Below are 71537 nucleotides of genomic sequence, written 5' to 3'. Positions count from 1 at the left end.
ACTGACCTCCTGTCTAGGATGTTCCCTTGGAGAAGCAGTCTTGTGCAGACAGAGTGGCACCAGCAAGGACTTCCCCACAGCCCTGCTGGTAACAGGACGTTAGCCACAGCTCAGCTGCCCAGCAACAGCAGCCATGTGGTCCAGCCACACTGTGGAAAACTATGCAGTGATGAAAAAGCCTGAGGCAGAGTGCCGGTGCTGACAGGCTCTGTGCAGAGCCCATTGTTCTAGGGACAAAGGAAGCTTCTGGCCAATGTGTGCAGCATGAATCTTGGGGTACTGTCTGCGTAAGGAGCTGGGAATGAGCAGGAAGTGGGGCCAGGAGTGGATGCATGGCAAGAGTCACCACCTTACACCCTTCCAGAGATTTCCTCACCTAATCAGTAACAATTATGTTAGATTTTTAAAAGAGCTGTGTTGGGCATGTAATAAGAGGACAGATCAAGTTTGATGAGGGTGTTTTGGGCCCTTGTAACCAGAAGTACAGCTGCTAGGCAGTGTGTGTAGTGAGCATCCTGGAGAACTGGGAGCTGGGGGTGGGAAGAAAATGGTCCAGGAGAAGGCAGATGCATGCACAGAGTTTTGCAGTTTGCCTGGAACCCCAGAGTGACTGTCAGGTAGTAGCAGCAGGAAGAGGGGAAGCTAGGAAGGAGGGGAGTTGGGGGGCTGGAGCCTTCCAGTGGGTGCTGCTGGTGGACCAGTGCCCTTCTCCCAAGAGAAGGCACTTTACCATCCCATTTTCCAGATGGGGAGACTGATCCTAGAGCACTTAACCTCCCTTGCAACCAGCAAGCAGCAGCAGCACAAGCCACACAGGCTGGCTGCCACCACAGCTGGTGCTCCCAGCCGTTGCTTAGCTCTGTCCATGAGCCGTGACCAACTGCCCTCCACTTACCGGCCAACAGCCTAAAGCCTGGCTCCGGGTCCACATTCGTCCCTTCCAGTGAAGGATGAGGGCAGCCAGCAGCCGGAGGCCACTTAGCCAAGGCGCCTGGGAGTGATTAGGACCAAGCCCAGAGCTCCTGACAGAGGCGCCTTCTGCATTTTAATTGCATTTTACTGGAGCTCAGGCCACAGAACCACAGGCAGGTCACTGTCCGGCGGAAGAGTGGGGCCAGCCTTCAGGAACATGAAGAGAACGTACCTCCCTGGGAGAGAAGAGGAGCAGGACCCAGGTAGAAAAGACTTTAGGACAAATAGAATGACTCCTGAAGGAGTGATCTGTCCCTGTCATCACCCTAGGTTGAGCATCTAAGTGCCATTAACCACCCTCCTACACACTGACCACTGAGCCACCTACTCCCCTCCCCCCCCCTTGAAGCCAGAAGGGACCCAGTTCAGGGTCTACACGATTATCCCGATGATACCATAGCAACAGCTATAGACAGGCCAAGAATGGGAAGTCCCCACAGTGACCAATCATCTATCTCCTGGTGACCTTGGGATCTGGCCATCCTCATTCCACAGATGAGACAGGGGTTAAAGACAAGCTCAGAGACAGACTGCAGCCAAGTGCAACTCCAGCCTAGCCGCTCCTGAACAGCGAAGAGGCAGGCCCAAAGAGGGCCCAGAGCAGCCCCAGGTCACAAGGTGAGACTGCGGTCTGGGTTCTGAGGGCCTGAGTCTCTCTCCTGGGGGCTCAACCTCTACTTGCAGAGGGCCCAGAGACACGGGGAAAACAAGAGAAAAGTCAGGGACCAGCCGGTCACCTGGAGGGGAAGGAGACATCCCTGTCTCTCCTCCCATGATCCTCCCTCCCACACCCCCACAGCTGGCCTTCAGGTAAGGCCTTCCACTACCGACCACCAGAGCTGGCCTTTGTCACAGCCCAGGCCTGACAGTCACTGCCTGCTGCCTCCTCTACTTGACCATATTGCCCTTCCTTCTATCCCATGATGACAAGCTGTCTAACCTCAGGAGCTTTGTACTGGCTATGCCCTCTGCCATAATGTCTAAGCTCCAGGACTACATGTGGTCCCCAGTGTGGGGTCCCCAGGCCCCTCCTGTCTTATGTCTTCAGGTCTTCATGGCATTCATTCCCACCAAATTCCTAAGGTTCATCTACTTGCCTATATGTTCTGCCCTGCCTTCCCCTGATGGGTCATGTGCCTGAGGAGGTCCAGGGTTTCCTCATGTCCTCTTCATACTGTGACCTGGGCTGCAAAGGTGCCAGGTGCTGTCCCACGGCAAGGGCAGGAAGCTCGGGGAAGGCTCTGCGCTCTCATCTGTGGATCTGTGGATCTGGCTGACCTCAGTGCTGCCTTCCTTCTGCCTCAGCCAGGATTGGATGTGGCCCCAGCCTGCCAGCCCTGGCCCCTCTGGGCCCTTGGACGCTGCAGTAGCTCAGTGATTATTACCCTTGTTATGGTTAGTGTCCTGTCTTGTCCCCAGACCCTCTGCCTGCTTGGGCTCTGTCTGGCAGTCAGGGGTGGGGGTAGTAGCTCTAGAAATGTCTGGTCTGAGCTTCACAGAACAATCAACAGGGCAGATATGTATGTATGTATATGTATATATTTTTTTAAATTTAAATTAGAAACAATCTTATTTTACATATCATCCCAGTTTCCTCTCCCTTCCATCCTCCCATGTCCCCCTCCCCCCATCCCATCCCCCATCCACTCCCCAGGGAGTGTGAGGCCTTCCATGAGGAATCATCAAAGTCTAAGTAATTTGGGGAAGGGCATAGACCCTCCTCCATGAATCTAGGCTAAGAGAGTATCCCTCCATGGAGAATGTGCTCCCAAAGTCCATTCATGCACTAAGGATAAATACTGGTTCTACAGACTATAGACTGCCCTATAGACTGCCCAGGCCTCCTAGCTGACAACCAACCTGGTTTGGTCTTATGCTAGTTCCCCAACTGTCAGCCTAGAGTCTGAGCTCCCACTTGCTAAGGTCAGCTGTTTCTGTGGGTTTCCCTATCATGGTCTTGACCCCTTTGCTCATCACTCTACAACTGAATTCCAGGAGTTCGGCTCAGTGTTTAGCTTTGGGTGTCTGCTTCTGCTTCCATCAGCAACTGGATGAAGGCTCTGTGATGGCATATAAGGTAGTCATCATTCTCATTATAGGAGAAAGGCATTTAAGGTAGCCTCTCTCTCCACTGTTGCTTAGATTCTTAGTTGGAATCACCCTTGTGCATCTCCAGCAAAGCTCTTCGGGGCACCTCTTGCCTGCCTGCCCCACTAATGCCAATGAGGAGGTGCTGGGACAGGCTACCATTGCTCTGCAGACCTTTGAGGGTTCCAGGCAGAGGGGACAGGGTGACATGAGGAAACTAAAGGTGCCCCGTGCCAAACCTGCCAGTGACCAGCATGTCAACCCCTGGAGAAAGAGCTAGCAGCCCTGACTGGCCCCAGCCCAACCCCGAAGCCCTGGCACCTCAAGTTCCCCCATCTTTCTCTGAGCTCCAAAAACAGGGTATATCTTGGTTAGGGTTTCTGTTGCTGTGATAAAACACGATGACCAAAGCAACTTAGGGAGGAAAGGGTTTGTTTGGCTTACACTTTCACATCACTCTCCATCATAGAAGTCAGGGCAGGAACTCAAACAGGGCAGGAACCTGGAGCCAGGAGCTGAAGCAGAGGCCGTGGAGGAGGGCTGTTTACTGTCTTGCTCCCCACAGCTTGCTCAGCCTGTTTTTGGTTTTTTGTTTGTTTGTTTGTTTGTTTTAATAGAACCAAGGACCACCAGCCCAGGGATGGTACCACCCACCATGGGCTGGGGCCTCCCCATCAATCACTAATTGAGAAAATGCCCTATAGACTTGCCTACAGTTCGATCTCGGGGTTCCCTTCAGTTGGGGTCCCCTCTTCTCAGCTGATTCTAGCTTGTGTCAAGTTGACATAAAATTAGCCAGCACAGGGAGGGAGGCCTGTGGACAGGACCTCAGTCAGAGACCCCTCTTCAGCAAGGCAAGCTAGGGATGAGTCTCAGAGAGACCTGGATGGGGTGTTACTTCTCTAGATGTTTCAGTCCTAGAAGAGTAGAGTTGCTGGGCAGAGTTCAGAGAACAGTGCAGCTGCCCTGGGGCCTCCATGGAAGACACTCAGTGCTTCCCCTTGCCACAATACCCTGTGTCACAGGTATAAACAGTGTGTGGCACAATGACTACTCACCTGCATGGGATGGGGATGGGGGTAGAGGAAGGTTTGAACCCAAGCTCATTTGGCCCAAGTCCTCCATAGGGAAAAGGGATTAGAGGGGTGGGATAGGGGAGTGTAGGGAAGGGCATGGAGAGGGGAGGGAGTTCGGAGAGGAGGTAGGTGCTCAGTCTTCAGTATCCCAGGACTAAAAACAAACAAAAACAAAAAACAACAAAAACAAGTGTGACTCCATCACCAAGCTAGGCAATACAGGGCTTGGAGGCCAGAAGGACACTGAGCATCCTGGCATCTGACTCACCTCATATGGCTCAGACTTTATTCCCAGGGAGATCCTACTCACAGGAAAAGCCTGGTAGAGCCAAAAGCCAGGGCCTCCATGTTCCCAGGGTCCATCATAGGAACTGGTGGCCAGGAATAAGGTGCTAACAATCCCTGCTGACCCAGGACTGGAAGTGTGGTCCCTACATCACCCCTCTTGAGGAAGACCCTCCCTGGTTCTATACTGGGGAGTATACACGCACACTCATCTCCTCAGCAAGGGTGGCCACTCAGAATCAGAATACATCTCTGCTGGTCACATGACCCATTGTGAACAGAAGTCTGTCCCACAGAGAAAGGAAACTTCTTTGTTGTGGTGGTGGTTTGGTGTGGTTTGAGGCAGTCTTCCATGTTCTAGGCTAGCCTTGAACTTGCTACATAGCTGAGGATGACCCTAAATTTCTAATTCTCCTGCCTTCACCTTTGGAACCTAGGACCCCAGGCATGCACCACCATGCAGCACTGGGAATTAACTTAACACGTGATAGGCAAGCACTCTACCTGATGAGCCACATCCAAACCCCTGAAGGACTCGTTTGAATGGCACAAGGGGGGTCAGCATGAGAAAGAATGGCTTTGGAGCCAATTAGTTTCTTTCTAGGGGTCTCAGTGGACTTGAATCCATCACAATGCAATCTGTTGCTTCCAAGAGGAATCCTGTGTGCAAAGATGGGTTTAGTTTTCTCTTGGCTGAGAGTGTGGCCTTACGATCCAGTGGGGCCCCTCCCACCAACCCTGCTCTCTGTCAGGGATGCAGAACGGTGTACAACATGGGCTGCATACTCTCGTTGGAAGCAAGACAAAGCATGGAGGCACATCTCCAGACACATCGGCCTCTTGGATTTGAGCCGACAACATCTCCCTTGCAGATGATGTTCACCCACATCTCTCAAGCTGAACTTATCATACAGATTGACAGGAAAAGGGACATTTGACTGCACACCCCCCCCCCAGAGGAGGAGTGTGCTCTGAGTTAACCAAGCCTGAGTCCCACTCCAGGGTTCAAATCTATGGGCATCCAGAAAGGCCTCTCAGAGAGCACACAGGGAGAGAAGGAAAAACGCAGGGACAGGGATGGGCACAGTCAATGGCAAACCCTAGCCTGGTGTCAGCAACCTGAGGGTGGGGCATGATGGACCAAGGGGCAGGCCTCTGCAGCAGCCAATGGTGGGGATGGAGAAATGAGAGAAAATGGGAGGGTGGAGCAGCTCAGGAGTCCACAGGATGTCATCTTCCATTTTAGAAAGCTGCTGATGCCACAGAGGTGAGCTTTGGAGAGGCGTTTGTCTCTCTGAATTTCTAGGCCCATGGGGCTTGGATCTGCCCTCCTAAAGCCATGGTGCTGTGGAGTCAGCCACACTCTGTAGCAGGCAGAGACTAGTACAGGAGGTGGAATGACTCTCCTGGTTTCTCTAATCTGGGAGTCAGATGATGAACCCAGGGTGTGTGAGCCCAGAACCTGAAGAATGCCATTATCAGCAGCAGGCATGGTGCCTAGAGATATGCATTGAATTGGTAGTGCAGAGTGTGGTGTGGACAAACTGGGCAAGGAGTCTTAGGCTGCAGTGTAGACCACTTGAGTCAGTGATGAGGACTGAGTGGGTGCTGCCCCTTGGGCTCATTATGGCTCCATCAGGCCATCCCTATTATTACCCAGCTTAACTGCCTTGCATTGTCCTCAGTCACAGAGTACCTAGCCCAAGTCTTTGGTAAATGTTCTAGTGGCCAAGTGACAATGATAACAATGCCCATAATGTGAATCTAGCCAACCCTTGCTCCAAGCACTGATGTTGTTGGATGAAGGCCTAGTCTCATCCTTCTGTATAAGATTGGTGACTAAACCCATTTTATAGGCAAGGAAACTGAGGCTCATGGACACCAAACTTAATCAATTGAGAAACTGTTTTCCTGACCTTTCAATCTCTCCCTGTCACTCTTGTTGTTAGAGTCTATCATTGATTATGCGAGTATAGTAAACGCCAGTCTCAAGTGCCAATGCCCAGATTGCTCTGAGGGCCAGGAGCTGGAAAATGTCTGTTTTTCTTTTTTAGTTATTGCTGCCTTTTAAGCTACAGCTATCCTATTCAGCAACTTCCACTCTGCCGATACCATCAGCAGCTAGGACACAAGAGCTGAAGCCTGAGGGAATTCTGTTCTTTGAAGCTACTAAGAAAACTTATTTAAATCTCTGTCCTACTAAGATACAAAGGTTGAGGTAGAATCCTGCTTTCCAGAGAGGCTGAATACCAAGCAACTCACCTAGCTCACCTCTGCTGCTTTTTCTCACCCTCCTTATAAACACTTCTCCACCTGGTTCCTCCCTACAACTTCCCATAGGCTAGTTGCTGACTCAGCCTCCCGACCACAGGTGAATTTTATTTAATCAAACACATCTTTCCATCATTAAACAAATGTTCCAGAGCTTAAACAATAATATTGTACAACAAATGTCAGTGCCTCTCAGCCCCTTGGCACTACTGCACTGCCCCAAGAGCTAAGCAGCAGCCTCTTGGGAGAGAAAATGGGCTGTGAAGAGCCAGAGAGGGCAGAGTACACAATACAGCGCCCTGGGCAGGTGCAGGAGGGTTCAGGATTTGGAAGCAGGACACATTGTAGGGCTCACAGTGACCTAAGACTGAAGGTCTCATTGGGCCAGCCAGAGCCCAGAACAGATTTCCAGAGGTCTCAATAGTTTGGTTTTGGTTTTTTTGAGACAGAGTTTCTCTGTATAGCCCTGGCTGTCATGCAACTTGCTCTGTAGACCAGAACTCATAATGATCCGCCTGCCTCTGCCTCCTGAGCACTGGCGTGTGCCACCACCCAACTTGCCTCTGTTTTTAATGGGTTGTTCTGTCATTGGATTTGGATGCTTCTTCCTATGTATATAACTTCCATCAGAGACACAGTTTGCAAATATTTCCTCTCAGTCTGTGGTTTTCTTTCTTATTATCTTACACTAATAGTTTTAAAAAGATAAAATGACTAAATTTTGATGAAGTTAACTCTTGAGTCTCTCATCTTGAGTCACATGTCTCATCTTGAGTCACATGTCCTGTAACATGACTTTTGTGTCTCTGAGATCACACCTGACAGAAACTACTTATGGTAAGAAGGACATTCCCACCACCCCCAAAGCCCAACCCTCATGACTAGCCTCCGCCTGCTAAGACTCCACAGCCAAAACAGTGCCACCAGCTGAGTTCAAAGAATGGGGGAAGGGCACATTACAGATTCAAGCTGTGATACTGTGATACATAATTTGAATTTTTGGTGGTGGTGGTAGCTTGTTTAAGACATCCTCTCTCTCACTCACTCTCCCCTCTCTGTGTTTGTCTCTTCTCTCTGTCTCTCGATCTCTGTCTTTCTCTGTCCCTCTGTGTGTCTCTGTCCCTCTCTCTGCCTCTCTGCAGCCCTGGCTGTCCTGGAACTCACCGTATAATCCATACTGGCCTTGAATTCACAGTGATCCACCTGCCTCTGCGTCCTGAAAGGTGGGATTAATCTATGAGGTTTTTAATTGTCTGATCCACTTTGAGTCTTGCCCCAGGATATTGAAGCCCCTGGATTTACTACAGTTTCCTATCCTGCTGGCAAGAGGAGGCTCCAGGCAATTAGCAACCAATCCCCATAGGCATGGGGGGAAGGGGTCAGGTGAGGGGGGGGACCCCTTCATGTCAGACACAGTTGTAGAAGAGTTTCCCCATGGCCATCCACGACACAGATGTCTCTCAGTGCCCGCCACTCTCATCTGTACAAAGCAGACATTGCCTGGAGAGAAGGCTGGGCACATGTGGCTTCATAGCCCACAATCAAACAGAAACAGGATGGAATTTATGTGGCATACTGAGCATGTGTCCAGGGCCCAGAAAGCCTTACCAGACCCCACCTAGGGGAGCTCCTCCCTTGATAGCCATATTTGCCAGTGGATTTTAGTACATCCCTTTCCTGGGCTACTTGGAATGCCACTGAGGTGTTTCCTGAAGCTTGTCATCACTGTGCTTCTGGTCTCCCTCTGGGACTCAGACTGCCCCAGCCTCTGGTGACGGCCATCGTCCTGGTTGCCCATAGCTTTCAGCCCATTGCTTCATCATTGCTGACATCTTCACCAGGATCCCTGCCTCCTGGAAGGGTACCAGGAGAAGGATTAAGGAATTGCTCTGCAGGAGGGGTGAAGGCTGTTCAGCCCCAGGAGTCTTCACCCTCAGCATACATGTCCATGTCTGCAGCTTCCGGAATACTTAGACAAGTAAGTTGAAAATAGAACAATCAAGATGTAGAAAGGTCACTTGTCATGTCTGATACCTGGCAGTGACAGGAGCAGTGGGGACTGAGTCCTCCCTGCATGACAACCACATACACCACTCATCCCTGTGACAGTTAGGGGCATACTTGAGTTGACCCACTTACAGAGACTGAGGCTCACAGCCTACGGACTGACTAACCAGAGCTTTTTTGGCTCCTGTTTTCTCACACCCCCCCCCCAGAGTGGATGTCTTGGAAAACCCAGTGCCCCCTTCTATGATTCTCAGGGGCTCTATAGTTCAGGATGATACAGTCTGTCAATCTAAGGTGGAGTGATAAGAAGACTTACTCAGCCATATGTGTTGTCCTCTAGCAGGACAGCTCAGTCTCACTCACAGGTGGCCACAGGATCCCAAAAAAGTAAAATGACAAATGCCAGGACACAAGGCCAAACCAAGCCTCTGCATGCCGGTTTGAAAGTGTCAAGGGGCTAAAGCCAGACTCAAGGACTTCAGAAGAGAGCCTACCTCTTTATAGGGTGAGCTGAGGGCATGGGGGCATGGAAGAGGAATGCACTCCTGGGTTTGTGGAGAGGTCTACCACAGAAATAAGCTGCTGTTCAACAATAGGAGGCACTTAGAAAACTCCCCCTGGAGGCTTGGAGGCCTAGACCACTACAAACACAATTAGAGAAGATTGTGCTGAGAAAAGTAGGTTTTTGTGTGTCATCAAGTCGGAAGAGAGAGTTAGAAAAGTTCACAGGTCCTTTCGAAACCACCAGATTGTCACAAAACTAAAACTGGACAATTCCAGTGGCAGGCGAAGCAATGGCCCAGACTGGTGGGAGGTAGCCTGTATGGCCACACCCCAGCAGGGACATCCTTCACTCGGTCCCCTCGACACTGAACCCTTGTTCTGGGCCAAAAGACTCTGGAGGGGGAGAGCTACAAATTCACTAGGAAAAGCAGAAGTTCCTGAATGGAGCCAGCATCCATCTACAGGGCTGAAGGAACACAGGGCATAATTACAGGATACAGCACCTCCCAGCAGGAGGGAAAATGACCCTAGGCTTAAGGCCAAACCAGGACATGCAATCTAGATAGACCTGGAAACAATGAACTGGAAACAGTGGGCAGAAAAGCACATCCCACTGAAGACTGCCTGTCTGCCTTCAGAAAATACAAACCTGTCTATATCGGTTACACGTATCGATAGGGACTGAGCAGCTCTGTGAAGATGCTAAAGGCATGAGTGCATTGCCTAGACCGCTTCAGTCTTTTCAAAGTTGAAGACAAATATAAAAACTCTTGATCTAAGTGAGGGGTGTGTGCATTGCAGGGTGGTTTGCTATAATGTTTTTTTCAAATGATGAACCTGAAACAAGTAAAATAAAATATAAAAATGCTTTAGAGACTAGCTCTCTACATGTGGGTGTGCATGAGTGTATGTGGGTGTGCACGTGTGCATGCATGTGTCTTTAGGAAAACATCACTAAAAACCTATGTGCATGTAGAAATGACTGAGGAGCATGACTTGAGCTGACCGTGGACTCTGCCCCAGCTGGGGAGCACTTTCCACCAGGGACGTACTGTGCTTGTTAAATGAAAATAAACAGAATCCAGAAGGGGCTGTTGGTTCTCTAGGTCACAGGCTCCTCCAGGCCTCTGCAGGGTCCCAGCTTCCAAAATAGACCTACACCCCCACCGCCACCCTGACCTGGCAGGCCTGGTCCCCTTATCCTGGAGGAGAGCCAGAGGCAAGCTAGAGCTGAACTCCTGGCCTGAGAAAGGACAGGCATGGCAGTGGCCCAGGCTATCCAGGGCCGAAAAGACACACATTTTCTGCTGAGTTCCTCAGGGTATCTGGCTTGGCAGGACCAAGGTAATGCTATTGCTCAGGAGTTCAGGAGGCAGACAGAGACCAAGAGGACTGTCCACAGAGCTCGTGCCGCTGGCCACAGAGATAATTTTGTCTAAGGCTCATCTGCCTGGGTTGGTGCTGGCACACTGGGTGACCTGGAACAGAGCCAATTCAGTCTCCGGGCCAGTTTCTCCTGCAGCATACATGGAAAGAGTTCTGACTTCTATTGCACCTTCAGAGTCACAGGGACCATTTGGTGCAAAAAGACACTGGCTCCTTCCAACACCAGCACAAGTGACAGTAGACCATCTGGACTTAAGTTGTGCTACCTACCCCACCCTATGGTGGCCAACATACCACCCAGAGATGGTACCTCCCCCCTTGTTCCTCACTAAGGGGTGTAAGGAGGAGGAAAGAGGAAGTAGTAAGGAGGAGTCAAGATGGAGAGGCTGGGGAGACCAGATGCAGGCATTCCCCTGGTAAGAAGAAAGCACGTGGAAATATTAGCTTAACAGAAATGTGTTAATAATTAAGACAGAGCCAGCAGATAAGAAACTAGTACCTGGACAACAGCAGTATATCAAATACAGAGTTTCAGTGAGTTATTTGGGGACAAGACCAGCGGCGGGCGGAAAAACGATACTCCTTACAAAGGGGTGCTGAAGGCTTGGGACTGGGGGACCTGGTTGCTTTCTCTCCCATCCTCCCTGGGATGCTCTGCCTTGAAAAACCAAAGAACTGCCTTGTATATGGATCCCAGGCCACTCAAAGACCAGACTGTCTTGGCTAACAGCCACGGCTAAGGCTGCACATAGTGATGGAGGGTGTGTGTGTGTGTGTGTGTGTGTATGAGTGTGTGTGTGTGTGTGTGTAGTGTGAGTGTGTGTAGTATAGTGTAATGTGCTCTGCATCGTGTGTGTGTGTGTGTAGTGTGAGTGTGTGTAGTATAGTGTAATGTGCTCTGCATCGTGTGTGTGTGTGTGTGTGTGTGTAGTGTGGGTGTGTGTAGTATAGTGTAGTGTGCTCTACATCGTGTGTGTGTGTGTATGAGTGTGTGTGTGTGTGTGTGTGTAGTGTGAGTGTGTGTAGTATAGTGTAGTGTGCTCTGCATCTCTGGGTTTGAGTACTGGTTACTAGAGGTACGAAACATTGCATATCGCTGTTTTGGGTGAAAGATTATTAAGCACAACATGGTGCCTGCTGCATACAACTTGGCCCCTGGCTTTTCAGGGACATTTTCAGGCCATCCTTCAGGGTTGTCACCTTCCCCAGAGCTTCCTGCCAGGACCTTACCATGCCCACCAGTGGTGTGGGAGGTACCCAGGTAATGCCCTCTGGGAGGTGGGTAGCACTGTGAGGCCAGGTTGGTGACAGCCCTCACTTCTACCCAGAGTATGAAAAAACAAGAATCTGGGGACATCATCTTGCCTTGCGTGACCATCAGTGGGGATCTAGATTGGTGATATTTGTCTTCTTTTTGCTCCAGAAATTTAAGGAGACCAACTTAGCAAGTGACTCTCACCAGGAATGGCTCATTGCTAACCTGAGTTCTGAAGGCAGAAAAATCAGCTGCTCTGGACCACCCCACCCCACCCCACCCCACCCCTGGCCCTGTGTTTGGCTTCGAGTGACAGCCTCCTCTCTCTAGCGCTATGTGTCAGTTCTCTGTGAGATAAGTGCAAGGCAAGGCCCAGAACCCGAAAGGCTCACTGAGCAAGTGCAATGGCTCACGTGGACGGCTGAGTTCCAGTGGAGGTCCAGGTGGGACCAGGACCTTGTACCCCTTGGGCTTTCCTGGAAGACTACCAGGGTCTCAAGAGACCAGTCCCAGTACCCCTGGCGTTAACATGCAGGGCAGTGTGACTAATGCATTCAGTCCTCCAGCTTTGGCAAGGGGTTCAGGAATAGCTATGTGCCCTGAGCTGGGACATTTCCAAAGCTACCAGGAAAGAGGCTTTCTGTTTCTGAGGGCTGTTGAATTGATGGGAAACAGTAATGGCAGTGGTGGGAATTGTCAAAGGATGATGCCAACATTAGAAAATCATCCCAGAGAAGAAGAAAATCTCCACTACTGCCTAAGTTCCTCGATTGAGCCCTATCTGATGCTAGATCTTGATTTCTCGGCTGTATTGCTCACCAAATTCTATCACTGACAAACTATCTGAGCAAAAGTCAAAGTGCTAAACAGCAGAGGTGTGTTCTCCACACTCTGCCTCCATACCTGCAAAATGAAAATATGCCCAGGAGTTGGTTAGCTTTCTATTCTTGGAGGCAAGATACTTAGAATGACCCAAATGGAAACTTCCTGCCACCCCTGCCTGAAGGAGAAAGATGACACCCAGGTTCCTTTTTGGAACTATACTGAGCCAGCTCCTTCCTACCCAGTGGCTAGGATTATTCCTTCAATAAACTGTTGTGCATGTTTCTATGAACCTGACCCTTGGACAGACACCAAGGACTAAGACAGAAAGAATGGCCATAGCCAGCGGGTGCTAAGTCTGGGCCTGAGCACAAGACTTTATGAGGCAGGGGAGTGCTTTGGTAAGGGACACTTTGGCCGGGGCATTGGAGCAGTAATTAAAGGGATGGACAAGTCAGGCCTCCCAAGGAAAGTGATACTGGGATGACTTCCAGGTACAGGAATGTGAGCTTTGAGGTCTCAAGTGGCAGACAGTCCCACAGGGGTCTGTATGGACTTCCAGTCAGAGGTTGGGCCCATGTGTGTGTGGAAGAGAGTACTTGATTGCCACCTTGGGAACAGACTAGTGTGCCTTCCTAGTAAGAGACAGGTAGCCCTCTGTGACAGTGACAGCAGAGTGTTCTGGGCCACACAGGCTGAGAGGTAGCAGAAATCATTGACTCTCAATTATGGAGTTCTTTTGGGAACCCCAAAGCAAGGTGCTAGCTGGAAAGGCATCTGAGGGCAATGTTCACACTTCAGCAACTCCAGATGTCACTCAAAAACAATATGCATCCCTCCTCAGCAACCCCCGCACCAAGGCTTGCCAAGCCCTTCTGGACCTCTTTTCCAAGGGTGTTAATCCTATTCATGGGGCCCTGCCCAGTCCTAGCCCCCTCCCCAGATCCTTTGCATCTGATACATAGATTTTAATAAGTGCCAACCTACAAACCCTGGAGGCAGACAACTCTCAGACCACAGGGAGGAATGACAGCTGCTCTTTATTTAGTATGCACTGTGCCCTGACTATAGGAATCCCTTTTCTAACTTGAAGTATTCAAGCTATGGTGGCTATTGGCCCCATAAGACAGAAGAAACAGTCAGTCAGGTGACACAACTTGGCCATGGCCACAAACAGAGTCTGCATACAGGCCAGTGGGCTCAGGCCACTCAGAACTGGGAGGTGTGTGCAAAGGCCAGTGGCAAGCAAAGCTGGCTGGGTGTGGTGCAGTGCAGAGGGAGACACAGAGGGAGATCATGGCTCCTGGGCAAGCTCAGCTACACAGTCCTGGCTCCCACACAGAACCCAAGCCAAGTTGTTTGTGCTTTAGTTGGGAATTTTAAGACATGATACAGAGTTACACCCAGCTTGGTGAGAAGGCTTGAAATAATTTCTGAAGCCAAATGGCAAGAAGTAATGTGGCCTTCACCTGGACCTCTGGAGCTATGTGTCTCTGTTTCCTTCGGTGGCCTCATGAGAAACCTGCATGCCAGAAGCCACTGTGCTGGTGACATCTCTGAAGAGACCTAGGAAAGGCCAGCTACTGGCAGATGAGAGAGGAAGCCTTCAAATAAAGTCAGACCACCCATCTCGATGCTTGGTGAAGGCCTGGAGCAGAAGGCTTCAGGGAGCTTTCACTCCTGACCTGTGAGATGACGGCTGGTTACTGTGAATGGAAAGGCGAAGTAGGTGGGCAACAGTGCTCCAGACACAGAATGTGGCATGTGCACATGTGCAAAGGCCCACAGAGAAGGGTAGTGTCGTAGGTAGTGGGGCTGACAGAGCTGACAGGTGGCCATCCCAACATGGCCTCTGGGGACCCAGCTCCTCTGTTGGTCTTGCCAGTGTTCTTCTGGGAAGTATGACTGTGTCCTCTTTCTGCCAAGAGCTGTTAGCATCGCTCTGTGTCTATTTGGCAAATCCTATGTAGGGAGTGAAGCCAAGTTTCATTCATTCATTCAATCATTTGTTCTCTCAATCATCAAAGGTGTCTCCTGGGCAGGAGGCTTTCCACTGTGTCTGGAGTCCACACCACAACCCACAGGAAGTGTGAGCACTATTTCCTGTGTGGGCTGCAGACAGTCTGGGATGACTGGGGGTCTTGCCCGTTGCCAGGGGTAAGAAGCAGAGATCAGTGGGACCGGTGTGGGGGGGAGGAGTAGAGGGGAAGGTAATGGTTGCCGAGCCAGTCCTCCTCTCCATCCCTGCCCCCATCCCGTGCAGAGCCTTTCAGGCTATGTGTCTTGAGCAAATAACTCAATTGCTCTGGGCCAGGCATTGTTTTCTCTGTGGTAAATAGAGAGGAATCCTGAAGGTCTCATTGGGGTCAAGAAGTTGACAGTCATGACGGTAGCTGCCCTTTAGTCTACGCTCCTGTGTGTCAGGTACAGGGCATACCCCAGGCTGTGCTCCTAGTCTGAATTCATGGGATTCCTCCTCCATGGTCCCATCTGCAGTCAAAGTGACCCAGGCAGACGTGGCCTGCTGAGCTCTGATACGCAGGCAGGCTGCTGTCCTCATCTGCAGCTGTTTTTCCTACCAGATCTCCACACCTGGTCCAGGGCTCGGGTCCCAATGAGCTCTTGTTCCATTCATTCATTCATTCATTCATTCATTCATTCATTCATTCATTCGCTTATCAGGAGTTTAAAACACAGAAGAAACACTACCATGAAGGCAGGCTGCCTGCATCCTAACAGGAAAAACCCAAATGCAGCCCGCTAGATACAGCTACCAGTCGCCAGCGACCATGGCCCCAGGAAGAAAGGCCTGCACTCTCGGGCTTTCATCACAGTATCCAGAGGAGAGAGAAACACAAGCAAATGGTGACACCATGCCTCCCAGCTTGTCCCTGCATGGCATGGCCTGACTCAATACCTTTCATGCTCTGTGAAGTGGGTACTGGCATTTTTCTCCCTCAAGAAGCCAATGCACAGAGGTTAAATGACTTGGTGACAGTCACACAGCTGGTAAATGGTAGAGCTGGATTTTGAAGCATAAACTGAAAATTCCTCAAGTCCCTGAGCCAAGACTTCCAGCATTCCTCAAACAAGAGCTGGGCTTTGTTTTGTTTTGCAGCGGGAGTGTGAGATTTAGGGCCAGCCACCTCTGATTCTAGGGGTACTGGCCAGGGTACTCCCCAGCCCAAGACTTACCACCCAGAACGGGAAGTCCTGGGACAACCTACCCAGGAGACTTCTGATTCCTGGCGCCACCACGAAGCCAGAGGCACCACAGGGCAGAACGCCCCCGCCCCAGGTCCCAAGGGAGAAGGGAGGCCAGGAGCCAATTGTGCTGGGCACCCACAGGACTCTACTCTAGCCATGGAAGGCTTTTTGTCTCCAGGCTGCTTCCCTAGCCTTGCCTTGCTCCCTCCCTCCCTAGGCTGCTCTTGGGGTCACTGCCTGTGTTCCAATCCTAACTTGGAATCAGAGGGGGAAGGTGGAGGGGCTGAGAAACTTGAGAACCAGGCTTTGGGGGACAGGAGTAGGGGTGGAGAGAAGAGAAAGCGGGGAGAGGAGAGGGAGAAGGTTCAGATGCTTCATACTTGGGAGGGAGCCTTGCATGAGCTGTGATCCAGCCTGTGCTTGTGCTGTATGTGCCTGTGTGTGTGTGTGTGTGTGTGTGTGTGTGTGTGTGTGTGTGCGCGTGCGCGCACGTGTGCACGCGAGGGGGGGGGCAGCCTTGAGCCTGGCCAGAGAGGACAGGCCCTACTGCACAATCAAAGCCTCGGACGCAGAAGGAAGAGGCAGAAAGGGACAGAGAGAGGACAGAGGTGCCTGGGGGTGGGGGGAGCAGGAGGCGAGGCCTCACAGGGGAAGCCAGCAGCTGTGGCTGCCCTGAGTATAAATAGCCCAGAGGAGCTGGTCCTCAGGCTTACAGCAGTAGGACTCTCCAGCCACAGTCTGTCTTCACAGGTCCCAGCTACACAGAACATCTGGGCAAGGGCTGGCTGTGGGTGGGTAGCCACCCTGGTACCTCTGACAAGATCACCTCACCACCACTTGTTCTGAGATGCTCTGCCAACCAGCCACGCTGCTAGGTGCCCTCCTCCTGCTGGCCACCATAGCTGCAGCCCAGCAGCGAGGGCCAGCAGCCAGTGGGCGCCGCCAGATTCACCGGGTCCAGCACGGCCAGTGCAGCTACACCTTTGTGCTGCCTGAGTCTGATATCTGCCAGCTGGCGCCTGAGGCACCTGATGCTTTTGGGGGCTCCAACAGCCTCCAGAGGGACTTGCCTGCCTCCAGGCTGCCCCTGGCAGACCTTCGAGCCCAGCGGGCCCAGCGTGTGAGGCAGCTGGAGAAGATACTAGAGAATAACACTCAGTGGCTATTGAAGGTACAGCTGGGGTTATGTGATGGGCTGGTGGGTGGCTAGGGGCCTGGCCTATCATCAGGTGGGGCATCAGCCAAGAGATGTCCATCCCAAGACAGAGGGGCTGGGGTTCTATGTTGCACAGAGCTTCTGGGATGTGGGGTCCAGAGAGAGCCTGGGATGACAATGCCTATCAGGCCTCATGTGTAAAACTGAGCACATGGGCCAGGAAGCCAGGCTTCTCACTGATGTTCATTCATTCATCTAAGAGGAATTTGCTGAACGCTGACCATGAGTCAGGACCTTTCTAAGTGTCGGGCATTCTCACAGGAACAGTACAATACATTCTTATCTAATGGGCTGGGGAAAGAGCAAGAAAAAGTTGTCTGCTGTGGGACAGTAACACATTATAGAGGCAGAGGCAGGAAGAAGGCACAGCTGGCTTTTCCAGGTCAGATCCTTGGAAAATTCCCGAGGAAGTGAAGAGAGCAATGGGTACCCAGAGGGCATCCCAACAGAGGTTTACGTAGAAGACAATGGGGAGGCCAGGTGTGAGGTCTCTATGGATACTGCAAGCTCCATACATGAGTGTCCGGAGGCCTTACAGGATGGCTATCTGACTCTGATTTATCGTGAGGCTACCTGATGAACTGGAAGTCAGGTGGCCAAACAAAAAGGTAAATACACCGCTGCAGTTTGGGCCCAGCGCCAGGACCAGAGGGGACCAGCAAATGCTGAACACAGTTTATGCTTAGGTCAGCACTGGGTATAGAGTGCAAGCTTGAAGAAGGCAAGCTGGGCTGTGAACATGTGGGCACCTGTCCTATGGGACCAGGATGTGACCAACCAGAGTCACCCACCAAGAAAAGAGAAGGAGCCCTACAGTCACGTGGGGGAGGGACTGAAGCAATCCATGGAGGTTTAAAACAAGGTAGACAGCAGACATGCCTAGCAGACATAGCCCATGTGGAACAGTGGCCATCCGGAATGCCTTTCTCACCCTGTGGTTTCCAAACTGTTGGGTTATTATTATCGTTATTTTCATTATTATCATTATTATTATTATTATTATTCCATTTATTAACTTTTTATCTATGTGTACATGTGTGTTGGCATACACATGCCACATTTGTGGAGGTCAAGGGACAGCTCGGGGTGTCACTTCTCTCCTTCACCATTTGGGTCCCAGAGTTCAAACTTCTGTTATCAGGCACATCTGAAAGTACCTTTATCTGCAGAGCCATCTTGTCAGACCCTGAACGTCTTAAATCATACACTCAGTTTAGGAAAGGTTTGCTCTCCCATAGAACACGCACATTTGGTATTTACACTCACGAGCCCATATTAATATAACACACCCCTGGATGATCTCCCTGTATTGAGCAGGCTATATCACATGTATCGAAGCCCTGTCCCCATATGCCGTTACACCCCCACTCCCGCCGTACACGCAGCCTCCTGTCCCTGCTGCATCCCAGCTGCTGGCCCTTGCCTTCTGCCCCTCGGCGCTTCCAGTCCACCCCCATCCTGTGCCCATGCCCCCATGGAAGGTCTGCTCCGCTTCCCACACAGACTGCTCCAAGCTTCACGGAGCTTGGATCTGTGGTCAGCTGTCCCCAAGTTCTATGAAATGTCTGAGCCAAGCCTTCCTCTCTAACCTTCCCCTTTCTTCTCAATCCACCTCTCACCAGATGTGTTCCCCGCTATAATAAACAGCTTCTACTAAACTGTGGGGATTGACCCATGCCTCCCAGTCCCTGGACCTTCCTCGGGCTCAGGGAGAATAGGGCCCCTCAACCTACTCATCTCCCCCACCCATGTCCCAGGGACTTTTCTTCTCCCTGCTGGTCTACTCCTCGGCATTTAACCATCCCCAAGCATTCCCTCAATCTCAAGAAGATGGAGGTGTTGGGAGCAGCAGCAACTATAGCCCCTACTCTGCCTTCTCCTCTTCTTCCTCAGGCTGCCTCCCAGGTCCCAAATCCTATGACCACCACTCAGCTCATCTTCCTAGACCTCGGGACAATGTTGGCATCATCTCCTTGGGTCTGCCCAGGAGTGCTCTTCCTGCACCCACTCCATTCCTCTCAGCCACATCTGTACCAGCTGTTGGCTCATTGTGCTCACTCACTCAGGACACTGCCTTTACATCCTGCTAGCTCCCTACCCAAGTCCCGCCCTCTTGTCTCTTGAGTCCCCTAGTACTGGTGTCTGGAAAACAGCTGAGTCAGTAGAAGAATTTGATTTGATGATCTTTAATAACAGCCACATGGCCCAGGTACAGGATCCTACCTGGGTGTTACCCACCTGGACTGATAACCCAGGAAGTCCTGTGGGGCTGAGGAATGATGGGAGTCCTCCAGCCTAGCCTCACATTGGTGGGTCAGGAGGCACTGATTAGTCATGTGGTTGTGGGTGAGCAAGCCTGTTTCCTCATCTCACAGTAGGTCAGGTGGTGCTGGGGACTTTGTGAGACTCTCAGGCACCCCCTTTGCTGTGTCTCAGTGGCATGAACCACACCAGCATGGTGCCGCTCACCAGGCTCAGTGGCAATGGGCTGACGGGTGTGTAACCCCTCAGCACAGTCCATTCCTGAGTCACCCCAACTCTGAGCTCAGCCACGGCCCCTCTTATTCACATGGAGCAAGGAAAGGGCAGTGAGATATCCCTTGGGGCATACCCACCCATGCTGTATTCGCAACAGGTTCCCAACCTGGGCAAGTCTCTGGTGGGCCGTCTTGCCATCTTCTGGGAAAGGGGCCTCTTGGATTGAGCATATCCTCTCACACCCCTCAGCATTCATGCCTGGTGGTCCAGAGCCTGTAGAGCCGCTACACACAGACCCATGGGCCTACTCATACCTAGAAGTCACTTGGCTTTAGGGAAGAACTCTGACCCTGATGCTTCAGTCTATCCTTCCCTTCATGATTGAGAGAAGAGGTCTTGCCTCCCTAAGCCTCACTGTGTAATAACACTGTCCTCCTCCAGGAAGCTTTAGCCAGACAGTGCCCAGGCCATGGTCTGCACACTGGGTCCTCGGTGAGGCCAGGTTGTTTGCTCTAGGTGAGACCTGAAGGTTGAGGTCTTTCACTGCCTGCAATTGAGATGTGTACCCCTGGCCCCTCTGCACACACACACACACACACACACACACACACACACACACACACACTGTCCCCCTTGAGCCTACTTCTCATCCAGGCAGGGATCTTGTGCCTTCTGCGACTGCAGCTGGAACTCTCTTTAGGCTCCTGTCCCTAACTGGCATGCCTCAGAGGCACTGAAACTCAAATTCTCCTCTTTGGCTTTTGTTGTTGTTGTTGTTTGTTTGTTTGTTTGTTTGAAAACATTCCCTGATTACATCTTCACAAAGCTCTCCAGGCCAAGGTCCTTCTCTTAAAGCTGCAGGGGAGCCCTCCCTATTGTGAGCTCCAGCAGCCAGCACCTGCCTGCCTGCCTTTAGCTCCCTGCCTGGTCCTGTAGTTTACCTGTGTCTTCTCCTGACTGCGGAAGCTGGGTGCTGGAGGGCGCCTGTACCTCCCTGCTAGGGTCCTACCACCCACACTCATGTTAGCCCCAGCCTCATTTTCCTCCTCTTACTCTTCCTCCTGCACCTCTCCTTTGCTTTTCTTTACCCTACTCACCCCTCCCCTCGCTCCCCCTCCTCTCTCCTCCTAGAAGTTCTGCTCAGTCACTCATGGCCCACAGTGCTTTCTGTGGGTTGTACATCAGTGCCCAGCCTCCACCTGGATGAACCCCTGTGGCCAGGAGGGATGGGGGGGCAGGTGTGACGTGTATGAAAGGAATTCCTGCTGGGTAGTGTTGTTCAGTGGTTAGCTACAGACCTTCCAGGGTGACCAGGGACCTTTACTTGGGACAGCCGCTACGAGGCAAAACAACAAAGGCAGAACAACTCCTCACCTGAGACCTGGAGGGTGAATGTGCAGCCACAGCTGCTGCCCCATAGATGGACCTCCAGTTCCTTACTTGTCGCAGGCAGTGACTGGTCTTGTGTCCCCACCTCTCTCTATGAGTGAGGAACACCCAGTCTAGACCCCAATGCTGGGCCCTCGTCTATGTCCACTGCCTGAGAGCAGGGTATCTTCTGAGTCTCTAGGGACACACAGGAAGAGCAGACACCACCCAGCAAGGTCGGGCCCTGTGCATCCTTACCCACTCTGTGTAACTGCTACCTTAGGGTTCCGGGGCCTGCCCACTGCTCCGTGCTCTGACTCTGTCCCCCTGTCTCCATCTTTCTTTCTGTCTCTGTGTTTCATCTTGTGTCTGTTTCTCTTTTTCTCTTTGTTTCTGTCTCTGTCTGTCTGTCTGTCTGTCTGTCCGTCTCTCCATGCCTCCACCCTTCCCTCCCTCCTGTCTCTCTCTCTCTCTCTTGTGCTTCTCTCTCCTCCCTGTTTCTTCCTGTGTCCTTCAGGAGCTCTTCCAAAGTCCCTAAGCCACCTTTCCTGCCTCTACCTCTTTGGGTGTCCAATTTGGAAACCTTGGACCCAGGACCCCAAGGCCAACGCCCATCCTCAGCCAAGTTTCTTGGCTCAGGTCCCTTTGCCCCTTCTGTCCACAGCCACCGGGGTGTGGGGGCAGTCAGGCTTCACTGATGCACAGGCTCCTGGCAGTAGACAGATTAGCTGGGTGCCTCAGCCCAGTGGCCTGGCCTGCAGGCCAAGGGTCAGGAGGGCATTCAGCAGGAGCCTAGTGTGGGGTCCTGGCCCCACCCAAGACCCTCCCAGGCTGACAGGAGCTCCCAGCAGCCCTGGCCTCCCTTGTCTGCCTGTAAATTCTTGGCATTTTCAGCCTTCGGTTATGCAAACAAGAAATAAATCTCAGTTGCCACAAGAAATAAATCTTGGTTGCCGAATGAAATAGCTTGGGGTTGATTTCCTAACCTCTTCACTGGCTTTCTGGGCAGTCAACACGGGGGATGGGGTGGAACAAATGGCCTATGCTTCTCAGAGGAACGGGATGAGTTTTTCCAAGAAGGGCTAAAACACAGCTGCTCCAGGAGTCCTGGCCTGGGATGAGCAATTTGGCTGATATTCAACTGAAGGCAGCAACGGTGGCTGCCTAAGTCCCATCCTGCCCCAGAGGGACAGGTTTATTTGTTCATGTGGGCCAGGGCCAAGAGTGTCTAGCTCTCTCTCTCCTCCAGACCCTAGAGTTCTCGGGCTGGGATGCATATCCACCTGATCTCCTGAGAGCAGGAGCAAGCCCCAGACATGTTCATGAGCTGTCCTCAACCTCAACCATTTTCAATGACTTCAACTTCAGAGTGGCCCTGGAATGTGTCTGCGTTGACCTTAAGGACTACACAGAGCCTGGAGCAGCTGACGTTGTGTCGAGGAACACGTCTTAAGGATGCATTGGCTAGCTGTGGGATCCTGGGGAAAATCATCTATATGGTTGGCTTCTCTAGGAAGCAGAAGTCAACATACTCCCTGGCTCCTAGGGTAACCAAAGGATAAGGACAGGGGAAATTAAGGCTGACATTTCCTGGGCACTTGGTGTGTACCACACATTTGGTTTGTGTGCTCTATGTAGAACTTAGCATCTCATTCTCACAGTGGCCCTAGGAGGTGACATTGTTAGTGATGAGGAAAGAGGCACCAGCAGATGGGGTGACCTCCCAAGATCACATGGTAGGGAATGTAAGGTCAGGTGAGAGCTTGAAGTACCGAGTGAGGCCCATCTCATCATGGAGGCTTGAAATCCAAGGAGTGCAGAACCCCTGCGTGGGGTCCCAACTGTGACACTCCATCCTTGCCTGGGCTACAGGGTGACTTCTGAATCCCAGCTGCACGCTTGCCACTTACCTTTGTAATAGTGTGGCCTCTCTGGTTCTGTTTTCTATTGCAGGAGGCAGGGGGCGCAAAAGTGTGAAGATCAAAAAGATTGATCCACAGGTGGGGCATGTATCCCAGGAAACATCACTGTGGAACCTGGAGAAGGCAGGGAATTGACATTGGAGGCAGGTACACAGGTCAGCTCAGGTCTCTCCACTTACACAGAACCTTTTTGTAAAAAAAAAAAAAAAAAAACTCCCTGAGCCTTGGTTTTCCCATCTATGAAGTGAGGATTATAATAAATTCCTGCAGTAAAGACAAAGTAAACCCTGAAAATACCTGGCATGGTGTCGGGATAAGGTGATACCTGTAGACTCTTGAAGTTGAAAGCATAGCCACCTCCCTCAGGAAGTTAAGCCAGCAGAGCCTGTGGACCACTGCTTCTGACCCTAGCCCAGCATCTGATGGTCTGTAGCACACAGCAGGACCACCATGCAGGGGTGCATGAGGGGAGATCATTTCTGAGCAGCTGTGGGCACCTCCCTCAGGAGATTCCACAGAGGTATGGCTCCATCTCAGAGGAGAGAGGGGCCAGCAGTGTCCACCAGCCTGGCATAGTCTGCTCATTGCCAGCATTCTTGTCCATTTGCTCAGCTTGATAAAAGACCCATAGAGCCTTCCTGGTCCTCCTCATCAGTTCCTGCTGGGTTTCCTGCCCTTCCTTTGGGCACTTTAACTGTTTGCTGAGATGGTTCAAGTATCTAAAAAGACAGGGAGAGAAAGCATCCAGCTAAAAGGGCAAAGCCTCACCAAGGCCATCATGCTCCTGCCTCTGTCCCCTCTCACAGCCTAAAAAGCTATCCTGAATCTTGTGCTTGCATTCATACCCTCTTCCTGTCTTCTCCAAGCAGGAAATGCAAGCTGTTGGGCCCAAACTGTGCCCTTGAGCTGTACATCCTCTGTCACATATGGTCACATCAACCTCCTTTATGACCCTGTACCTGACCCCACTCTCATCTCCAAGGCCTGCCTCGGCTGCTAATGATTCGGGTCAGGCCAAGCCTGCAGAAACAGTTCTGCCGTCCTATTAAAAGCCTCATTTACTGGCTTCTGACAATGTTTAGCCTCCCCCACCTCAAGTTTACTCATTAGCCAAGTAGGGACGGTCATACTTTCCCTCTGGGATGCTGGGGACCAGGTTAGAGAAGGGCTGGGCAGGGAGGAAGGAGGGTGCTGGATGCACCTCTCTGCATCACAGCACAGGTGACATCACAAGATCATTAAAGGAAGACACACTATAGGAAAGGAGACAGCATGCTCAAATGCGGATACTTAAGGTCTCGCTCAAGTGCCTCAGCAGAAATCATGTTTTCTGATTTGATGGCTGTAGAGTTACATCTCAAAAGGTTGCTAAGAAACTTTTCTTTTTCCTTCTTTTTAAATAAGTGGGGTTACAGGGTAGTTCTAGGGGTTCTTCGGATGGGAAACAATCTCATAAGATAAAACCATGGGTCACAGAGGTTGAAAGGGGCTTAAGACATTCCTTTGACTATAAATGGCATTTCTTGTGAGATTCCTAACAAATTGCAGGTTTACAGTGGGGAAAGGAGCAAGGTCTTATGTGCTTAGGCCGTAAGCATGACTCATCGCTATTTTGACATTCTTATTTGAAAACATCATGCTATCAGGAGAATGCTGTCTGTGTGTTGGCAGCCTTCGCAGTCCATGTTCATTGTGCTGGAAGTGTTGGCTCTCAGGAAAGGTGGGAGGTGAAAGCTTTGACCGGATTCCAGAGTGAAGTGCTTCTCTTTCTCTGTACCACCCGGCGGCTCTAGCCCAGGGGCTTTGCAGAGCATGGCCTGATAGAGCATTCCTATAATTCAGTCATTCCCCTTGGGAAGGGAGTTCTGAGTGAGTTCAAAGCAGAGGGTGTAAACAGGCTCAGCTATGTGGATAGCCACTGGGACCTCTCTCACAGTGGCCACAGCAAGAGGAATTGCAGCTGGAGAGGGATGGAGGGCTTGCTGTCCACACTGTTCCTTCTGGAAGTTTGAACCATGTGTTTATATCTCTCTGCCTTCGGAAAAAGTTAAAATTGTAGCCTAATGTGGAGCACATCTGTAATCCTAGTACTTGGGAGGTAGGGACACGAGGAATTGGGTGCTCAAGACCAGCCTGAGCTACATGAGACCCTGACTTTAAAAACATATATATTTAAGAGTTAAAATTAGAGACTTAGAGACATGGAAACTGAAACACACACACACACACACACACACACACACACACACACACACACACACACATCCAGAGGTGGGGAAGGAGGGAGCCCCTGAAACTCTGTCCCTCTTGTCTGGATTCTCAAAGGTCTGGACCGTACCTGGCCATTAGCTCCAGAGTACAGGTCCTGCTATAGTTTCTGGTTGCATGTAGCATGCAGAGATTGAGGGAGTGCACCAGTAGCCAAGTGCTTACCTCCTATTACACAGCGCTGGGTTCTCCTCCATCCCAAGCACTAAAAAAAGGGGGAGGGGATTGAATGAGTAGGGTTGGAAGGATACTACTAAATGGGCTATAAAGTGCTTTGTTGTCCAGACTTGAGAAACCACATTTAAATGATGCACATGGAGGTGAGGAAGGAATGGAGGGAGGGAGGGAGAGATGGAGAAAGTCAGGGAGAGAGGAAAAGTACCTGAGAAGAAATATCTGAGTTGACCCGTTGCCTTGTGAGTTCTTTAAAACAGATCTCTGTCTGGCACAGCCAAATCCTGTTTCTCTATTCATCCTTGGATTACCTGGATCTAGTAGCAGAGCTACTTACTCCATTCTGTACACAACGTCCACAGGCACACAATGATCTAGTGAGAAACTCACATCCCTTCTGTCACTGGGAGCTGGGGGCACACCTACATTGTAATGCCCACAGATACTAGACATGTGAGTATATGTCATTTCTGCTGGTGACAGAGCACTATACACAGGGACCACTACTCTGGTCATTCCTGGCCTATTTCCATCCACATAGGAAAAGTTCACTTTAGCAAGAGATTATTAGAGGGAAAAAAGATCATTGTTTTAAACCAAGTCTACAGATTCCCTGAATTCTACCAAGAGATCTTTTGGGGGACCCAGGGACATCAGTGAAGGATAGGTAGTAGAGGGCCTGGGGAGATGACTCAGCAGATAAAAGTGCATATTACCCTCCAAAAGGACCTCAGTTCAAGCGCAAGAACCCACATCGTGTAGCTCACAACTGCCTGGAATTCCAGCTCACAGGGATCTGAGAGAGGGGGGGGGAAGGGAAAATAAGGGAGGGAGGGAGGAAAGGAGAAAGAGTAAGATCCTTGAGGAATAAATGAATGCCTAGTGATGTCAGGCATGGTGCTGCACCCTATGGTCCCAGTACTCAGGAGGCAGAAGCAGAAGGATCACACATTTGAGGCCAGCCTGAGCGGCATAGTGAGACTCTGTCTCAAAGAAACAGAAGAATATCTGGCATATATGCTAGTTGCTAAATACATTAATTATACCTGTATTCGTCCTCATTATACTTTTAACATGTATTTATTTTAGTGTGTGTGTGCAAGGATGCAATCATGAGCGCACACACATACGGGTGGAGGTCAGAGGGTAACTTTCAGGAGGTGGTTCTCTTCTACTGTGTGGGCTCCTGGGATCACGGTCAGGTCATCAGGCTTGGCTGTGAGCTCCTTTACTCACTGAGCCGTCTTTCTGGCCCTTCATTGTACTTTTAAAATACAAACACATTTGAGCTGTGTAATACAAGTAGAAGATGCTGTTTCCCCATTGCCACTCTGGCTAACAGCTTGCCATCCTTGTCCTCCATCTGTGCACACACAGAATGTATCACCAGCATCTTCCTTCCACAAGAGTAAGGTCATACATACTATGACAGGAATGGATCTCCACCCAGACAGGAATGAGTCCATACTGTTGATGGCGCTTTGATCATGGCTTTGCTCACGCACATGCATCTGGAACACCTCTATAAACCGGCAGTGACAAGGCTCAGTCATACTGCCAACCAGTGTGGCCATGAGGTAACCTGTAACACACATATTGGAGTTTGTCACCTGCTGGTTATATAACCACACTGGGCTGTTTTCCAGTCATCCTAACAATGCTTCCAGAAACCCTGAGGGTAGCAGCTGTGATTAACGATATTTCAATGAAGAGTCTTAAGTAGGTGAAGACACTTGTCCGAGGCCACTAAGCCATAGGCTGAGGGTGGCCACCACTGATCCAAGACATGACCCCGCTCCCTACTAACAGTAAACAGTTGCTTTTCTGAACCCTGAGTCTCATGCCCATTTCCCCCAGAAAGACGCATGGAGTATAATGCTGTTGCCAGTCAAATCCCACACACCATCCCATCTACTCCGGAGCCTTCATCCTTGCTGCCCCTGCCCCTGACACCCCCTCCCTCCTAGCTTTCCTCCAACTGTTGGGATCTCATCCTCCCAGCCCAGATGATCCTGGCTGCTTGCCTTGCGTGTTCATCCTGCCTGGTCTTGTTCATGGTGTGTATCTCTACTGCAGACTAACTCATTTGTCTAGTAGGAGCCCTGGAACCAGAACACTTGTCAATTTTGCTCATCCCTGACTCCCTGTACCAAGGACAGGGCTGGTACATAACAAGGGTTCTACAAATACTCCAAATGGGTGGGTGGGTGCCAGAAACTCGAGGTCTCACCTTGGTTTAAGAAAACAGTTCAAATTATAATACGTATTTATCTGGGGTTTTGTTTTGTTTTAGAACCTATTGTTGGTGGGTTTCTTTTTTATTGAGGCATAATCCGCATGTAGGAAAATCCATGTACTGCCAGCATCCCTAAAAGTTCCTGTGTCCCTTTGCAGTCACACACTCCCACTCAAGGCCTAGTGAATGTAGATTATGACTTGCTAAAGTGTCCCATTGGTGGAATCCACATTTGCAGACACTGAGTCTGTGTTTTTCACTGTGGCTGGGCACACTAAGGACTCATTTGTTCCCTCTCTTGGTGGAGTGGAGCCCACAGGGTGACTGGAGCTCAGCCATTCAGCTCTTTGCCAATTAAGATCCATTTATATAGATAACACAGCAATAAAACAGGCTCGCTTGGACCTGCTGCTCAGCCACCGAAGCCACACACCCGAGTCTGTGTGAAGGACCCTTCCTTTCTTCCTTAGTCTCTGCCCTTTCCACATGCCCTCTTCCCAAAAGAGAATTGTACTTACTGAACCCATAGAACAAAATTGGAAAGTGGGGTCCAGGAATATGGCGAACGCTTGCAGGGCCCACGAACTGGAAAAGCAGAACTGGAGCTTGAAGGTCAAGGAGTAGCGCAAGCTGGGGACAGGGAATGCCGATGGCTCAGGTGTGAGAATATGCCGCTCCGAGGTGCTAGGAAAGGTGCTAGTGGTCTAATCCCTAAGAGGAGCGATGCCTGGATAATAGCAGAGCCCTGCCTGGGTCAGGTTCTCGAGGATTCCTTTCCACACCCATGGCTGAAGCCTCAGCCGACTGTCTGTCTAGGCTGGTGTTGGTATCCAGAACCCCAGCCTGGCTGAACCAGGCCATCTGGCTGGGATTGTCTGCCGAGGGTCCAGGCCAGTGGGTGGGCTAGTAGATTGGATAACAGGATCCAGCTGTGAATGGCTTCTGCCCCGCCCAGCTACTTACAGTCACACGTCCACTGGGGAAAATTAGTGAGGCTGCTTTTAGGGAGCCCTAATCAAGCAAAAGGACCCTAAGTCCTCAGCCAGGCTCTATAGACACGAGGAAGGTCTCATCAAACCTGGAGTTTCCTATATGTGGAACCTACCATGGGTAAGAGAAACAACTTTGGCCCTGAAGTGTGGAGAGGTATCTAGAAAATTCTCTATGCAGAAGTGAGCTTGCTGCTGACTGCCTAAGTAAAAGCTCAGGGTTCTGGGGTTTTCATCTTACCCAGGTTCCAGAAACTCATGCTGGACAGAAGACTCTAAGGGCAGACCTGGTGGTGCTCTGTGCACCCTAGGCACTCGTGGGTCCCAGCCAGCCACTCAGAGTGTCCCTGGGGAGCTGAAGGAGGAGGCAAACAGACTAGAAGTTCTTACTGGGATCTCAGCAGACAGACTTAATAGCAGGATGTGTGGAGTGAACCGAAAAGAAGTCAATATAAAGGTCTGGCTTTGGGGCTTCAGGATTGGGTGGGGCCATTCACTGACATGAACAAAATGAGAGCCCCCTAAGAGCCCCAGGGAAATGGAGAGGCAGGATTCAGAGGCCTGTGTTGGCTGCTGGAAAAGCTAGTGGTTTGGTTGTTCGTTTTCCTATTTCTCTCTCTACTCACTTGTTTTTGAGACGGGGTCTTAAGGTAGCCCAGGCTGGCCTTAAATTCGCTAGGTAGCCAAGGATAGCCTTAAATTACACATCTTCTTTTCCACCTCCAAGTGCTGGAATTATAGGGGTGCTTCACCATATCCAATCTTAGAGATGCTTGTTGGAAACTATGTAGATATAGAGAGGTGTCCAAGAAGAATTCCTCATAGGAAACTGTAAGCCATGAGCTATGTAAGTCCCAGGAGAGGAGTGGCTGAAGCACACAGGTAACTCCCCAGGGTGTTTGGAGCACTGAGCCCTTCAGTTTCTAGCACCAGAGAAAGCCTATGGATTTTCTTGGAAACAAATATGATCAACTAGGAACAGTGGTACATACCCATGACCCCAGCACTCAGGAGGCTAAAGCATGAGGATTGTTGTAAGCTCAAGACTAGTCTCCCAAGTGCTGAGCTATAGAGCAGGACCCTGTTTCAAAAAGCCACACAAACACACACAAAAGAAAAGCTAAAGTCAAGGCCCTCAGAAGAGCACCTACTAATACTGTAGCTATAACCCAACATCAAAGACCAAATTGACAGTGAAGTTGTTGCCTCATCCAGTGATGGGTTGGTAACTCCTATAATTGCATCATCACACTGACTGAGAGGGGAAGAAAGGTTCTGTAGATTTCGGGCTAAGGGTGTAAGCATTCAGAATTTCTCTTTGTCATGTAGTCACAGGCCTGCTGGACCAGCACTTCTTTGTGGCCTGAGCTAAAGTTGATGGAAATGCCAACACAAATCCATGTCCAATGTCATCTTGTACTCACTCAATGTCATGGATTTCTGAAATCTCTTCACGGACCTTCTGATCCCCTATTAAGGACCTGGCTTAGAGAAAGAAGGGATAAGAAGGCAAAGAGACCAAGACTGGACCAGGAGAGGGAGGATTCAGCAGTGCCAGTTTGTAAAAGGAGGGTGTATTTGGGTGTGTCTATGTTCAGCAGCCATACTGTTGACAACTCCAGTATGAAATAAGGGGTCAAGGAGATCATCGCAAGGTGAAGTAAAGGATCATGGACTAGTAATACAACCCAACCGATAGAGCCCTGGCCACTCAAACATGAGGGCCTGAGTTTGAATCTCCAGAAACCATGGAAAACAAGATGCAGGTAGCACATATCTGTAATCCCAGCCCTCCTGCATGATGGGAGACTGAGACAGGAGAATTCCCCTCAGAAGCTCTCAGGCCAGTTAATCAGCAGGGATGAATAAGAGACCCTGTTTCAAACAAGATAGAAGGTAAAGACCAACACTCTGAGATAGAGAGGTTAGGAGGCAGTTGGAGGGGTTGGGGGGTCCTAGGTTTTAGATGGATCTGTGAGCACGTATCTTCCCTGCGCTGCAAGATAGGTTAGGACCAGTGATGATGCAGAGGAAGAAGGAAGATGAGGGCAGAGGCCAGCTGCTCCACCCATCTCTTTGTATGCTCCTCCTAAGATCTCAGTTTTAGCTGGAAGTTTATTAAAGCACACACAGCTGCCTTCCCCTTGGTTCCACATCCAGCAGCATTGGATCAGGTCTGGTCTGGAAACCCGTGTTTCTAACCAGCTCCCAGGTGAGACTGATCCATGGGTCGCACTCTGGGCATTTCCAGAGCTGTCCCTATGCTCCACTGAGACTTGGCACTGGAGCATACAACTTCCAAAGCGCTCATGGCAGGAAGAGATGAGATGGACAGAGGAGGGAAAAGAAGGAAGAATCATCCCGAATGAGCCAGAACCCCAGTCAAAATCCCCACCCCCTCCCTGGGAGCCCTGACCTTCCAAGGCCCCTTTGAATGGACCCGATGGATCCTAAGGAAGTCTGAGTTCTGGCCTGAGAGACAGAGGGACCCGGGCAGTGTGTGCAGCCAGGAGCAGTGAAGGAGTGGCTGGGCCTGAGGACTCACTGTTCACTTCTCCAACTTCATCTTGGCTTCTCAGCAAACCAGCGCCATGACCTCTCAGAAGGCATTATAGCCCTGCCAAAGAAAAGAAGCCAGCTCAAGGCATACAGGGCCCTTGGATGCTGTGAGTTCTGCCCTATTTGGCAGACAGTAGTGCTAAAAGAAAGTTCAGTTTGGCAAATGGACCTGGAAACCTGTACAAGGGAAAGATGTGAGCCCACCCCACCACAGGCTGGCTCCCCCCCCCCCCCGGGGAGCTGGGAGAAAGGCGGGGCATGCAGGCTGTACTCTGATCCTCGCTGTACCCCCTTTCCTATAATTTCCTTGGACACAATTATTGAGTACCCACTGTATACCTGGTGGTGTATTAGATTTGGAGATGAAATATTGAGCAAGATTGTATCCCTGGCTTCCTGTGATTGACATTCTGGAGGGTGAGAGAGATAAAAAGAGATGCTTGTCATGAAGCTAAGGAATGATGTGTGCTACATCAATGAAATGGCATGAAGGAGTGAGCCCATGTGAGTGGAGAGAGGGTTCTGGAGAGAGTTCAGGGGGAGTAGCCGTGCAAAGGCCCTAAGGTGGGTGCATGGCTGTGTAGGAGGGATGAGTGGAGGTGTGGCCTCTGGAGTAGAATGAGATCAAAGGAAGGATGGAGGGACGGGCTGGCTATGGGGGAAGAGCATATCAAGATTTTTAGTGTTTCCTGTTAAATGAGAACCTTGGACAAAGGAGGAATGTGGCTGGCCTTGTTTCAATAGGACCCTTTTGTCTGCCCAGTGGGGGACAGTTTGTAACTGTGGGGGGGGGTCACCTAGGAGAGGGGAATAGCAGCCTGACATGGCACAGTCTCAGCCAGGTGTCTACCCCTAGCTGCCACTCTAGGCTCTGCCATGGAGGTTTGTGGGAGGGAGTGACGGGAGGCTCCTCCTGGCCCCTGCCCTGTCACTGCAGCCCTGTCTTCCTGCAGCTGGAGCAGTCCATCCGGAGGAACTTGAGGTCAAACTTGGCGCAGGCCCAGCAGCACACAGTTCAGAACCAGACAAGCGCAGCTCAGACCCACAAGCTGACTGCTGTGGAGGCACAGGTAACAGGAGATTCACCAGATGGCCAGGCTGTTTCTCGGGCTTCCTGTCTCTGCCTGTCCCAGCCTGCAGACCCCTGGTCTCCTCTCTCTGATGACACATTCACATAACCAGCCATCTCCCTCTAGACTGCCGCACTGGGTCTGACTCCTCTGGGAAAGGTCACGGGCAAGACTGTGAAGGGCACTGGGGAAAGGCAACATTGGCAAAGCCCCTGCCACAGGGGTTGCAGCACACCGGGAAAAGCTGGACGTTAAAGACCTTGTGATGTCAACAGGCCAAGTGGGGAGCAAGGGAGGGGGAAGAGAGAAGTAGCAACTGTTTGCTGAAGCCCTCCTGTGTGCCAGACACCATAGGAGACCCTGGTTCCAGCTTAGAGCAGTAAGCAAGACAGCCAAACATCTGGAAAGCAGGATACACAACTCCTGTATGTTACTCAGTGGTCATGCCAGGGAACCATCGTGGTACAAAGAGAAAGAGAGGTGTGCTGGGTGCATGGATAGAAGTCCAGACAGCAAGGTCAGAAGGATGCTGGGATGCAGTGCTGTTAGGATGTGAGCCAAGTTGCTAGGAAGAACGCACCAGACAGGGAGAACAGATGCATAAAAGCTCTGAGGCAGAGCCTGCTGCCTACTCCAGGGACATGGAGGAGAGCAATGTCCTGGGAGACGGAGCAGGGAAGCGGTAGAGGGAAATTGAGTCACAGGCCCAGTGAGGATGAACTGTTCAGAGAAGGATTCTGAGCAAAGGGCCCACGGCATGAAAGACTACCTCAGGCTGCTTTGTAGGAAAAGATGAGAGGGATAAGGCTAGAGCAGGGAGCCCTGTGAGGCCCGTGCAGGACACTGGATAAGAAACAGCAGACAGTGAGCTGGCTGGCTTTCTGTTGTTAGGATAAAGGCCAGGACTAAAAGCAACCTATGGAGAAGGGCTAATTTAACTTACACTTCCAGATAACAGTCTATCACTGAGGGAAATCAAGGCAGGAACAGAGGCAGGAACCATGGAAGAAGGCTGCATGCTGGCTTGCTCTCCATGGCTTGCCCAGTTTGCTTTCTTATACAACTCAGGACCACCTTCCCAGGAGTAGCATCATTCATAGGGCTGGGCCCTCCCACATCAATCAACAATCAAGAAAATGCCACACAGACATAGCCACAGGCCAATCTGATAGAAGCAGTCTCATAACTGGAACTCCTATCATAACTCTGGGCTGTCAAGTTGACAGCTCAAGAGCTAGGAGATCTGATGTGGTCTTGGAAGGAAGGGAAGTGGTTAGGGGCCATTTGAAAGATGAGGCTGATGGATTGACTGCGTGTGGAGTCAAGGATATGCGTCTGGAGCTCAAACACCTACAAGATTGTCACTGGTGTGCAATAGCAGTAATGAGGAAGGGCAAATCAGAAACCAGAATAGTCAGGTAGGGCCTGTGAATAGTAGTAAGCTAGTAGCTATGGAAACTAATAGCTCAGGACTCTGCAATGGGTTGGTAAGCTTCAAGAGTGGACAGCCCTTAGACTTATATAGCTCATGCCCCCACAAACCTCCTGCTTGTTGGGATAGGTCCTAAACCAGACATCACGCATGAAGCTCCAGATGCTGGAGAACTCACTGTCCACCAACAAGCTGGAGAGACAGATGCTGATGCAGAGTCATGAGCTGCAGCGGCTGCAGAGTCGCAACAGGTGAGCAGGGGCAGAGCTAGAGTTGGGGGGAGAAGCTGGAGCTGGCCAGGGTCGGGATGGAACTGGGGCCTGGATTTGCACTGGGGTGAAGGACCACCCCTGTGGGATGGAATTAGGACTAGGGACAGAGCTGGGTGGAGGTTAGGGCTAGATACGGGTCAGGACTAGGCTTGGAATCCAAACAAGCATTGGTGATGCTAGGGCTGGGCTGAGCCCAAGCAGCAACAGCCCTGGCTCCCAGTATTTGCTATCAACTGAGACTGCGCATTGTCCTTTGATTCTTTTCCTTCCCACTTCACTTATTTTTGTGGTGCTGGCGATGGATCCCAGTTCCTTGCACAAGTCCCTCTGAATCGACAGCCCTCAATCACACACACACACACACACACACACACACACACACACACACACTGTCCTTGTTTGGAGTTTTTGTTGTTGTTGCTTTTGTCAGTTTGTTTTACTTGAGGTGGGTTCTCACTATGTAGTCCAGCTGGCTTCAAACTTACTATCCTCCTGCCTCAGCCTCTGGTACTAGTATCATAGACTTGCACCACCACACCCATCTCTCTCTATTTTAAATTTTCACTGCTTTATTAAGATATAATTTTCACACCTTACATTGTGAACTTTAAACTGGCTCCCTTAACTGTAAGCATGCAAACCTGACTCGATCCATCCACACCCCCTTCCTGGACAAAGCGGTTTCCAGCATCCGTCATTACTGTCAGCCTGGTGCTCTGCACATGTATGCCCTGGAGGTCCCTGAACTTACACAGACAAAAACAGCCTTGGGGTAAAGACAAGGCAGGAAAACCCGACACCCAAGGCTTGGTTCTATAGTTGAATGGTACACACTGGGTTCCTTTCTCCAACTTCCCAAAGTTCCCCAGTGCTATCTCCTAGTCCCAGCCAATGGACATTAATGTCACTTACAGCTTTTTACTAATCTGCCCAGTGGTATGACCAGTGCTCTCATATCTCATCTCCCACAGACAGGAGGAAACTCCTAAAAAGGGAGGGCTGAATGGGAAGCTTCCTTTTCTTAACTGCTTGCTTTTTACACCAGGATATGCCTTGTGCTTACTATGCTAATAGACCCGCATGATACAAAAGTGGCTGAGGCTCAACTCAGAAGTAGAATGCTTGCTTAGTATGGCCCAGGCCCTGGCTTCCACCCCTAGTACTGCAAGTGAGCAAATAAAGAAACACCAGAGTGCAAGCCCAGTCTTGTTGCTCTATCACTCCTATTAGTGTGACTCCACAGCCTCGCTCTACCTTGATCTGAGCTGTTGCGAACACAGACCACACGGCTGTGTGACCGTGAGGCAGACACTGAGCATCTCTGAGCCTCTACCTGGCATGTAGCTGTCATACTCAGGGTGCTCTGTCTCATTCCTCCCGGTCACCCACACTGAGGTCACCCACACTGTAGCATCTTTCCACTCCCTGTCTGGCTGTTCTTGGAACCTCTATACTGCCATGCATTCCTTTCTTCTTCCTCTTTTTTGTCCCCCATCCTCAAGGTTCCGCCAGAGTCTCTGTCATGCCGTGTTAGTCCCACCTCTTCCTAACTCTTTGCCAGTACCTCCACCCCAATCCTCTCTGTGGCTGTAGCACAGTCCTGGGAATCCCAGAACAGAACGGAGCCGCCAGTCCCAGCTGTTGGGCATCTACTATGCATCCCTTTTCACATATGAACAGCATTATGCCCACACTTCCTAGAGCCTGTCTCCTTTGAGGGGCACACAGGTCATAGGCATTGCTTCTGGGCTTTGCTCACGACTGCTCGTCTGCTCGCTTGTTGCTGGTCCCTCCCTGCTGACCTTGCTCCTCTACTCACCTGTGTAACTCCACAGCCTCTCGCTCTTCCTTGGTCTGAGCCACAGTGGACACACTACCAGGCTGTGTGACCCTGCGGCTGAGTCACACAGACTGAGTGTGTCTCTGAGCCTCTGTCCTGTGTGTGTAGCTGGCATACTCAGCCCCAGGGGGGGGGTGAGTGCTGGGGACAGAGACCTTGGGCTTACCCCTATGTGTCCCACCTGGCAGGGCACTGGAGAGCCGGCTGCAGGCTTTGGAAGCACAGCACCAGGCCCAGATGGACAGCCTCCAAGACAAGAGGGAACAACTGCAGAGCCTCCTAGGCCGCCAGACCGGGGCCCTGGCTAACCTGAATCACCATCTGCAGGCCCTCGGCAGCAATTCCAGCTCCCTGAAGCAGCAGCAGCAACAGCTGATGGAGTTAATACAGCGCCTGGTTCGGATTGTAGCCCAGGACCGGCGCCCTGGTGAGCAGGAGGCCGTAAGCAGGGACGGGGTGGAGAGCGGGGGGGGGGGGGGCCTTAGCTGTGCTCCTGTTTCACTCCCGGCCTCAGTTTCCCCATCTGCAGAGATAACAACACAGACAACAGCAGCCTACACTGACTAGTCTGTGTCCCTTCTCCCTTTCTTTTCTCTTTTGTCTTTTGAAACAGACTCTTAACTTACAGCTCTAGCTGGGAACTTGTTGCGTAGACCAGGCTGGCCTCAAGCCCACAGAGATTCACCTGCCTCTGCCTTCCAAGAGTCCGACTAAAACCATGTTCCAGCCATCCTGCTCCTCTTGCTTGGCTTTCTACATGCCTCCCTGGGCCTCAGTTTCCCCATAAAATGGAGAGGTTGGACACAAGGAGTCCCAAGCACAAGTTGCTCCCCTTTATGGCCCTGTTCCTAGGCCTAGGCAGCCATATGGAAGTGGGAAGAGATGTGGCATCCCCAGACTGCCACAGAAAAGAGAAACATGCCTACCTTGCTCCACAGCCCTCTTTGGCATGCCCAGTGCCATCTGCAGCCACTCAGCCAACAAGCATTTATTGGGCACCCACTGTGTGCCAAGCAGGGGCTTGGGTGGCAGGAACTCAGCAACACACAGCTGCCACGGTCCTTATCTCCTGCAAACTTTCCTACCGCTTGGCAGGTCTCAGTGGGAAGGGGGAGGAAACTCTTCTCCATTGAGGGCCCACCTTATGCTAGGTACTCTTAGCTATTCAACTAGTTTCCACAGCTCAGAAGGCTAAGGAGCTAAGCCAGAAGAGGGCACTTCAGCCTAAGGCCAGCAGGGGCACAGGAGAGGCTGGATGGAGTGGGACTTGTCACCTCCCTGCCCTGCCCCAAGATAGGGTTTACCTGTGTAACAGACCTAGCTGTCCTGGAACTCACTTTGTAGAGCAGGCTGGCTTTGAACTCACAGAGATCCCCCTGCCTCTGCCTCCTGAGTGCTGGGATTAAATGCTTGTGCCACGGCTGCCCAATGGGACTTCTTTCAGAAAGCACACGTTAGTATGGAGTGGACACTGGCTTTGTGGGTGAGATGTCAAAGGAAGGCAATTTGCAACCACCTTGGAGGAAGCTGAGCCTTCAGTAAGCATTAAGTGTGTGAGGGGGTTCCAGGCTGATAGGGAATTGGGGCAAAGGAGCCCACCATGACTTCTCCCAAAGTCCAGCAGGCCACGGGAGCCATGAGTAGGAGGGGAAGATACCTTCTAGCCCACAAGACATGCAGTGACCAGAAGCCATTAAGGAGTTATGCACAACCCTGGCAGTGAGACAATCTGAATGAGTCCATGTGTGGGTGTCTCAGACAGGGCCAGGGCCTGGGCTGGTGCCTTTCCCTGCAGGCCCACAGCTCTACTGTTTCCCACTGTGGCTGAATGTCCGTTCCCTGAGCCCAGTGGGAGGCTTGTCAATCACCCATCACTCACTGTCCAAATAACTGTCCACTTGCCTGACTGTCACCAGGAAAAGACTTTGGGAGTTGCTTTTGTCCTCTATATGGATGGAGAACCCATGGGAGGCTGAGCTAAGTGAAGGATGAGGCAGGGCATGCCGAAGCCAATGGGACCTGGGGAGAGAAAAAAAAAAAAAGCCCAACTATCTCAGAGAGTCAGAGTCACAAGGTGAGGACAGGGACACAGCCTTGCCTGTGTCAAAGTGGCATCTGTGCAGCAATCTGTTTGCCCAGTCTCTCTGTACTCAGATAAGACACCCAACCCCAGGGAAGGGTGGGAAGGGGAGGGGTTAGCCAGTGGAGAGAGCAGAATTCAAGCCTGGCTGCTTCCCTTACCTCATAAGTCATCCGACTCCTCACCTACATGATAGGACAGAGGCCCCCAGCACATCTGTGCAGAGAACACACTGGAGGCCACACTGATGGGGCTCTGCATAACACCTAGGCACACATTCTGTCTGTGTCATTGCCTCACGGAAACCCTCCAACACAATAGTTCCAGATAAAAGCACTTCTATTGGACTGTTACTGTGTTGTTGCTCACTGGACAATTGGGCTGTGGACCGAGCCTCAGAGAATGTATCTAGAAGCCCCAGGCTAGCTCCCAGCTCTGCCCTGATTTGTTAGGTATAGCCGTGTGGCCTGTCCCTGGTTACCTCTAAGCCCCTGTATTTCTCTGGCCTCCCAATTCCTATGGGCTGTGGCCATCTGGGGGCTGATGTGTTGGCACTGAAGATCCCTGCTCAGGAAACATTCTAGACATTTCATTTGTGGCCTGGAACAGCCTACTTCAGAAATGTCTACCAATGCCAGCATCTAGGAGCCACCATCCAGGAAGTCCTGCCTTTAGTAGCTTCCTGTCTTCTTATTTAGATTGACATCCATCCCTCTACAAACTTCAGCTCCATCCTTAGGTGCATGCCTCTCGGAGAGATTGGCTAATAGAACTCCATCCCAAGCCTACAAGGTGAGATGGAAAGATGCTTTTTAACTTCCTGTGTGTCCAGGGTGTCATGGTGGATTCCAGTCATGAAAGTAGTAGCCTCCTGGTATCAAGAACACATTGCTTAGGGAATATATATGGGTTCTTGAAAGCCAATCATCAAATTCCAGGAAGAGCAGAATGAGATGTCTCTTACCAGGGCTGCAGGAGATCCAGCCTGTCAGTGGGCCACAGGACAGCCCAGATCCCCTCCCAAAGGCACTCTGGGAAGGGGAACTGGGAGCCCTTGAGTCAGTCTTCATCCTGAGCTTCAACTTCCTGTCCTGGGACATGGGAAGTACCGTGGTGGGTGGCAGGTGTCAGCTAGCCTCTCCATGTGCTGGAGCCTGGCAGCCCAGGTCCCCCTTGCCTGCTTCCCCTGCTCCTGCCTGATCTACTCAGCACTGTGCCAGAGTCCTGCAGCCCAGTTTCTCTGGCTGACATTTGAAGCTGCTGAGCCTGCAGAAAGCCAGGCTCCTTGCTGTTCTTTCCTTTTCCACTCTACTGTGCTCCCTAATCTCATGGTGGACACCAGAGACCCTCCCTCCACTCCATCCCCTACACAGAGAACTGTTCCTACCTAGGGTGGTGTGACCACCCCACCTCACCTGGGTGGTCCCAGCTCACCATCCCCTCCTGGAAGAGACCTTCGTCTTCCTGTCTCCACACCTCCCCAGCCAGAATGTGCACAGAGCAGGCAGCTGTACCAGCCAGGTCTCTTATCTCTCCCTGCTCTCTTCCAGCTGATGTTTTCTCCTCTCTCCCTCTCTTTCTCCTTCCCTTCTTCCCTTTATTTTGAAACAAGATGCTATGATCCAGGAAGGTCCCAAATTCAAGACGCTCCAACCTCTGCTACGCAAGTGCTGGGATCCCGGGTGTGCACTGCCAGTGGCCTTCCAGCTGACATTTGCTTTGTCCTGTTGCAGTGTCCCTAAAGATTCCCAAACAGTTGTTCCAGGACTGCGCAGAGATCAAGGGCTCCGGAGCCAACGCCAGTGGTGTCTACACCATTCGTGTGGCCAACATGACAAGGCCTCTCAAGGTTAGGAGCTCCTGGGCAGGGTCTTTGAGATGGTGCTGAACTGGGGGCTTCTCTGACCGACCCTTCCACCCCACCCCAGATGGCTTTATCCACCATCTGAGAGCCAGGGAACAAGGGAGCCCTGTTTCTGGAAACTCCTACTAGGCAGGTTTCTGAGGAAGGGATGAAGCGCACCTCACAAAGCCAGAAGCATAGCCTTTGTCACCATCTTCTCCAGAACCAGGCTTCTAAGCAGAATCTCGGGAAACAGTTCTTTGTTGGTAAAGATGGCTGGCAGTTCCTGTAACTGATGGCTCTGGCCATCTATTTGTCATTGTCCAAGCAGGTTATTTCATTCACACAGTTCAGGAGAAGCAGGAGTTGGGTCTATGAAGCTGGTGATAGGCTGATGGGGTCGGGGTGTCATCTGGTGAGAGGCCCCAAGGTTGCCCTAAGCTTGACAGTCATTCGTCCATCTGTCCAACCGCCCTCCCCCGATGGTAGGGAGTCAGGGGAAGTACGGATGTCAGGGGTGAGGTGTGGGGCAGGCCAGAGGGAATGGGAGCAGTCCTTTTGTAGTGCCAGCCTGACTTTTCTGTATGTTGGGGACCATAGCCTTGTTTGACCCAGATTGACTTTTGTGTTTCTACATGACCTGCCACACCCCCCTTTCCACACAAAGAGGCAAAGTCTAGCTGGCTTTCACAACACTCTTGCTTTCCTGGTGTTTACTGTCATCCGGATAAAACAAGTGACTCTGGCTTTCCCTTTATGATACTGATAAGGCTTCCTTTCCAACCGTCATTTACCCTGTGGGTGTGGGCACAGGAATGCCAGCACTTTGAAAGTAAATGTGTCATTCGAGGGTGAGTAAGGTCAGCTGTGGTGCAATGTGGGCAGATGTGAATGGCTAGAATCGGGGCCACTGATGGAGAGACGGAAGCTGGCCTGGGAGGCAAGGGTTCTGAGCTCAGACCTCAGTGTGTCTTTGGTCCCACTTAGCTGCACACCTCTCTGGGCTTCCTGTACCCTATGCACTCACCACAGGTGCCCTACCTTCCCTCCCTCTGGCGGCCAGCTGAGCCCTATATGCTCGCCTATTTCTCTCTTTCCAGGAGTCTCCAGTGACTACCTCCTTGTAGCTACCCAAGCAGTCATACTCCCAGTAGTCAACTTCCCCTATCAGAGCCTCCTCCAAAGCCAGCCAGCCCCGTGAGCTGATTTATCTATCTATCTCCCATATCCATTGTCAGATGAATATGCACTGAACCAGTTGGAAGAATGTGTGCTGAATCCAGGCTGCAGGATTCAGCTGTGCTGGGCTGCAAGCCCTCTGAAAGAAAGGCTCTTTTGTCTTGTTCACACATACAACCCTGGCCTTGAACAGAGGTTAGTAGGTAGATGCTTGGAAGACCTTCATCCAGTGTGCCCATTGGAACAGGGCTTTCTGAGTCTATACTGCATCCAAATTCCTCTGCTTGCTGTGGTTTGATCTCAGGAGGTTATGAGCCGAGTCCTTGATTTTCAGCTGGTGGTGCTGTTCTGGAATGTTCTGGAAAGTACGGACAACACAGCCTAGTTGGAGAAAGTGGATCAGTGAGAACACACCTGTCAAGCCTCAGTCCTTCTTCACTCTCTGCTTCCTATCTGTCATGAGTGGAAGCAACACACACATACACATACTCTCACACTCACTCACACACACACACACACACACACTTTCACACTCACACACACTCTCACACTCACACACACTCACACTTTTGCACACTCACACACTCACACTTCCCCACTCACACACTCTCACACAGTCACACACTCACACTCTCTCACACTCACACACACACTCACATACTCACACACTCACACACATACTCTCACACACACTCATATATACACACTCTCACACTCACACACACTCACACACTCTCATACTCACACACACTCACACTTCCACTCTCACACACTCACACACTCTCTCACACTCACACACACTCACACACATACTCTCACACTCACTCACTCATACACTCACACACATACTCTCATACACACTCACACACACTCACATACGCTCTCACACACTCATATATACACACTCACACACACTCACATACTCTCTCACACACTCATATATACACACTCACACACACTCACACACACTCACATACTCTCTCTCACACACATACAGTCATACATACTCTCACACATACTCTTTCATACTCATACACACACACTCACACATACTCTCACACTCACACACTCACACACACATTCTCCCACCATAATATGTTTTGTCTCAGCACAGAATGCCCAGCAATAGTGTCCTAAAAACACTATTAAGCCACTACCAAAATAAGTTCTCCCTCCCTCAAGTTGCTCCTGTCAGGTGTCTAATGTGAACTTTGACCTTGGATGCACCCCTGCAGTACTAATAAATGAGAAACACCTCATGCATGTGTCAGCCTCTATTTGGAATGTCTTCCACGGTTTATAGTATTTGCAGAGAACAGAGCATAAAGAGTTCAGAGTATTAACATTCCCACTTTGCAAATGAGGAGAAGGCTCTGACAGGGTGTCCCTCACCTGCCTCCTTGAAAGAGGATGGCAATGGGTGGGGAGTCTGAGTCTGGATTTTCCTGATGCCCTTTGACCTCAGGTTCACTGTAGCTGAAGAAAGGCAGAGTTCGGCCAAGTTACATTTAGACTGGCTGAGAGTTGGCTTGTGGCCCCTCCAAGAGCTTCCAGATGTGTTGTTGTGTGCCCCCCCCAGGTGTTCTGTGACATGGATACGGATGGAGGTGGCTGGACTCTCATCCAGCGCAGGCAGGATGGAAGCACAAGTTTCCAGAGGACCTGGGAGGAATACAAAGAGGTAATATGTTGTCCTGGGGGCTCCCAGAGCAGAGCTTGTGCAGGGAGAGGGTACTGTGGTGGGGGCTGGTACACCTTTACCTCTCTCAGGGCGAAAGCCTAGCTCACCTAAAGCCAACTCCAAGCTCATTTGCTTTTCCAGACCCTAGCCTCAAACTGAGTCCTCTTTTGACATTTCTCACGTGTGTCCTAAGAATGAACTTTTATTTTTGTGTTAATATTTGGAAAAGTTACACATACATGTTGGTAACACCTTTTAAAAACTCCAACGGAGGGACTGGGGAGGTAGCTCAGTAGGTGACATGCTCGCTGGGTGAGCAAAGGGACCTAAGCTTTATCCCCAGAACCTATGTAAGAAAGCTGGAAAGGGTGACATGAACCTCTGGTTCCAGATCTGAGGAGGCAGCAGACAGATCCCTGGAGCTCAGAGACTAACCAGCCAAGTGAATTGTCAAGCTCCAGGCCAGTGAGTTCCTGTCTCAAAAACAAGGAGGACAACCCCTGAGGACTGACACCTGGGGTTGACCTCTGGACTACAAGCACACGCGCGTGCACGCGCACACACACAGCATGCACATACACACACACAGCATGCACATACACACACATAGCATGCACATACAACACACATACATGCGCGCACACACATGCCTATGCACATACAGCACACAAACACATGTGCGCGTGCACACAAGCACATACACACATGTATATATACATACAGCACACATGCATGCACACACACACACATACATGGAAAAATAATGAATGAAACAAGGGGGGAAACTCCCCATCATCCCTGACTATATGGCTTAAATTAATTTCTTCTTCTTCTTTTTTTTTTTTAAAGACAGGGTCACTCTATATAACACTGGCTGCCCTGGAACTCACTATGTAGACCAGGCTTGCCTAAAACACATAGAAATCCACCTGCCTCTGCTTCCTGAGTACTAGGATTAAAGGTGTGCACCACCAGGCTCTACAGATCTCCTCATCTTTGTATACATCTGTAACACATCTACAAGACAAATTTCTTCCTCTTTCTCCTCCTCATCTTTTTCTGGACTTCCTGTATTTCAAGTTGACCTCAAAGTCTCCTTGTAGTTGAAGATGACCTTCAACTCCTGGTCCTCCTGTATCCACCTTCACAAGGCTAGGATTATAGGGTAATTCTCCAAGGTGGGGTCGCTGCCTCAAGGAACCCTGTGTTGTATAGGATGGCAATGAGTACCCGGCTGCCTTCCAACCTTACATTTTCAGTTAAATTTTGAACACAGGAGTTTTGGCCAGCTAACTTAAAGGCCCTTAAAGTATTCAAAAGTAAAAGAAATAAAAGAGATATTTACCAGGAATCGAGCAACCAGTGTCCACCAGTCGCCCTCCAGATAAGGATTTAAAGGAGTTAGCATTAAGCAGCCTGCAGATCAAGGGCGTGGAGGACACTTTGTGCCCCTGTCCTTGGTCCTGAGGGATTTCTCTGCCAAGGTCATAGGTTTCTTGCTACCCTGGACACACACAGTCTGAGGAGTTGCAGCCTTACCTTTCTCTGTCACTGAAACTGTTGGGCCTCTCTCTTGCCTCTGGAAAAATGTCCTCCTGCTACTTCTGCCCAGCAGTGGGCTTGATCGCTCAGCTGTTTTCTTCCTGCGGAGGCTTAACTTGCATGTAGCTGAGTCCACAACTATAAAGCAGAAAGCTCTGTGAATTTGCCCACAGGCTCACCCATGTGACCAGCATTCACAACTAAATACCCAACTTTCTGGGAAATCCCCCTGCACCCCCTCTCCCTAGGTGTGTCCCCAAAGGTAGTGGCTATTTCTTTCTTATGCTTATTTTATTGTCTGTGGGTGTGGGTTTACCTGTGTGGTATATGCACACATGCAGGTTTATACCCTCAGTCATGCCAGGAGGCCAGTGGAGGGTGTCAGGTATCCTGCTCTGGGACTCTCTTCCTTACTCCCTTGAATCAGTGTCTCTTACTAGCTTAGAGCTAAGCTGGTGGCCAGCAAGCCTCAGTGACTCTCTTGTCCCTGCTTTGTACACGGGTGTCAGGAGTTCTAACTCAAGCCCTCATTTTTTGCACAGCGATTGCTCTTCCCTGATGAGCCATTCTCCCAAGCTATTCCAATTCCCATCACCACAAATGAGCTTTGAGTCTTTCTGATTTTGGAGGAATATGGGTTTGGTTATTTTTTTAGCAGGTTTAAATTTTACAAATGTTTTATCTTTGTTCTCTGGGAGGGAGCTCCTGTCCTAGGCCTGTGCACACTGTTCTTACGAACTTGCTCATTAGGCACTGTCTTTGGATAAGTGGCCATGGAGCCTGGGCTGGCCCAGCTCCTCAGCCACAGACACCACCTCCCTCTTCAGCACACAGCCACCCTTTCCTCTCCTCCCCCACAGGGTTTTGGTAACGTGGCTGGAGAGCACTGGCTGGGCAACGAGGCTGTGCACCACCTCACCAGCAGGACAGCCCACTTGCTGCGTGTGGAGCTGCATGACTGGGAAGGGCGCCAGACCTCCATCCAGTATGAGCACTTCCAGCTGGGCAATGAGAAGCAGCGGTACAGGTGGGCCCGGGGCCCAGGCTTGTGGGTGGTTTGGGGTCCCAAGGCAAGTGGCTACAGAGTCTGCACCGAGAGTCATTCCCTGGGCGTCTCCTGCTTCTGCCATCTGGCCCCCATTTGGGTGCACGTCACGGGATCTGGAGGTGGCCACTTAGCACTCAGCACATCTTGGCCACTGGGCGGGGTGAAGAGACTGTCACTGACGCCACCGTGCCTAGAGCAAGAAGGGATCCTCCAAGGCTGGTCACCCCAATTACAGGCAGCAGGAGGGGGGTTGACTTCTCAGTCTACCCTGTGCCCTGCGGTAAGGTGCAGAAGTCCTCACAGTGGGAGAAAGGAGACCCTTCTCAGCACTGCTGTTTGCAGCTCTGGCTGAAACCTCGGCCCATCAGGGTCAGCATTCTCTGTGCTTTTCAGCAGTGCTGGGCATAAGACCATGGTCAACTCAGCAAGGCTTCCCGCCCCCTCCCTCTGCCTGATTTATGGTGTGTGATAGGGAAAAGAAGCAAGCATTTCCCAAGCACTCGCTGTGTTCCAGATACTGTTCAACCCTCTCTTCAGTCGTGCGAGGCAGACTTTACTATACGTGGTTTTGTGAGAAGGAAACTTTTGTGTAAAATGACAAGTTAGATGGATCCTGGATTTGAACTTAGTTCCCCCTGTCATCAAATCCACTGTGTCTCCACTCTGTGATGTCATCTCTCTGAAACACTCACTGATCTTCGAATTAAGCCAGTGTCGCAGCTATCTTTGAACCGGGCCAGAGTGGACTCATGAACTCACTACAAAGATGCCCCCTGACATCTGTCCCCTCTAGAGCTGCAGGCAACTTCCAGAAAGCTAAGAGCTCTTACTTCCTCCCAGGGGACTCTCTAAACGACTCTTTGCCTATAAATTCACTTCTGGGGATCTCCCCTGGAGTCCCCCCGCCCGCCATGCCTCCCTTTTCTTATGAAATGTCCTTGCTTCCTCCAGCGGAGTGGGCCTGCCAGCCTCCCTTGTGGGGCCCACCCTGATGCTTGAGGTGCAGGAAGCAGAGCTGGAGGAAGCATCCCTAAGGCTGAGCTGTGCTGAGCTGAGTGAGACAGGCGCTCCATATCCTCCGAGCTGAACAGGGAGAACTTGATACACCCTGCTGGTGCCTACTGATGCCACTGACCCACCAGAACCCCTTTCTGAGTGGCCCTGAGCAAATTCTTCTACCCTTTCATTTGTTGGGTGGAAGCCCTGAACATACTCCCCCACCCAGTTCAGAGGTGCAGGCTCAAATGTGGGGTTCCACCCAAAGCACCCTCACAGTGCCTGGCAGGTAAATAGTATTGTAATAGCGATCCCTGTTGTAGCCCTCATGTGCCATTGGCTTGCTTCTGAGAGCCAGAGTCTGGCATCATAACCTATGGTAAGGCACCTAGCATATAGTGAGTGTTGGGTAAATGGTGGAGAGTTTTAAATGCTATGTTCAAAGGTAGAATTATACCACCCCAACATCTGTCTAGCAGTGTATGTGTTTGTGTCCACCACACAAAGTTGTGCTCAGGTCTCCACATTCCCTAAGTTCTTTGCAATGTAAACCCGGTGTTTTAGACGCCTCTGGTTTTGTCTCTGAACCATGGAGAGCTCCCTGCTACCCGCTCTGCCATGCCTTAAAGAGCAGCATGTACTTAATAGGTTGGGGAGCCCTAATGACAGGGTATTGAAACTTGCCCTGTGCCAAGCATGTGCTGGTCACTTGGAAAAGACTCTAGCCTGGACCTACCTCCTCAAAGCTGCTCATATCCCAATGTGGTAATAGTGTGGTGGGGAAGAGACATGTTCACAGGCAACCCACTTCCTCCAGAGAGGCAGAGCTGCCAGGACATTACCCAGGACAGTCAAATAGGTCTCCTGGGAGAGGTGTGGCTTGTGACACATGAGTCTGTTTTGGAGGGGAATCCTAGAAAATGAAATTTTCTCAAAAACATCAGAGGGGGATGGAGAGATAGCTCAGGCATTAAATTTCATGCCTTTCCAGCATAAGGACCCATGTTCAATCCCCAGAACCAAAATTTTTAAAGCCAGACATGGTGCTACATGCTTATACACCCAGTGCTGGAGAAGCAGAGACAGTAGACTGACTGGAGCTCCCTGGGCCAATGAAATAAACCCTGTCTGGAAAAAAAATGCCTGAGGAGGGGCACCCAAGATTGTCCTCTGGCCTCCATAAGCACACAAACATATATGTCTACACACAGACAAACATCTACACACACACACACACACATACTTTAAAAAAATAGCAAAGAGTTGGCATCCAGCTGGGTTATACGTTCCCCAAAATTGAATAAGAAGTTCACTAAGGCTTCTAGGCTATAAGGTATCCACTTATAAGGGAAAGCCAGGAAGACTGGCTTAGGGGTGGGGTGGGGGCCCTGAAAACCACTGGAAGGCCTGGAAATTGCCAAAGGAGGAGCAGGGGGAGAAGGATGACAGCTTGCACTGGGACCCTATCCGGGTCAGCAGCTAAGGTGGGAACACCCATAGAAAAGCCCAGAAGAGGGAATGAAAAGGCTTGCAGTGGCAGGAGGCACCCTTGTTTGTCAGATGCAGTGACAGGAACACTCTGAACACGGTGGGACACACTTCACACTCTCATTTAGGGAATTCCCAAGAGACTCAAGTAGCAGGGTTTCTTTAGACACGCATGATCAAAGTGAGGTTTCCTGGGCCCTGAGGTAGAGGTCCCCAGAGAATCACTGACACCAATCTGGTTCCCAGAAAGAAAAGAGGCAACCCTGAGTTTAATGGCCAGAGGAAGAAGCTAGACTGGCTAGGGCCAGTCACTTCTCTTTGCAACAGTGGTCCCTGGGGCTAGAGTAACATGTTAAGAGCACACTTGGGCCTTCATGACTGGTCATGAATACCCTGCCTGGCCACAGACAGATAGAGCCTGTGGGTGAGAGGCATGGACTGAGCCAGCCGTATAGATGTTCCATGCTTCCTTGGCTGGGTGCCAGGTCCTGCCCTGGCTGCCGCCCCCCTCCATCTGCTTCCCTCTCTATGGAAACATCTCAGTGGCTTCCAAGCCAGCTCCTGCCTCAATTGTTCGGGTAAGCTTTCCCTACACTATTTAGCCAGGCTGGCCTGTCCCAAGGACTGAATCACCAGTCCTGAATGCACAGGGTTCTCACCGACACCCCCAACCTCTCAGCACACTTCACCTGCTGCTGTCACTAAATCACTAGGTGAGCAAGGTCACAGTAAGTCTCTTGTCACTATCTGAGTAACTGAAGACACTGAGTCTCAGTGGGGTGAAGATGACTTCCCAAAGCCAGGCCATGCTAGGTTTGAATTTAGGCACTCTGTCCTACCCCCGCTCCACAGCCATTATCACCCCGTAGGTTTGGATATAGTCACCAGGGATACAGAGTCTGGCAAAGAATTAGAAGCCCTCTGTCCCCTAGCTGGATGGTTTCCTGAGTGTTGGCACATGGGGCTGGTGTGTCCAGTGAAGGCTTTTAGGAAGAGGTGTAGAATAGAGCGGCAGTGATGCACTGAGGTTGCAGGGTGGTCTGCTGGCAATACCAGGCCCTCCAGACTGGATGCCAGCTCTGATGGTTACTGGTTCTGAGAACTGAGCAGCTTCCTTTGGCTCTTGCATCCCCATGTTGTCGTGTAGAAAAAGGTATTATGAGGCTTAAATGAAAATGAGTTAGCCCTCTCAAGGCACTGAAACAATGCCTGGCCCAGAGCAGATATTCAAAAGATTGCTAGCTCCAGACATCGCCTAGGCACACCCACCTCCGGACAGCATCTGTGTCTCCCACTCAGAGCTCTCTAGGACCCAAATTCAGCAAATAAGAAAAAGCCAACAGCAGTAAGTGATGTGACTCCAGGGTCACAAGTGAGGAGGGCATCAGAGCAGACTGTTTCCCCTGCAAAAATACCAGGAAGGAAACTTTGCCAGAACAAAGCCCTTTGGGGGGCACCAACCTTACTCTGTACCTCTTTCTTACCCTATCCCTCCTCCTGGGCCTCTAGCCTCTTGGTGAATACAAGCAGCAGCTCAACGGGGCTCAAGAACAGCCTGGCTCCGAGGGGAACCAAGTTCAGCACCGGTGACATGGACAATGATAACTGCATGTGCAAGTGTGCTCAGATGATGTCTGGAGGTGGGTGTATCCAGATGCTGTCTGGAGGTGGGTGTATCCAGATGCTGTCTGGAGGTGGGTGTATCCAGATGATGTCTGGAGGTGGGTGTATCCAGATGCTGTCTGGAGGTGGGTGTATCCAGATGATGTCTGGAGGTGGATGTACCCAGGTGACATCTGGAAGTAGAGGAGGGTATGTCCAGATGCTGTCTGGGGTTGGGTGTGCCTGGTGAGGCTCCAGCCAAATCTCCCTCTTCCAGGTCATTGAAGTTCACATGAGGTTGTACCTCCTATAGAAACACCCCTAGATTTCCTTAGAGACCAGCTGGGAGACACCAAGAGTAGCTCTGAGAAAGCATCCCACCCCCGCTCCCCAGGCCAGGTAGAAACAGCATGGGGGAGACCAGAGGCAGGAAAGGCAGGTCCATTCTACACCTTTGTCAGGCAGTGCAAGGATGGAGATGGGGTGCGGAAAACACAGATAAAAGAGACTCAAGTCCTAGAGACAAGGACCAGAGGAGGCCAACAGTGACACAAGGTGGCAGAAGCAGAGAGGTGCAGATGACAGCAGACAGCACAGAGAGGAATAAAGCTCAGTAGATGGGCAGGAGGCATGCAGAGCACACTGGAGACGGAGCCCCAAGGAAAGGCCGTTCAACAAGGACAGAAAACACACGAGCAAGATGACACAGACAGAGGACACTCAGAGACCTCTAGAGGGAACAGCAGGAAGGTATAACAGAGCATGGTAGGAGGTCATGAAGGGGAAAGAAAGAGGGAGATGGGGTGAGAGAGGGCGCAGGAAGAACAGAGCCTCTGCTGCCCTCCAAAGCTCTGGCTTCACCTCTCCCCAAGCCCAGCCCACTGCCTTCAGCAAGCAGGCACCCCAAGGTGACAGCCCACCAGCCCTACCCTCCTAGAATCCAGACCACCTCATCCCATCTCCCCCAAACTCAGACTCTGTCCTCCCTCTTCCACTAGGGTGGTGGTTTGACGCCTGTGGCCTCTCCAACCTCAATGGCATCTACTATCCAGTTCAACAACACTTGCACAAGATCAATGGCATCCGCTGGCACTACTTCCGGGGCCCCAGCTACTCACTGCACGGCACACGCATGATGTTGCGGCCAATGGGTGCCTGACACACAGCCCCGCAGAGACTGATGCCATAGGAGGATTCTCAACCCGGATGGCTTTGTGCGAGCTGAGCCCCACCCAGAAATCAGTGCCCAGGGCTCATCCTTGACATTCTCGGACAGCAGAGCCAGCTCACCTTGCCCCTAAATTACAGTCACCTGCCCCCCTGTGGAATGCTGGGTGCTTATGGCACTGCCTGTGTGGTAACTTCACTCTTCTTCCTCCTGCCACCCGCAGGGACTTCCCACCATGACCTGAGGCAGGCTAAACTAGACACCTCAAGAGGTTGGGGTTGCAGCAGGTGGGAGGACCTTCCAGACTGAGGGTGCCCTCCTCCAGGGGAGGCTGAGAATCTATTTCCCTTATCCAATTCCAAGTCTCCCCAGCCTTGACATGACTGCAGATTCTTTCCAAGGCCCGGCCACTGTTCCTATTCCCTGACCCACAACCCTGGTGCTAGACATTATTTCCCAGTGCTCTGTGGTTCCTGGACTTCAGTGGCTGATGGTCAGACCTCTCAGAAGAGGGGAATGAGAGGGGTCTTTTTATGCCAGTGCACCCTAGAGTATGTCCCACAGGTAATAATCAGGGCTCCTCTTTAAACTACCTAGGATGAAGTCAGAGAGAATCAGCAAGCCAAATAAAAAGAACAGGCTTTCTTAACTGCAGGACTTGTCAGAGCCTCTCATGTGTTCCCAAGCCTGTGGCCACCCATGAAAGGGATAGGGGAAGCAGCTTTCTCCAAATGTCCTTATTTGAAAATGAGGGCTGGGAAGATGGCTCCATTGGTAAAAAGTTCTTGCCATGCAAGTAAAGACTGAAATTCAGATCCCCAGCATCCATGTAGAAAGCTGGGTGTGGCCAAGAGGATCTGTGATCAGCACTGGGGAAGGCCGAGACCGGCGACTCTGCAGTCAACCTCACTGATTCGGTGACAGAAAAAAATAAGGTGGAGAAGTAGCTAAGGAATACCTGAGCTGACCTCTGGCTTCCACATGTACAGCTATTACACAGGAACATACACACACACACACACACACACACACACACACACATTTTTTTTTTTTAGTTCCATGTCAGGGCCATGGATCCCTTTGGAAAAGGTCCTCACCTGTCAGGAGGAGGATTCCTAGAGATATGTCCCCCACCTCCAGCTCTACCCCACATTTACAGGTTGCAAGGATCATAGGGTAGCCTCAGACAGCTTCTAAAAAAACACTAGAAGGAACTTTGCATTAAAATAGACACACATCAATAAAGAAGGTTCTAGAACTGAGATCCTGTCTGTGCTAGAAGTTCATCTCCTCCAGGGATCCTTTTGCCCACATGAAGCTAGACCTCTGCCTGTGTGGCTGCCTTAGGGGCTCCTCAGACACTCTGGCTCAATCCAGCAACTGTCAGGCCTGACACTAGTGCCAAGGGATTCTTCCCACCTCATCCAACACAGCACTGCCCCTCTGTCTGCATTGGAGATGAGGCCTCAACAGACATAGGGCCCCCACAATCTCCCTATGACCTCTAAGAAGCTCTAACTGAAAGTGGCCACAGCCACTGTCTTGCCTTGTGAATCCCTGTGTCCCCTGCCACAATCCTCACAGTTAACATCCCCCAACACCCAGCCCAACCACGAAAGCACGTTTTTGAGGTCTCCTGGGCAAGCTAGGCCTACCTCCCTAGGATCCAGCAATTCAGGAGCATTTCCAGCAGGACCAGAAAAGACTTAGGAACAGGCTGTTGCATGGAAAACTGGAATCATCTTACTCAGCATTTACCCAGCAGAATTTTACTACGCACCTACTGTATGAGACTGGGAAAGGTTTGAGGGGATCATACTGGCTCTGAGACCCTAAGCCAGTGGCTCAGCTTCCCATGGCCTTTATTATCCTGTCTGAGAAATGGACTCGATAATGTTGCCTCTATGCTATAGAGGAATGGAGCCATTTGTACCAATGACCCAGTCTCCCAGAAGAATGTTAGCTCCTGAGCTGAGGAGATGGCCTCATCAGGAAAGTGCCTCGTGTGGGCACACTATCAGAAACTGAGCTTAATCTGCAGAGCCCAGATGAGAAGATGGGCACAGTGGCTGCTCCTATAATGCCAGCACTGAGGAGGCAAAGACAAATGGGTCCCTGGGGATCACTGGACAGTCAGTCTGGTCTAATGGGCAAGCTCCATATCCAAGTGAAAGACAAAAATGGACAGCTCCTAAGAAATGACATCTGAGGTTGACCTCTAGCCTAGACACACACACACACACACACACACACACACACACACACACACACACACACACGTTCCCCCAAAAGGCCAAAGGAGAGAGGAAGGCCACCCCCTTCCAATGTGTGCTACTACTCCTGATCCTGGTAAGCAGGGAGAATCCTATTGTGTCCACAGTGTTTTTCTGTGTTGTGACATTTCTAGGCTACCCCATGCTTCGAAGTAGAGCAAGGCAAAGCTGAGGGTCCTAGGAGGCAGCCCCTCCATCGGTTCACTTTGGACTCCTGCTTTTAAATATCCATACTGCCCTCTCACCTTCCTTCCTCCTCACCAGGTCCCATAGAAACAGTATCCTGAAGATGAGCTCACTCACATCCATGGGACATTTTCCGTTACAGCTAGCCCCAGGTACTTAAGTGAAACCTCTGCCTGTAACTTGTCACGTCCCTGATTGACTGGATTCTCGGCAGGGTCTCTGACGTGATGGTTCCAGCAGCCTTAGTTCATGTCCCAGCTCAGCATCTTGAGCCAGAGAACTGTTCGGGCCCAGAGGTTCCAACCAAGGATGACCCTCTCTGGCATCCAGCATGGGTCTGGGGTTCTGAGTGGCCAAAGCCAGGTTACATGATCATATCTGACCCAGGTAGGGCCATTTGGACCAAGCCAAGTCTTGTTTGCAGTAAGCAGGGAGGCAGGAGGACTCCAATTTCTCTTCTCTGTCTCCCCACCACAGCCTCTGCCCCAGCTTCCCTGTCCCCAAATCTTGCCTAAGGTGTCAGTTGAGCCCAGGTTACCTCAGATAATCAAGGACCTGTGGTGTCATGCCCAGAGATTCCAGACATGGTTCTGAAAATCCCTGGTCTCTCTAATCCCACCAAACTCTGACAGCCTGAGGAAGATAAATGCTGAAGGGGCCCCATGGGGACAGGGGTGGCTTGGGGATCTCCTGGGGCCACAGATGCTGGGAACTAGATCAGGAATGTTTGCCCCTGAGATTCCTACCCAAAATCTTTGTCACCTCTTCTTGCTCAGTATCCTTCCGTTTCTGTGGTAAAGGAAGAATTTTGCCCAGCTGCATAGACACTCATTCCAGTACACATGCAGCCAGCCCTGAGCTGCCTTCTTCCATGAGCTCTGTGGAGACATGTAGCTACCTACCATAAAAATGCTAAAGTGCTGTCCCTGCTGCCCATGACAAGGGCTAAAGGAACTTTCTAGAAAGACTGCAAGGCCAGTCTGTCCTTTTCACTGATGCCCAGTCAGTCCTGGTGGAGACAGCCAGGCGGCACACATTGTTCCTGAGAGCATTGTGTGTGATCAGAAAAGGCTGTTTCTGTACTGGAGTTCGCTGTGTTCATATCAGGGACGTAATGAAGGGCAACAGGGAAGGTGGCCCTTGAAGGAGTGAGATAGAAAACAGGCAGCCCTCATGGAAGGTTCGGGAATAGAGCTTTGTCTGGGTTTTCCTTCCCATCACTGTCTGAGTCTTTGCTTCCCTCTTTGAAAGATACTCTGGAAAGCAGGGCATTGTTGCCATGGCAACAGCAGCAGCAGCAGCCTCTTTAGTGGAGCAGCTTTTCAGATACATGGTAGGTTCATCAGTGTTGTCTCATTCCTTCTTGGGTGCATTCACTTGCACAGCTGTGAGTGGTTGAAGACCTCCCTGGACCGAGGCCTGGCTGGGTGATGGGGATGGAGCAGTATATGGACAGATGTCTACAGTCTACCTCACTGAACTAAACAGACTTAGGGGAAGACAGCAAAGGAGCAAATTAAAAGTAGTCAAGATGAAGTGAATTTAAAAATACACCACAAATGTAGACAATACACCGGACAAATCAGAAAGAATTACAACTCAGAAACCTCTAAGGAGGAAGCCTGTGTGTGTGTGTGTGTGCGTGTGTGTGTGTGTGTGTGTGTGTGTGTGTGTGTGTGTGTGTGTGCTGGGAAGGCCAGAGGTTGACATGAGATGTCTCCCGCAACTGCTCTTCACATTGTTTTGAGACAGGGTCTCTCACTGAACCCCGAGTTCCCAGACTGCTGGCCAATTAGCAACAGGAATCTTCCTGTCTCTACCTCTCAAGTTCTGGGGTTACAGGCATGCACCACCATGTCCAGCTCCTAATGTGGTGCTGGAGCATTCAGGTCCTTACACTTGTGTATCAAGCACATTACTGACTGAGCAATCTCCAAAGCCCTACAAAGACGACCTTTTCTTCTTCCTTCCTCCTTCTTCTTCTCCTTCTTCTTTTTCTTCTTCTTCCTCTCCTCCTCCTTCTCTCTCTTCCTTCATCTTCCTCTCTTCCTCTTCCTCCTTCTTTATTCTCCCTCTCCTCCCTCCTCTTTCTTTAAGATGTATATATTTTAACTGGGAATGCTGGCACATGCCTTTAATCTCAGCATTCAGGAGGCAGAGGCAGGTATATCTCTGTAAGTTCAAGGCCAGCTTGATCTACAAAGGAAAGGCCAGAGAGTGAGACTCTGTCTCAAAAACAAACAAACAAACAAAAATCCACATTATTTAATGTGCGTGGGGTGTTTTGCCTGGATGTATATATAAGTATCGTGTGCATGCCTCAAACCCAGCAAGGTCAGAATAGGGTATCAGATCCCCTGGCACTGGAGTTACACATGACTGTGAGTCGCCATGTGAGTGCTGGGAACTGAACTCAGGTCCTCTACAGGAGCAACAGTGGTTTTTTTTTGTTTTGTTTTGTTTTTAATGTATTAGTGCTCTGCACGTATACCTGCACACCAGAAGAGGGCATCAGATCCTATTATAAATGGTTGTGAGCCACCATGCTCAGGACATCTGGAAGAACAGCCAGTGCTCTTAACTCCTAAGCCATCTCTCCAGTCCCACAAGTGTTTTCAATCGCTGAGCCATTTCTCCAAGCCCTAAAGAGACAATATTTTCATCAATGTCTAAGTAGGTGCGAAGGACATGAGCAGATGAAGGGCTGTAGGAAAAGTGGAGTAGTATAAAGAACAGCCAGTGCAAAGGCCCTGAGGTTGGCGTGAGCTTGACGAATTTGTATAACCACAGGAGGCCAGTGTGACTGGAGGCTAGGGAGAAAGTGAAGAAAGAATGTGACCTTCCAACCATGAGAACAACATCCCCCACTACACACACACACACACACACACACACACACACACACACACACACACACACACACAAAACGCTCCTGCTATTTCATCCCTTGATTCACTGTGGGTCTGAAGATCTGCCCATCTAGACCAGTAAGCAGCAGAAGAGGAAGTCCTCCAGATGCCACTGCTGGGGTCAAAGGTCCACTCTGTCTATCCTGGATATTAGAAAGAGAAAGGAAATGCAGGGCAAAGGGGGACAGAGGTCAGCCAGCAGACACATGAGGTAATAGCCTTTAGCTGTGTGTTCTCGGTGCTAACTACCTGAATACCATTTACCTGGACCCCCAGTAGGTTCAATTGCCTTGAGTTCCCGGTGTGGACACTGAGGCTCAGAGACATTAGGACATAGACTAAGCTAATAGAGCCAGAATTCTGTGGCTTCAATAGACCTGGGATGGAATAATCATGCCTAGTGGGTAGCTCTGCCATCCCCAGCCAGAGCTAGCTCTCTTCCCTGGGCAGGGGGACTGACCCCAGAGTACCATCTCCTAACTGGCAGGAAGAGAAGCGGGACATGTAGCCCATCTACCCTCTAGCACCACCCTCCCAGCCAGCCTCACCCCTTAGCCTCAGTCCTCCTGATGAAAACCCCTGGCGGTCTCTGAAGTAGAAATTCTCTACTCTAAAAAGACATTCACATGTTCAGCCTATAACCAGGGCTCTTTGCAACCTCTGGGACTCCGCCTCTACCTAGGGAGTCCTACTGTGGAGAAGTAAGGCTCCAGGTGACCATCAACTAACCTGGAAGGATTCTCATTTCGTGTCCTTGTGGCACTAGTTCAGGGACCCAGACATAGCACTGCCACAAAAACACAGTTCAAGGACTAGGCTCTGCCTTCTAGGGGAAGGTGGGGCCTCTAAGATCTCCGTGAACAAGTACATTAGAGACACGCACTGTCCATTCTTTGTGACAGAGCCTTAGGGTATTTTCCACATCAAACACAGTACAGGAACCTGCCTTCAGATATCCTTAAGCCCCATAACCCCTCAGTGATAACCTAGTATACCCCCTTTCACAGGTGGGGAAACTGAGGCATGGGAAAGTGATGTCACATTGCTAAAGCCTCATGCAAGGAGCTACATAGGTCCTGTCCTATCCAGAGGATGTCCTGTCTCCACTCACTGCCTTGTGACCTGGTTCAAGGAAAGCAATTGAACACTGGGCCTTCCCCGGGCACTGCCAACCTTCACTGGGTGCTGGAACTTACTGGGCCCTCTTGCCTCCAGGAGATGGGACCTTTGTTCAGGTTTCTGACTCCGTGATTATCCTACCATGGTTTCAGAACACACAGGCATATGCATGCAAGTACTCTGCTGCTACACTCCCAGCCCTGGCTCAGAAGTCCAAGTATTGATTCTGGTCTGGGAGCAGGGGACAGTTGTAGGACACTGAGTGCCTCCTGTCTGGCCCAGCTCCTTCCTGGGTGGCCAGTAACTGCCTCTTCCCCTACAGAGTCTGGGAGCCGTTGTACCTAGACTCTGGGAATAGAGTGGGCTGAGAAAGCAAAGGGTTAAGATCCACACCACGACACAACTGGTCATCAGTGTGCTAAGGGTGACTGGGTGCAGTATGTTTCCCCGTCATCTTCTGCTTCTTGCTCATTACACTACGGAAACTCACATATGGACCCCAAAGGCTCTTGGGCCCATTTCAAACACAGACGCCAATCCAGGGACCTGCTCTTTTACTGCTGTTTGGGAAAGGACTTCAGGGTTCTATAGGAACACAGTCTGAGAAAAAGCCCAACAGAAAGCAAAGGATTAGCTCATATTCTACATCTGTGTTCCTAGGCCTAAGGGCTGTGACAGGAGCCAGAGTGTGGGAAGCACATTGGTCTCTGAGAAGCAGCAGCAGGAAAATGAGTAAATGGTGGTAAGCTCAGGCAGTGGAAGGGGGTTCACGGGGGTAGGGGGGAGAGCTCTGGGGCAGTGCCTCCCAACCTCAATTTGTGAGACCCATCAGGCCATGCAGCATGCTTACACTTTTCCCTGAGTTTGTCTCTACATGATGGCAGGCCTGTGAGGAGGGACCAAATGTGTTCACATACACTAAAAATGAAAAGAAAGCCAGTCTTGGGGAAATAAGATTTTGGAGAGGATTCTGAGGTAAACTACATGTACCTTTCCCTGTGACACCAGCATCCCAGCTTCTAGGACCCTCCCTGATACCTCATGGATACACTGTGCTTCTGGTAAGAAAAGATTGGCTTCAACCCAGATGAGTAAACAATACTGTTTGTGTATGTCCAAGAACTCCTGTCTTAGTAGCAACAGCAAACACTGCTTCCTGTCCGACGGATGGGTTCAGTGTTAAGGAGAGCCCGTGGGCTCTAGCACAGCAGCCTCAAGTCTAGGCAGCTACCACACACAGCCCTGTGCTTCATTTGGATCTCACCAAGTGTCCAGGCGTGTGGGTTCCCCACAATTCTACACTCACAGGGAACTGTGCACGCACCTCACACACACATCGTCTGATCATACCTCACTTCCAACTTCAAGTCCAAATACAAGACCTTCAACATGATGACAAGAGAACCTAAAACAAGAGAACAGCTCTTTCTGCCTAGAACAAGGCCAGGGATCACAGAGGCTAACAGCTGGCAGAGCTGATGTGAGTAACTAAGGAAACGGAAGGCAAACAAAAGGTTTGTGTGTCCACTGCAGTGTCTCATCCGAGTAGTTTAAACAAGGTAAAAATCCATTCATCCCGTATGTAAAATGGGCAAAGGTTGCCAGGTCAGCTCCTCCATGAAAAGAACCCCAAACCTTTACTATCATTTTGTCTTCATGTGGCTCAAGCTTCCCTCGTGCTGGGCTCCAACCGTCACACTGTACCTCACATAAAAGGAAAAGGGCAGTGCCAAGAGCCCTGCTTCTGGCCAAGTCAGCTCCAGCAAGCAGTTTTCCTACCTTCTACTCTGGCATTTCTCCTTATAAATTACCTGCAAAGGAGCTAGAGAGGTGGCTTGGTGTTTAAGAGCACTGGATGCTCTTTCAGAGGACTAGGGTTTGCTTTCCAGAACACATAAGGCAGCTTACAACTTCTGTAACTCCAATTCCAGGGAATCCACCGCCTTGCCCTTTTCCCGCCTCCACCAGGCACCAGGCACACATGTGGTACATCAGACATACAATCAGACAAAACACCCACAGCCATGAAATAATAAGCGAATAAACAAACAAATAAAATTATCTGCAAAACCTAGTCACTTGCCTGCTTAATATGGGAACGTGATTTCCACATGCGCATATTAACTGCAGTAGTGTGTGTGTGTGTGTGTGTTAGAAGAGCTGTACATTCTTTGACAGTCTCCCCATCAACGGGTGATTTGCTATCTTGTTCTTCCCCACTGGAGTCCTGTGACTGCTCAGACCAGTAGAGCAAGGCAGAAGAGGTGGTGTTGTAGGATGACCTCGAACAGCAGGCTGTAAAAGACCACACAGCTTGTACATGACTGGTCCAGAGTAAGAATCTGCTTGTTTGGCTGCTCAGGGCCTGGGCTCAGGAACCTGTGCATTTTTTTTTTTAAGTGTTATGCATGGTCTTCAAATTCTCACACTTTCTCTTTGGTCTCATGTTGAGCCACACCACGATCCACTCTTCACACCACAGTCCACTCCACACCCCAATCCACTCTTCACACCACAGTCCACTCTTCACACCACAATCTACTCTTCACACCACAGTCTACTCTTCACACCACAATCCACTCTTCACACCACAGTCCACTCTTCACACCACAATCTACTCTTCACACCACAGTCTACTCTTCACACCACAATCTACTCTTCACACCACAGTCCACTCTTCACAACACAGTCCACTCTTCACACCACAATCTACTCTTCACACCCCAGTCCATTCCTCACACCCCAGTCCACTCTTCACACCCCAATCCACTCTTCACACCCCAGTTCACTCTTCACACCACAGTCCACTCTTCACACCCCAATCCACTCTTCAAAGGGGAAAAGGTTCACTCGAATTGGTGTTGATGTCAGCTGAGAAAGAGGGAAGCAGATCAAGCTCTGGGAGCTGAACCCAGAAAGGGACTGCCAGTCTCAGGTGTCCCTGCAAGAAAGTTCAAGGCTCACAGTTGACAGGTCCAGCCTGTGTGAGACATAAGGACTTCATCCCTTTTGTAACTGATGAACTAAACAGAAACAAGTCCTTTCCATCACTGTGTCTGTACAAAACCTAACATGAACAGTTCTGCCACAAACTTGGCTCGATTTCTCCAAACTGTGCCCAAGAGGAGGGACCACTGTTTCCATGATGCTTAGCTCTGGTCTAGATCCTGTCCTGTCTGATTCTACTACAGAGATTTACTAAGACTCCTCATTCATTACCCCAGCATCTCGATGATATCCAACTCAAAGGAAAGCTCACCCCTAAATCCCCTTTCCAATCACCTAGCCAGCCCAGATCCCATCACAAGCCTTTGCTAAGACAGTCCTGCTGACACTGACAGGTCCCCAGCCAGCAGCCTTTTGCAGCTGCAATTATCCTTCTCTTTAAAAGCTATGGGGGTGCTCCCCAGGATTTTAGGTTAGAGATTCCCCAGAATGAAAATAAATTAAAATACATAAAATAAATTAAGAAATACATATAGAATACGTACTAAAATAAAATGAGGTGTCAGCCCCTTCGGCCTAGAGCACTCAGCAGACTACAACAGTTATCAATACTGCAAATTTCAGAGTATGTTTTTCTCTGAAAATTACATACATTTATTCAGTGCGTTGTGATCATATCCACCTCCCACACCCTCCCTCCAACTCCCCTTACCCCCAACATAGCTCGTTCTCAGCTTCTAGCAATGTATGCATAATTACTAAGATAGCAATAATAATTATCTCACTTACCTCACCTCTGCACTCATACTTTCCTTGCTTCAGGAATTCGATTCTCATAACTCACCCTCCCTGAAGAAATGTAATCCCCCCCACTTACCATTAGGCTGGATTTCATGTAATGGAACATTAAAGCAAAGGTGATGGCACACACCTTAAATCCCAGCATCACCAGGCCGAGGCAGGAAGATCCAAGGTGCATGCCTTTGATCACTTGGGAGACAGAGATAGTCAGATCTCCATGTGTTCAAAGCCAGCCTGGTCTACAGAGTGAGTTCCAGGACAGCCAGAGCTATACAGAGAAACCACACACACACACACACACACACACACACACACTGCTTCACTGGGACTTAAATGGCTTATGGTTTAAAAAAAAAAAAAAAAAACAAAAACAAAAGCAAGGTGCTGGAGTGTATGTGAGGCCTAGGGTCTTACCTCTGGATTTGCCTGGTTCTGTTGGTTATGTGGACAGGCTCTGAGGGGCCAGCAGTTCTGACTGACCATGCAGCTGCTGTCAGCAGGCCAGCTCAAAGAGCACTGTGCAACCTTATCCTGGCTGAGTTTAATGGGACTTGCTTGTGTGCAGCCTTGTTCTTCCCTGTTAGTCAGGGAAGGATAATGCAAAGGTCAGAGGGAAGAGATAAAGAAAAGCCTCTGCAGAGTCATGCTCCACCAGGTAGGTGAGAGGATGGAGAGGATGCCGCCTGGAGATGCCCACCTCAGGGTGTTCCTCTCCCATGTCAAGCAGTCCTGCAGAACCAGTCAAAGCCCCTAGAGACCAGACAGCATCATTTGCACAAGCCTGGAGGGCATCAGTGGACTCCAACTTCCCAGATAAATATGTATGAGTCATGTCTGCATAAACCAATTATGAGATATGAAGGAGAGATAAACGCCCATGGGGAGAATTCTGCATATGCATGTGGGGCTCTCCAGACTAGCCGGGTGGAACTGCCCACTTCCCAAACATGCACTGCACTTAGGACAGAAGAGGAAAACAGAGTGGCATTGTGACAGACAACCTGCCAGAGGACTAGTAAGTCCTTCTAAGAACACACCCAAAGGCAGCAAGAAGGGAGGGCAATCAGAGCCCAAACACAAGGAAGAAACCTGAGAACTCACAAAGTGCCTGCCCCATCCCAGAGGAGCCAAAGAAGGCACAACAGCTGGAGAGAAAGCAGCCTAAGACAAACCCCGGCCCAGGGCCTTAGGGAGAAAAACTGAGGAAATATGCTGTAGTGTAAACCTATCAGCTAGCGATGTGACAATATTGGCTAGTTGTGATACGTGCAGTGAAGGATACTGATGCATCCAGTATACCATTCTTAAGGTCTGAGCCAGGACCATAACAAGCCCGGTGGGGACCCCCATCCTCAATAGGGCAGTTAGAGACAAGCCATAGTGAAAAGCAGAGAAAGGGGATGTAATGTACTCAGTTCGCACTGGGAAGAGGAACAAAGGCATCAGTGACCGCTCAAGTCCACTCCCCACAAGCCCTTCTTGGGGTCCCAACACGAGACTTACGTCGAAATGGAAGGGCAGAGAATGCATCATTGCACAATGCAATCTCTCTCCTGGAGACAATTCCTCCTCGGCTCACCAGCTGCCAGCTTTGTCCTTTTGCTAAGGGAAGATTCTAATTTCTTAAGGAACAAGATTTCAATCCTGTAGTGCCCCAAAGGAGGGGCACAAGTGTCTCTCCTTATAATAGCTACACCCCTGCTGGGCCCTTACATATGCATGTGCTCATGGTGGAAAGTGCTGTGAAACTGCAGAAACTCTGCACTAGCTCTGAGAGGTTTTGTTTTGTTTTGTTTTTAATTTTATATGTGTTGGTGTTTTGCCTACCTACATGTCTGTGTGAGGGTGTCAGACCCCTAGAATTGGAGTTATAGACAGTTGTCAACTGCCATGTGGATGCTGGGAATTGAACCCAGATCCTCTGGAAGAGCAGCCAGTGCTTTTACCTGCTGAGCCATCTCTCCAGCCCCTAAAATGTATAGCCTGGGCTGGCCTTGAACTCATAACCCTCCTGCCTCTGCCTCTTTCAGCAAATCCTACCCATATGCGCCACCACAACCAGCATGCCCTAGCTTTTAAATAGCTTGTTTTTATTATCTCTCTGATTTCTTTTTTTTTTTTTGAGACAGGGTCTTTCTACATAGTCTTTGTTGTCCTTGAACTCATTCTGTAGACTAGCTGGCCTCAAACTCACATAAATCCACCTGCCTCTGCCTCCCAAGTGCAGGAATTAAAGGTCTGTGCCACTCTGCCTGACTTTTGGAAAAACTTCAATGCAAAATTGTCCTAAAACAATAGTTTCTATTTTTATGTGTATGGATGTTTTACCTACATGCGTATATGTTCACCATGTGTGTGCCTGGTGTCCATGGAGGTCAGAAGTCATCATATCTCCTGGAACTGGAGTTACAAACAGTTGTTGGCTGCCATGCGGGTGCTGGGAAACAAGCCCACCTTCTGGAGGAGAATCCAGTACTCTTAACACTGACCCATCTTTCTAGTCCATCACTGGGCATTGTTGCTGTTTTCAGGTGTATTTTATGTGAATGAGTTCTTGCCTACATGTATGTATGTGTACCACATGCATGCCTGGTGCCTTGGAGGTCAGAACTGGAATTAAGGATGGTTGTGAGCCACCCCACCATGTTGGTCCTGGGAACTGAAACCAAGTCCTCTGCAACAGCAGCAGGTGCTTTTAACCACTGAGCCATCCGGCCCCTAGCTGTTCATTTTGTTAAAGAAGAGTATAGAAGTCTGAGCAAAGGTGATCTTATCTCCAGGAGTCATCAACATCTCAGTTCCTTCCTAACCTCAGGTTGCTTCAGCCTGACTTAAGTGGTTCATTTTTAACCTTTTGATCCAAGATGGCAACTAAGCTCTAGCCATAATACCTGAGCCCTAATCCAAGAAGAGAGAGGCCAACGGGCTTTACTCCATGAGGTACAAGCCTCTCCTTGGGATACTTAGAGGAGTCTCACCTAATGACTTGCACTTTCCTGGTGGTCAGTAGTTTCAAGAGTGGCCAACACTACAGTCTATTAAGGACGGAAAGCATAGATTTGAGAAAATAAAGAGGCAGAGGCCAGGGAAATTACAAAGGCAAGCCACAGCCCTTCAGGGCTGGTCTAGTTCTGTTTTAGAGGTGGACACTGTACTGGCTGAGTTTTTTGTCAACTTGACACAGTCTCAGGTCATCCAGGAAGAGAGAATTTTGACTGAGAAAATGACCCTGTCCCATTGCCTGTGCGCAAACCTGTGGGGCATTTCCTTGATGTGAGGGAGCCCAGCTCACTGTTAGTGGTGCCAGCTCTGGACAGGTGATACTGACCTGTAAAAAAAAAAAAAGCAGTCTTCCAGGAGGAGCAAGCTTGTAAGTAGCATTCCTCCATGACTTCTACGTCAGTGTCTGCCTCCAGGTTCCTACCCTGACTTCTCTCAGAATTGTAGAGGGACTGGAACTGGGGTGTGTAGGCAAATACAGCTTTTTCTTCACAGTTTGCTCTTGGCTATAGTATTTTACCATAGCAACAGAAACCAAACTAGGTCAAACACACATGGGTCAAAGAATGACTGACTTTCCATAGCCTATGGTCCAGACAAAGATGTCACACCTAAAGCCAGAGCCCTGACTCTTGGGAATTGGGGATGGGAACTGGGGAAAGGGCACAGTGGGTGAAGTGTTTGCTGTACATACATAAAGACCTAAGTTTGGATTCCCAGCACCCCCATAAACAGGAGGGCATGGTGTACATCTGTAACTTCAGCACTCTGGACTGGGGGATAGAGAGACAAGCAGATCTTGGGGCTTTAAATAGTGAGGTCTCAAAGAGAGACTTGCCTCGAAAAATAAGGTTGGTGCCAGGCATGGTGGTGCACCCTTTTAATCCCAGCACTCAGGAGGCAGAGAAAGTTGAATCTCTGAGTTCCAGGCTATCCTGGCCTACAGAGCAAGTTCCAGAATAGCTAGGGCTACATAGAGAAACCATCCACATGTGCACCATGGTACATACCACACACACACACACATACACACGCACCATGCATACATATAATAATTAGTATATTAATATAATATATAATTAATTAATTACAAAATAAGGTGAAGAGCAACTGAGAAAGACATTCAACATCAACATCTGACCTCCACATGTGCACACACATAACCACACACAGGTCCTGACTCCCTAGCACATGGCTCTGACCATTAGACCATACTGCCCTGTCTTCGATGCGACAGGGTTAGCCAATGACATGGTAATGCAGCTTTGCTGAACCTGAACTGCCAGCAGTAGCATGAATGTGGGGCAGTCAACAAGATGCCATTCTTTCCCAGGTCATCACACACTTCCACCCAACTGTGCTGACGAGTGGCCTCCCACCATGTGGCTCTATTTCACCCACAGAGAAATGTCTTCCTCCCTCCTGCCTCTGCACCACATAGCTTCTGCTCAGTAGGAATTCATCTGTGCATAGCAAGGCCACCTCCAACCTTTCCTCCCTACCCTTGAGCCAGTGGCCAGTGGTGAAACCCACTAGGTATGATCAATTCCCTGGTTTTAGATCTAGGCTGTTGACCTTGATGCTAGTACCTTAACCTCTCTGGGTCTTGACTTCCTGATCTGGGAAGTGAAAATGTTATCAGTCTTAGAGGGTTGTAAAAACAACGCAGAGGCACAAAGCATGGTGTCTAGCCCATAGTTCACACACACACACACACACACACACACACACACACACACACACACACTTGTGCACACAGCAGGACCCAAAATCCTCAGATGGGATCTGCTCACACTTATACTGATGGCATCTGGTGTCGTTGTCTGTGAGTTACTGTTTCAGGGTTCAACCCCACAGAAAAGCAAATCATTTAAAAATTCCTTTGTCAGGTTCGCAAAGCTCCCCATACATCCCAACTCCCATTTAAGTTCTGAGCCTCAGATTCTAATTCAGTCATAAAGTGGCAGTATAACTTCAAACATGCCCTTGCCCTATTTGCCCAGCCAGAGCTAAGACTTGCACACAGACCCGGGGTTTGGGGGTTCAGGGGAAAGTAGGCCCTGAAGATAAAAGGGAGTAAGCTTCCAAACCCAGGATGGGGTCTTCAAAGGCAGGGGTGGCTCTCCTGGGTCTACCCTAAACCTGGGGTGTGGTATTGAGCCCCTCCCCTGTACGTTTCAATGCATCTGCTCACTGAGGTTCTCCGACTGCTCCATTTCACACAAACAGTGATCTTTTTTATTTGTTTCCAAAACCACCCAGCTGTGTGTTCTGGGGAGTCAGATACCAAAGTCAGTGTTCCCATAGACGTGTGTGAGTGCATGCACAGGCCAGAGGCCACCAAGGTGTCCCACTCAGCCCCCAATAGTGCTGCTTCTCTGGTTACCATGGCCAGGGGGAAGTGAGTGACACCAGGGTGTCCAACCCAAGAATACTGCTGTAGCTACAAGCTGGTGTACCCAAGTGTGAACCCTGGGTGCCTACCATGCTACTCCCCAGGCAAGAACAGGATAGAAGCCCTTTGGGGACTAGCCAGAGCCTGTGGCTTTCCTCTGCAGAGCACCAGAATGCTATGGCTCTACCCACCTCTGCCTTACGGCCCTCACTCAAGACCCAAGTGCCCGAGACACAAATGGCATCTATGAACATAGTGAAGCAGTTGGGGTTAGCAGGGCCTTTGTGGTGGCATCCACCCCATGTGTTCAGCATGTACACAGGTGATAGGCAGTGTTCTCAATGGAAGCAAATGATTCTAGGAGTTAGGGACAGTCTATTTCTTCCCCCCATAACTGCCCATGTGCTCTGACTCCAAGCCCTGTGACCCCAGGCTAGTTGCACCAATAGCCAGAGGGCTGGAAGGAAATTAGCTAGTTGAGTTTTCCCAGAAATGCATGTAGGTCTGGTTCAGCCCAGCCAACAGCATTTGTCTCCATGGAAACAAAACTTCTCCCAACCTGGGAGGCTCTGCTTACTGTTCCTTCTGTGGTGTGATAATGATGACGATGACGCAGCTAGCTAACATTTCAGGCATTGATCCATCTGACCTGCATCTCTTCTGTCATGGTAAGTGTTATCAATAGTCTCACGTTTCAGCTAAGAAAACTGGGGCTCCGAGAGCATGGGTGACTTCTCCAAGGTCACACAGCAAGGAAGAGGCAGAAACAGGATGTCAGTCTTCAGATGGCCAACTGTTAGAGGGGTGGTAAGTCCTGCCCCAAACACACAGATCCTTTAGCACATGCAGACACTGAGGCTTGTGGTGAGGAAGTCTGGGGAACGCATCTATCTATGTAGGTCCCCAAAAGTTCCATTACCTTAGCTCCACAGACAGAGATTTTCACTTGCTTTATGCCCTCGGGCCTATTTGAGGGTGTATTTTACTGCGTACAGGAAAAATGGAGGGCGGAAGGAAGGAGGGCAGGACTGGCTTCCGTAGAGCCACAGTGGCAAGTTCGGAGCCTGTGAAAAGTGGCATCTCTCCATCCCGCTGGCACCGGCTGCATCATCCCTCAGGTATTTAGACCACGCCATTCCTTGGGCTTTGTCATACCCACAACCAGGATTGGCAGGCACCCAGCAGAGAAGCTGATGCCCATTGGCTGGGTTTTCCCGTGGGTGTGAAAACCAAAATATTACCCTAGAGGTGGAGCCGCGTAGCCAAGCTGGGCCAAACCCAAAAGGCAACACAGGCGTCCAGCTGGGCCTGTCTGTGTTGGGCTTCTCGGCTATTTCCTTTGAAATCTATTTACTTTCTGCATAGATAATAAATGTATATATGATCCCAACTTCCAAAGGCACAAAAGGAAGAAATCCCACTCCCACCACTGCCCCAAGCCAGCCAGTAAGTTCCATTTCCAGGGGTCGCCCAAGAGCATTTGTCGGAGCCCCCTCACGCCTTTGTGTTCCTGTCCCTACAAACATCCAACACTGCCACTCAACATTTTTCTGTGTTCGCAGACACAATGTGCATAGAGCACATTTGATTGCTCCGTAGGGTTTCATGTACAGCTTGGCGTGAATTTAGCTACTTCTCAGAGATGGCCATTTTTATTGCTAGCACAGCAATAGAACGAGAAAGAATACCCGCAGTTGCTGGGGGGAGGGGGGGAGGGGAGGGCGCTGTTTGTGCTCAGCTACTTGCTCACACTGAAACTGTGAGGGGCACCAGGTACTGCGCATGCTCTAAAGCCCCACTTCCTCAGGAGACTGTGGGTGCTCTGGGGTGGAGACAGCGGGCTGAGGCAGGCCTCTTCATTTCCCACCATCACATAATCACATTTGTGGAGGGGTCCGCAGATACCCAGAGAGAGTGACCAACTGAGGCAAGTGTATAGGAGCCTTTGCCTTACCTATGCCCTCCAGCATGTGACTTCCCCTTCTGAGGCCATAATGGAGCCAGATCTACTTCGTGCTGAACCTGTACCCCACCCTGCTCTGTGGATGTCTGTGGTTACAGAGAAATTTATTACTGGGTGGGTATATGGTTTTCTTTCCAACAATTCAAGTACTTAAATATTGGCAACAAATCAAAGTTGAAAGCCCCTGTGCAGCACTTAGGATACTCATCCTGGCAGTGTCTGGATGGTGACACCTCTCCTTTGCTGGACTTGACAGCAGGAGTGGGCAAAGTACCCTCTCGGAGGTACCAAAATGGGATTTGAACTGAACCCAGACTCTCTATGGGACCTCCAAATGCTCTTGACCACCAACCTCACCGATCCCGAGTGACCACAGAGAAGAGGGCATTATTTGGAAGCAAGACACACACATGTGCACACATACCCGGGTATGTGTGAGCTGGCAGAGGTGAGCAGGCCTGCCTGGGCTCCAGTGGCAGCAATGCCATGTCCCAAAATGCCACCTCTGTAAGGCAGCCATCCTATCTAATCCCTTGTCTCCCTCAGCCAAGCAGCCACTGTACGGGAGTGAAGTCAGACCCCAGGCAAAAGCAAGCTTTCTCAACTGCAGGATTAAGGGATTATCCCACCCTCCGTGAACACAGACTGAAGAAAGTCAGGTGGGGAGGAGGCCAGCTTGCCCACAGAGCCTCAGAACATGGGCCCAGCTGTCAGGTGACCCAGCTCCAGCAGGCACCAGCCCAGAGCCCCACCCCCCACACCCGCAGCAGGACACCATAGGAGAGTAGGGGCCTCACCGGGGGCTATGCCATGCTATTTTCAAATCTCAGAGGCTAGGCAGAAGCCCAGTTCTGTCCTCCCAGACTCTGCTTCTCAAGCTAGGACTGAGGGTCCCAGTCTAGAGCTGCTCTCTCTCTGCTTTATGACACAAACTGGGAAAAGAAGAAACGGGTAGACGAAAGACCCAGCTAAACCTTGAGCCCCCTCCCTCCCTCATCCCTTCAACCAGCACCTGCCCCTCCCCAGAGGCTGCGGACACCAGAGCAAAGTCCCTGGGGCTCCTGTTCGAGTGACACAGATGGAAGTCCCAGCATGTGGCCTGTGTATAACACATCCCAGCATGTGGCCTGTACAAAAGTAAAGCAGATGATGGCACAGAGGCAGCTCTGCTGTGAGCTCAAGCGTGGACAGGGAAGAGCAGAGGAAATGAGTCACGTGGGTCTCCAGCACTGCTTAGGAAACAGCATGCGCAAAGGCCCTGGGCAGAAATGTCTGGCACACTCCTAGCATCCTCAGGAGGTAGCATGGAATGTAGAGGAGAAATGACAGCCTTGTCAAGCACAGCGTTGAACATGAGGGTGCAGCCGGGCTGCCTGGCAGGAAGAGCCCTTGTAGCATTCAAAGGCTCCCACAGCTCCTTATAACCTGGCCTGGCACTCCAGGTCCAAACCCACCTTTTCTCTATGCTTCAACCACAGGGCCCTTGGACATGGCATCTGGAACCCTTTTCTGTTTCTACCTTCATGCTGGCTAACTCCTGCTTAATCTTAGCTTTACATCTTAGCTCACACATCTCAGGTTTCCTCAGTCCAGCCCTGGGAACAGTCAGTCAGTCAGTCAGTCAGTCAGTCCATCTTTTCGGCATAGAAACAAATCCTCAGCATTCCCCTATCCATCTGACCTGACTCTTCCCAGGGTACTTCCTCTGAATCCCACCTCCTCCAGCTCACTCACCACTTACAACCTCCTCTCTACCCCATATCCCTATCTGAGGCCCCGAAAGGACAGGGAGATTGTTACCATATCTACCCATGAAAACATCCAAAATACAGCCCCAAATCCTGTGACCCAGGCATGTTTGCAGAGTGACTAAAAGATCCCATTTTACATATGAATATATCTGGGTTTCCCTGAGGACCTGAGATTCCGGGTGAATGGAGAGGTTCGGGACAGCTAGGCTCCTAGCACTTGTGGTCTCTTGTGGATGCTTTTCTTACAATTATTCTATAGATTCTATTTTTTAAAATGGCTCCAATTTAAAGGACACGAGGAGGGCTTGTTCAAAGCATTTGAAGAATTCCAGAAGGGAAACTGAAACCAATAAACAAGCTGCTGTCTGTCATACACCTCTGGGGAAACTGAGGGAATTATGCCTGACTTAGGAGGCACCAGACAAACAAGAAGAGCACAGCAAACAGCAACTTGTGGGAAAACAATGAAAGGAAATGCAAGGAGATATGGGATGTGAGACAGTATTTGTAGAGTTGTGACCTCAACACTGTATAATCGCGTAATGAAAAACTGAGGTACACCAAGTTAAAGACGTAAGTGAATAAAAGCAAACTTCCTTGATATTAATCAAAAGGAAGTCTGAACACCTGCCAGGCTCATGCATCGTGCTAAGCACATGAGTGCAGGTCTCCAACAGCTCAGTCACCTGAAAGGTCATGATGGCGTACAAAGGAGAAAACTGACCACGAGGCCAGTGAAAGGAAGGGCTGAGCCATGCCAGGCCAGCAGGCTGCTGCAGTCTCTATAAAGACACCAGAAGACAAAGCCAATCAATATTTGCCCCAAATCAACTGGTGGCAAGCAGGGGAAGCTCCTCAGAAATAGAGGCAGGTACCAGGGAAAAAAAATCCCTGAAAGAACTGGACGTGGTTGCTTGGGAGGATCGAGGCTGGGAGGAGAAGAATGTTTTCATTATGGCCGTTTAACCATATATGTGCAGAGAGAAAGGAGTCTGCACATGAGAGCAGGACTTGGGAGGGGAGAGACACAAGGAACTTCCCACGGTGGTGATGTTGGAGCTTTGGACACATACATACTTGGCTAAACTCAGAAAGTGATGGTCTTTTAAGAGTTGTGTGTTTCACTGTTATTAAAAAGCAAAACAAAACAGCAAACATACAAACCATGGGGCTAGAGAGAAGACAGTTCAATGAGTAAGGGTTTGCTGCATAAATGTGAGGACCTAAGTTCAGATCCTCAGCATTGTAGGGGAACACACACGTGGTCAGGGACACTGGGTGTGGTGGAGAGTATCTATAGCCCCAGCATTGCAGGGACACACATGGTAAATCTCCAGGGCTCGCTGGTTGGCCAGCATATCCGAACACGGGGAATTCCAGGACAGTGAGAAACCCTGTCTGAAAAAAAAAAAAAAACAAAAAAACGTGGAGAACAATTGAGGCAGACAGCAGATGTGAACCTCTGGCCTCCTCGTGTACAAGTACAGGCAAGTGCACCTGTAGAAACACATGCACACACACACCACATACAATAATATACCCTGGAAGGAAGTGTGTTGATATTCACACTTTACTTTGAAAAGCCTTTTAAGAAGTGTTGACTTAATGGATAAGTAGATGGGTAGACAGATGTACTCCATGCAAAACAAATGCAGTGGAACATTAAAGTGCATTTGGGGGTGGGTAGGTAATCATTCATTATATAATTTCTTCATATTTCAAGCTGGGGGAACTAGGCCACCAAGTGTGCTACTTAAAATGTTTAATATTGTTAAAAAAAAACTTAGCTGGGGGCCTGGCGAGATGGCTCTGCAGTTTAGAGGTCTTGTTGTTCTTGCAGAGGCCCTGCATCCACATGGTGACATACAAG

The 71537-nt window shown here is 50.3% G+C and overlaps 1 protein-coding gene across 1 annotated transcript; it reads left to right on the top strand.

The window, feature by feature from the left end:
• Positions 1 to 16475: 16475 nt before the first annotated feature.
• Angpt4 (angiopoietin 4) lies at positions 16476 to 50402 on the top strand. The gene is made up of 9 exons (XM_051193729.1): positions 16476 to 17044; positions 32037 to 32153; positions 33715 to 33836; positions 35886 to 36124; positions 39511 to 39626; positions 42379 to 42480; positions 44883 to 45049; positions 49064 to 49194; positions 50155 to 50402. The coding sequence occupies exons 1-9, from the start codon at positions 16721 to 16723 to the stop codon at positions 50313 to 50315; spliced, it is 1479 nt and encodes a 492-aa protein (XP_051049686.1). The 5' UTR covers positions 16476 to 16720; the 3' UTR covers positions 50316 to 50402.
• The last annotated feature ends 21135 nt before the right edge of the window (positions 50403 to 71537 follow it).

The sequence above is a fragment of the Phodopus roborovskii genome, unplaced genomic scaffold (genome assembly GCF_943737965.1).
Source record: "Phodopus roborovskii unplaced genomic scaffold, PHOROB, whole genome shotgun sequence".
NCBI lineage: Eukaryota > Metazoa > Chordata > Mammalia > Rodentia > Cricetidae > Phodopus > Phodopus roborovskii.
This window is presented reverse-complemented; position numbering and strand designations above follow the sequence as displayed.

Bases quoted from the DNA above. Each gene is read 5' to 3' on its own strand.
- Angpt4 (XM_051193729.1), top strand. From the start codon at position 16,721: ATGCTCTGCCAACCAGCCACGCTGCTAGGTGCCCTCCTCCTGCTGGCC. The intron at 33,837-35,885 runs GTGAGCAGGGGC...CCCACCTGGCAG, and splicing joins CGGCTGCAGAGTCGCAACAG to GGCACTGGAGAGCCGGCTGC. The intron at 49,195-50,154 runs GTGGGTGTATCC...CTCTTCCACTAG, and splicing joins TGCTCAGATGATGTCTGGAG to GGTGGTGGTTTGACGCCTGT.